General features: G+C 43.8%; 3 protein-coding genes across 3 annotated transcripts in view; 1 reads left to right on the top strand and 2 right to left on the bottom strand.

Moving 5' to 3' along the window:
* Nucleotides 1-2,903: 2,903 nt before the first annotated feature.
* On the bottom strand, nt 2,904-43,715 carry pax3b (paired box 3b; the record flags this gene model as incomplete). The annotated part of the gene is made up of 9 exons (XM_080731336.1): nt 2,904-2,938; nt 5,822-6,101; nt 10,826-11,028; nt 11,693-11,858; nt 12,669-12,868; nt 41,168-41,311; nt 42,146-42,275; nt 42,724-42,959; nt 43,631-43,715. The coding sequence occupies 9 exons, from the start codon at nt 43,713-43,715 to the stop codon at nt 2,904-2,906; spliced, it is 1,479 nt and encodes a 492-aa protein (XP_080587462.1).
* A 7,229-nt stretch (nt 43,716-50,944) lies between these two features.
* Nucleotides 50,945-51,727, bottom strand: rnf228 (ring finger protein 228; the record flags this gene model as incomplete). The annotated part of the gene is made up of 1 exon (XM_080731234.1): nt 50,945-51,727. One exon carries the CDS (start codon nt 51,725-51,727, stop codon nt 50,945-50,947), a length of 783 nt encoding a protein of 260 aa, XP_080587360.1.
* A 2,842-nt stretch (nt 51,728-54,569) lies between these two features.
* sgpp2 (sphingosine-1-phosphate phosphatase 2) overlaps nt 54,570-63,575 on the top strand; it is a gene marked incomplete at both ends in the record, with an annotated part of 13,602 nt that continues 4,596 nt past the window's right edge. The window contains 4 exons of the mRNA XM_080731790.1: nt 54,570-54,744; nt 54,883-54,983; nt 56,108-56,269; nt 63,410-63,575. The exon at nt 63,410-63,575 is cut by the window's right edge and continues 14 nt beyond it. Coding sequence (XP_080587916.1) covers nt 54,570-54,744; nt 54,883-54,983; nt 56,108-56,269; nt 63,410-63,575 — 604 coding nt within the window. The remainder of the gene's footprint in view (nt 54,745-54,882; nt 54,984-56,107; nt 56,270-63,409) is intronic.

Genomic DNA, 63,575 nt, shown 5'->3' with positions numbered 1-63,575 from the left:
CCCGCCTCCATGAGAAAGCCTGTTGTGTTCCATGTCAGGTCCAATGTCTGCTGATGCCCATCTGGGCAAAACCCTATTTCTGTTGGCGCTCTCACATGAGTCGTTTTCAAAAAGTACACATTTGTCTCTGAGTGCTTTTGAATTTTTCCAGTCAGTCAGCTTCCTTTTGTGACGCTAAAAATAAGCACAACGACCCCATTTAGATGTGTTTACAATGGGATGACTATATGATGACAAAATAACGGGGGGGGAAAAAAAACTCACGCTAATTTCAGAACTTTATTTTGGTTTTATTATAAATAGCAATAATACTGCGCTCGTACACATGACATCGCGTCATATTATTCTGTCAAATAATACAAAACATATAAAGAACAGAAAAAGGGGCATCATAAAAGAAGAAATTCTCTCTAATACAAACAAATAACAAAATAACTGAGTGCTCAGATCAAGGCTTGGATGGCAAGTTGATGCAATCATACAGACTTAATTCTATGCGGAATGATTTTTTATGCAGCAAGGAGATGAATTAAATTATTGTCATACGGTACTGTTCAGAAAATACACAGTAAAATCCTCAGTATTAATGTATCCAATTGTAACACTGAGTATGTACAAATGGAGCCATAAGGGTCACATTTGTAACACACTCAGGATATGTTTTTGTTTTAAAAAAGTGTTACGTTAAAAAGTGAAAGCTCTATTTGGTTGGTAATCATTGATATTGTGTTTGTTCAGTAATAGGAGTCTACTGTCCCTCCAGCTCTTTAGTAAACCGAAATAAATGTTTTCAGTTTGGGATACCGATTTCATCCAATCAGGAGAGAGAACCCCACATAGATCACTTATTAGCTTCGGTTTCTAGGGTTCAATTTGATCTGCACTATGAATTAGTTAATGTATTTATTCATCATTACGAGTTCTCTCCCCTGGCTGGATCAAAATACTATCCAGACCTGAACACGTATTTTCTGTTTACTAATTAGCTGGGAGAGACAGGGAGACACGTGTTACTGAACAAACACTCTGTAGCAATTGCTGCTATGGAAATATTGAGCTATTTAACACTTATTTTAACAAACAAAAATCCCCTATAACCCCTTAACACTGGTGATTTTACTGTGTGCTGAAGATATATCCATGTTGTATACAGAAACCCTTCATTGTTTGTCCTGCTGTTTGCAGAACGGTAACAAAATATAAATCAGTCAATTTTGGCGTTGTCAGTAGCTGACCTCTGCCGTCCCTTCCTTCAGTCTTCACGTAATGACTTTACAGTGAGTGAATACATGCATGGCACGCCCCCCCACCATGCCCGTGTCTTTTGGCTAGAACACTCATATGGGCATTATTTTTCCTGGACCAAAAGGCATCTCAAAAGGCACAGTAAAACCCTCAATGTTAATTTAACAACCTCATCAGAGTTACAAATGGATCGAGCAACACTGAGAGTGCACATGTAATGGGTCCATACAGGAAAGAAAATATATTTCACATACATTTCACGTAGGCCTATACATTTTCACATGCATATAGCCACGGTGTGGTAGGCTACTGAGTTCTCCTACAACGTCAAGTTTGGGCTTACATATACGGTACATTGAAATATATGTGAAATGTATGTATGTATTATGTGTTGTTATCGTGTCCTTTTGATAGTCAGTTTGACTAAAGACACACGATATTGCACTTGTGATCAAGTGGGAGAGAGCCTGAACTGTGATGATCTCAGCGTGTTTCTCGTGTGTCTCTCGTTCGTGACTTGCGACCACAAGCGACTTTCTCTCAGATGGGGGGGGGGGCAGCGTTCTCACCCTTTATCCCACTTTAAGACACGTCTTCACCCCCATCCTCCTCCCCTTCCCCCTCTCATCTGTCACTTTCCCTAAAGTCACCCCTGACCCCCTCAAGTCCTCCCTAAAACTACAAAAGGCTTGGATCCTGCCTCGCTGTCTCAGACATCAATGGAGCAGAGAGAGAAAGAGAGTGAGAAAGAGAGAGAAAGAAAGAGGTAGGGAGAGAGGAAGGAGGGGTGGTGGAAGCTCTCTCTCTCTCTCATACATCGGTGTGTTTCTGATACAATAAGATCAACATGTTCTTTCACTCATTCAACAGGTTTTTTCTTGTGTTTCTGGAATTTCGCTTCATGCGAGGAATGCAGGGGGGAAAAAAACCCATCAAATGAACATGATGTCAAATCATTTCACAGAGCCCTTTTTCCTTCTCCCCTTGTGTAGATACATTCAGAGATACTTGGAATCATTCATATATATACTCATGGTCCTAAGAAATGTAAACATGCTTCCGAGCTTCAGCCCACAGGTGCGGTGAGAGGGATTTTGTTTTTGTTTTGCGAAGCTGACACAAGTCCCACATGTAGATTTTCACCCCCACAGATATAGTGCTATAGGTTCACTGGGTGCCCATGCATGCGGGGTGCCCGTCCTTGGATCCGGAATTATGGTTGACGCACGGCAGGGAGACCGACCGCCCCCACCGCACTCAGGGAATAAATGTACCGACTATAGCATCTGGTCCCAGTCTTCTATGATATCGATTCATCGGCACTTTTAAGTAGATCATTGGATTTGGTCTCATGTTTCGTCTCTCGTTGTCCCTTCTTTGTTGTCCATTTCCAGAACGAGAGAATGTCAAGTCCCTCAGTATGAGAACGTGTCCTGGTAGATGATGGCATTTTTGGTCCGGATTATATAAAGAATCCATCAATGTACACCTCATTCCTCACATGCATGCCCACACGCAAACGCACACACACACACACAGACACACACACACGCACACGCACACGCACACACACACAAACACACACACACACACACACACACCCACACACACACACACACACGTGCACATCCCTCTATTTCCAAGTCCAAATACTTGCATCAGGTGATCTCGGGCCTCAAATAAGGAAGGGCACCTAAGAGAGGATAAAACAGAGTTGTTAAAGTAAGTATTTCCAGTGAAGAAAAAAAGATAAAAAGGAATGGTAAAAGAAATGATATATGGACTGCAATAAATTGGGGGCACATGTCTGACCATGCCATAGCGGTAACACATGGCTCAGTGTTAGCATAGCATGCGCTAACATCATGTAGGGGTGTGAGGTCTTTAGAGTGGTGAGAAGTTTTAATAAACTCGATCATGAAGAGTTAACGGGGACAAAAAAAAAGCATTTATGATCAAACTGTCAAGCATGTTCACAAGATGGTACATGAAAGTATAGAGGGCAGACAGATAGAATACATGTGGATATGTTATATATTATATTGATACGTATAATGAAAAAAAAACTTTTTTGTGCACTAATGTATTTAGAAAAATGCGTCCTTTTAGCACAACTATACTAGGACAGGTGCGTAGGAGCAGGCAATCAGTGCCACAACATTAAAATCTGTTCAAATGTATTTTCAGGTTCCAAAATTTATTGAGTGTGTGTGTGTGTGTGTGTGCGTGCGTGCGTGCGTGTGTGCTGAAATGTACATACGGTATATTATTTCTAATTTGTATTATCACTTTACTTACTTACTTTTATTTTATGTATTTAAAAAAAATGCTGTGTGGGAAATGTCACAGATAAGAATGTAAACAAAACATTGTGTAAATATTGTGGTAAATTATTAAGAGAGTGTGTGTGTGTGTGTGTGTGTGTGTGTGTGTGTGTGTGTGTGTGTGTGTGTGTGTCTGTGTGTGTGTGTGTGTGTGTGTGTGTGTGTGTGTGTGCGTGCACGTGCGTGTGCGTGTGTGTGTGCGTGTGCGTGCCTGCGTGCCTGCGTGTGTGTGTGGGCCGGACTGAGCGCAGAGCTGTAAGCTGGTCAAAAGCTAGTGTCCTGTTCTTCCCAGTCCCCTGACACCAGAGATCACAACCTGGATCGGTGCAGTTCAGTGCTGTTCAGAGGAGCTTCCGTGCTTCCCCAGGTGACCTCGCGCCTCGCACCTGTTTCCAATAGCCATGCTGCCAGAGGCTATTAGGATCCATCCCGCTCCCCTCCCTTCAGAAAAGACCTCTCGTCTATAACTCTAGTCCTAACCACACACTGCCTATCTACTCTACGCACTGATTAATCACATCAAGATGGACCGCTCAGGCCTCTAACCATGTGAACGTGCACACGTGCGTGTGTCAGGGGCGTCAATTTTGGGTATGGCAGGGGTATGCAGCTGCCATACCCTGCATGGGTCCAGGGGGGAAAATAAAAGTTACTTTTAAATATAAATCCATGAATTTCTCTTTGTCTATATCTGCTGGTTATTATGTTGTTAAAGGAGCTATAGTCAACTTTTCATTGTAGGGCCGACACTTTGTTTACATCCTAGTCTATAGACTAGAATGTAAACAAAGTGACAATGGCCAAAATAATTATTTTATCATTATTTTACGCTTTTTGTGGTCATTTTTGAATAGAAACACATATATGAAGCTTATTTCTTTATAAAATATTTTCGAAAAAATATTTTTATTTTAGCATCCGTTTTTCAAGAAAAAGTTGACTATAGCTCCTTTAAATTACAGTAAAATAACTACAGACGCAAAATGTAACAAAATGGTCACTTTAACAAGGTATTATAATTATATTCTCCACACTTTTATTCTCCCCATCTTGACAAGATTGTATATTCCCAGGTTCCGCACGTCAGCTGCACATGCAGGTGCAATGCATTATTGTTAATTGTGGCACGTTTACTAACATGACAAGTTTAGCTGCACTTGAACTATCGTTCCAGGCTGCCATATCCAGCCCAAGAGACCACAAACGGGGGAAAAAATAAAATGTACTTCTTAAAATAAATGTATCATGCCTGTTGCTAAGGTATGGCAACATGACTGGTGTCTTGCGCGCGCGCCTTCGTGCGCGTGCAACCACCAGTCATGTTGCCATACCTTAGCTTTTTCTGAACTGACGCCACTGGCGCGCACACACGTTTTGCACACATTAGAGGTGGTTCCTGTGCGTCGCCCCCCCAGCTCCCAGCTCCTTGTTCTGTCCACAGCGAGATGTTTCGGCGCAATATCTCATTAGACATTTGCAAGCTGTGGAACATTAGGTTAGATACTGTATTCAACTCGATACCAGCCACCCCGCGGTGCCCCGCGCGGGCAGACCCACGCGGGGGCCGCCCTGGGCTTTGAAAGGCCCCCGGTTGCATGAGGGGGTCGCCGCGAGGTCAGTGGATGAATCTGATTGGTCAACCCCTCCCTAATGCACCGCGCGCGGAGTGCGGAGTGAAATTGGAAACGGCGTGCGCTCTAATCACGCGCCGGAGGAAAATGACGTTTGCCGTTCCGAAGTTAGACGGAGGGCTGTTTGAAGTCGGCGGCTCGGCGCTAACCTGGAAGGTAACGGTAATGTGAAGTGAAAAGGCCCTTTCGTAGCCGGACAGCTCCTCTGTCAGGGCAAGTGGTCCACGGGCAGCTATCGGACGGCATTGGGGCTTGGTTCTGTGCTAATATGAACTGACTCGATCGCTAACAGGTGACGTTCCAATGGGCCGCAGCGTGTGCAAGAATAGTTTTATCTCTTGTGGTCGCACAAGCCTAACGATTTAATATAACGGTCTACTGTCTCGTCTTATTACGTCTTATGAGCTAAAGATGATCAGGTTCTTTCTTACAGTATATAAGACGGCTTCTTGAGAGTGATGGCAATAGACAGTCCATTTAAGAAAATGCACAAAGCATGTTCGATCCTGCGAATTATGCGTATATGGCGGGCACACAATATACTTGCACGTGTACGTAGGTGTTTCAGCATGTGCGCGCATGTGTAAATGATCATAAAAATCTTAAGTGTATTGACCTTACTTTGTCCGTACTGGCCGTACTGGTAGGAGGCCACGTGGTCCATGCTGTAGCCTGGGGAGCTGTATGACGCAGGGCAATAGGACTGGGAGCTGGGCAGGGAGGGCAGGGAGGGCATGGAGGGCACACTGGGCAGCCCCTCCAGGCCCTTGATGTGCTCTAAGCGCTGGGTACAGCTGGCAGCCATGCCCGCAGGGGGCTCCAGACCGCCTGTCAGAGGGGAGATGGCGTAGTCACTCTGGGGCTGGTGAGGCACGCCGCCAGGATTCAACAGGCCCATCACCTGAGGAACATGAACACATGGACGGACATGTTGTTAAACATATACTTTTAGCTGTGGTTTTGTGGAAATGGGATCATGTTAAGAATCAGAATGATTGAATATTTGATTTGCATTTTTTAGGCGTTTAAAATGCACACACATTTTCATCATCGGAATGAATCAATATGATTCTGAATTATAAGTCAATAATATGAATCAGGATCAATCAATATGATTCTGAATTGTTAGTACAACAATCAGGATAATTCTGATTCTGAATTGTTAGTGAAATAATCAGAATCAGAATTAGAATCAATCTAACAGATCTTGAAGTATTAGTCAAATATTCAGAATCAGAATCAAACAATCAGATTCTGAGTTGATGTTGGAATCACTGCACATCACTTTTAGGATGCTGTGTAGTTCAATGGGTTTATCGCTGTCACTAAGTTTTAGTGGATAAAATCAGAACATGCTTCGCTGGATCTGCGGAAGGTACAGGTAAGTGTATGATTAAAGTAGTTGATTAGTTTTATGGATTTATGTGCATATGTCTCATATCTGATGTGGATAACACACACACACACACACACACACACACACACACACACACACACACACACACACACACACACACACACACACACACACACAGAGGAAGTTCCCCTGCTGCAGACATCAAACGGCTCCCACCAAGCCCTTCCCAGACACAGGCAGAGATAGCACCAAAGAGGAAGAATTAACCAATTTGTCTGAGACCCACGGCTCCACTTATTCTAAAATTCATCCTCGCCGCCGCTGAGAAAGACCATGGCACAAGATAACGACTTATCTGCAACAAAATATATCCCGGCAAAGATAAAAGCCTGGGCGAGCACAGCAGAGCAGAGCTCAACCTCGGGAGGGATAGACTCGGCAGATGAAGAAATCCACAGGCTCTTGACCTGGTCCTGATTAGCGAGCAGATAATCGAATTTTGGGGTGGGGGGGTGGTGGTGGGGGGGGATATTTCTTGGCCGGCGAAGGACGGAAAGAGCCTTGGGGCAGCGCCTGTCGATGGGGTTCAAAACCGGCCTGATAACAGACACACACACAACCCTACGGTACTAGTACGCACACACACACACAAAGCTCGGCGACTTAAACAAATAAATTCCCGTCATCGAATCGCTGGGTAAACTGTTAATGACGAACGAGATCACTTGCGGCGCTCGTGGACGTCTATGGCTCTAGGTTAACCCGCTACCTCTAAAACGTATCACATCCCTCCACCAACCCCGTGCACACAGTGGAGACCTCAAGTCTCCGATGGCCGTCCTAATGAGAAGCAGGTACGCTGCTCTTTGGGCCCTCTTGGCCCTCTAAGTGACATAATATTCTACATCCACACGCACACATGGTCCCGCTTAAATCATTTCCCAAGCACTGTGAAGGGGGGGTGGGGGGTCCATGATGTTGATTTGGGGGAGAGGGGAGGAGTTGTGTTTCCTCTGCGCCCCTGTAACATTTTCCTTAAAAACAATTCACCAGGTTTTCGAAAGATTGGCGGTTCAAGCACAACAAACATGCCACGACGCAAATGGCAGGTCTTGCACTTTTTTTTGTCTGTTTGTTTCTCTCTCACTCTCTCTCTCTCTCTCTCTCTCTCTCTCTCTCTCTCTCTGTCTCTGTCTCTCTCTCTCTCTCTCTCTCTCTCTCTCTCTCTCTCTCTCTCTCTCTCTCTCTCTCTCTCTCTGTCTCTCTGAGGGCTCTATTTTGATTGTCTTAAGTGCCAGCTCTTACACCTTAACTTGAAGGCCTGTCCATACTGTCTCCGACCACCAAACTTTTTGTCGGCGAGTTCCGACTTTCCGACGTGCAGCTTTCCAAACTCTAATTCGGGGTAATCCTTTTCAGAAGATGCGGGTGACGTCATTTTGTAATTGAAACGGACCTTTCCGACAAAAAAATTGGTGGTCGGAGAGTGTATGGACAGGCCTTTAAGTTATGGCATAAGAGCTGGTACTTAAGACAATCGAAATAGAGCCTGTCTCTCTGTCTCTCTCTCTCTCTCTCTCTCTCTCGTCCCTGTCCCCTCACCAGGGTGTTTCATATTGGAACAGTGTGTCGCTGCTGAGAGAGGAGCAGGGAGGAATGTGGGTATTGGGGGGGGGGGGGGGGGGGGACATTTGAGACAGGACATTCCTGCAGAAATATATACAAATACATTAGGACCCCTTGCACTCATTCAGGGGAATGTAGAGACAAACATTTTAAGAATGCAATCATGAAAAGCGTTCCTGGAGGCTATAGTGTAGTGTAGTGTGTGTGTGTGTGTGTGTGTGTGTGTGTGTGTGTGTGTGTGTGTGTGTGGGTGTGTGTGTGTGTGTGTGTGTGTGTGTGTGTGTGTGTGTGTGTGTGTGTGTGTGTGTGTGTGTGTGTGTGTGTGCGTGCGCGCGCGTGCGTGCGTGCGTGCGTGCGTGCGTGCGTGCGTGCGTGCGTGCATGCGTGTGTGCGTGCGTGTGTTTGTGTGTGTTTGTGTTTGTGTCTGAGTCTGCGTGTCTGTGCGCACACGGGGGTACCTGGTACCCCCGACCCCCGTTGCACTGACATAATTATATAGGTGCCTTTGTGGTTGAAATATGAACAGCTGTTCATATATGATGTGAATATGAAGTGCGTATACGTCAGTGCATACCTGCTTGTGTCTGAGTGAATGTGTGTACATCTGCCTGGGACAGCCAGGTGACAAGCTGAGAGGCTAAAACCATTGAGCGTGCCTGCGGTCAGGCACGTGCACACATAGACATCAAAGGGGGCTTGAGCCCCTGCCCTTTTACCCGTCTGTAAAAAGTGCCCTCTCCAGACCATGAATGCAGTTTTTACTATGGTGAAAGAAATTGATTATGCTTAGGTATCAAGCACCGAAAATAGCCAACCTCCAAGCTCACAACGCGTCAGAGCTTGGAGGTCTGCTATTTTCGATATTTTCAACAAAAGGCCCTTTTCAAAATTTCAGCCCCTGCCTTTCTAACATTCTCTGCACATCCCTGCCTGCGGTTATTGTTGTATTTTCACATAGATGTTATACTTAAAAACATATTTAACTTGAAAAAAAATTGAATAATTGAAGTCTGCAGGTCTCAGATCAGACTGAAGCCTTGACCAAATCCATAGTATTATGTCATAGACGATGACATCATAGAATCTAGATGACTGGCGACTGGCTGTGTCACATGAAGGCGTGGATACACAGTGGAGCCATGCTGTTCCTGTGTGGATTCCCAGATCCACTCTGCTACACATGATTCCATTTATTTACTTAACTCTGTTTTTGCCATCATGCAGATGGGTTACAATACAAGAAATTCAAGATTGTGTTTTACATACCAGGCTCACCACTTTCAATGCATGAGAGTGTGTGTGTGTGTGTGTGTGTGTGTGTGTGTGTGTGTGTGTGTGTGTGTGTGTGTGTGTGTGTGTGTGTGTGTGTGTGTGTGTGTGTGTGTGTGTGTGTGTGTGTGTGTGTGTGTGTGTGTGTGTGTTGTCGTGTCAGAAAGTGTGTGTCCTCCACTCATCAGAGAGCATGGTTTATTCTCTGAGGAATTGGACTGCGCTCGGCTGAAATCTCATTTTCTGCCTGTTAGAGTCTTCTTCGGTGTCTGCACAGTGAAACCCTGAGTGTTCGTTTAACTCTGAGAGAGCACAAATGGACCCTTTGGAGTCCATTTAACACTGAGGATTTGAATGTGTAGGTACACAGATCCTGGGACGTTCATGTCTGGATAATTGTCCATAATTGTCTTTTCACTTTTCATTTGTCACACACTTAATTGTCCTCCTCTGTCCTTTCTCTCTCTTTCCAGAGCACCGTTTCCAAAACGTTGGGTCGGGATTCATGTTTGGGTCAAGGATCCATTTTCATGGGTCATGAGTAGGGGTGTAACGATACATTTTAACAGCGTTACGATTCACATCACGATGCATGGTTTACGTTATGATACATGGACGATATTGGTTCATTCATGGCGATACGATACGATTCGATTCAATGATTTAAAATCGATATAGTAACTATTTAGCAAAGAAATTAAATCTGTGTAAAACGTGTAAAAAATCTATTATTATGGAAGTAAACACTGTGATTCTCTAGCAAATACATGGACATTATATTTCAAGACATAGACAAACCCACTTTGACATGACCATAGAGATTACACACATTTATTGATAGACCAAAAGTAGCTATATGGAATGGAAAGGTAATTAGACCCCTATATTTCATTTTCCCTCTTAAAATTGCCAAATACAAGGCACAAATACTTAGTTTCTATACAATCAATTATTTGCATTGCAAACGATTCGATACCGAATACCGCATTTTAAAACGATACGATACGATACAAAGCCAAAACGGTACGATATTTTGTCTTTGCAAACGATACAGTAGATCATTGCTAATTAAAATAGATTTTTCGATTCAGTTACTATATCGTTACACTCCTAGTCATGAGTAAATATCCCTTTTTTTTGTTTACTAGCCTACAGTGTTTTTTATTGTTATTATTTCAGAAATTTTGATCGTACATTTTTTAGTTTGGGCCCCGGCGAGTCAACAAACCCATATTTTGGGCTTCAAGCTAAAAGTTTTGGAAACCAATGTGCTTGTGCATTTGAGTCCATATAGTAATTTCTCTGCTCCTACAGTTACTGTAGATGCATTATGTGGCTTGTATCTTCCTGAGCATCTCTGACTGTGGTCTCACCTGTGGAGACAGCCCGTTGCCAATTGCTGGGTTCATGGGGTTGGCCGGTCCTCCAAAGCCGTCTGGGTATCCTGAGAAGGTGTGTCGTCCTGAGGAAAGGCAGTAGGAGCCTCCTTCTCCCTGGCCTCCACCAACGGAGCCCTGGTGCCCCGACGAGGGAGGCAGGGGCTGGGGCCGATGCACCGTACTGGGGGCTTCCGACACTACCCAGGAGGAGAGACACACAGAGCATTGACTGTCATGAAACGGGTGCAGAGTATTCGTTTAATAACCACGCGATGTCCTGTTCTACCCTGGATTTGAACCAAGTGCTAATCTCTCGAGACAGACTCTGATAGCTATACGCATGAGATGAAGAGGAAAAAACAGAGTGGGCGTTCCCTTTTATTTGACGACGGTGAGCCAGATTGTGCAAGTGCTAACATTTTTAGCATTGAGCAAATAGTGATAGAGCCTGCTTGATCTGGAGAGAAAAGGAATGTTGACCGATTTGTGTCAAACAAGAAACAGGATTGGGTGAAAGGTTGCGTCAGACCTAGACACAGTGATCAGTTTTATTTTATTTTATATACTTATTGTATATATTTATATGCTGCTGTATTTTTATATTATGTGCTGTCTTCTTTTATATGGACCCAAGGATCTGAAATAAAATAATAGTACATTATATGTTTTATTAAAAACGGCAGTTTGATCCCGGGCTCCCCCAGAGTTAGTGTCGAAGTGTCCTTGAGCAAGACGCTGAGCCCCTAATCGTTCCCTATGAGCAGGTTGTTGCCTTGCACTGGACAAAATAACATTTATTCACAATAGTTTTTTACATAGAGCTTTAAAATAACATGGAGTATTTTTATGGTAAAGACTCACCTTGTGCGATAGATGAGGGTGGGTAGGGGCTGTCAGAGAGCTGATAGGGGGGTATACTGGACATGGCTGATGGCGGGAAGCCCCCTGGGATCAGGTGATTAAATGCCATCAGCTGATTGGCTCCTGCCTGTTTCCTCCACCGAGCACGCCTGTTGCTGAACCACACCTTGACGAGACAACCATGAGATTAGTGCGTGCGCGGCTGCACGCGTGCGTGTGTTTGTGCCAAATAATTTCGGAAAATGACACCACAAACCAATTGCAGCAATTTTTACACTGTAATGGAGGACTTTTATTTATTCATTTAATCATTTTTTTAAGGTACTTGCAGATTTACAGACTACAGTATGTGAGTCTGTATATCTGTCACTCAGTCTGTAAAAAAACAAATGTAATCTCAAATCTTAGATCATCATAATCTGCATTTAATTACTGTAGTCTAATTAAGAAATACATACAATCTCACACGCGCACACACACACACACACACACAGGCATACGTTTCAGCGGCAGTGTGTGTGAGAGAAAAAGATTGACTAAGCGCAGCGTCTGTGTGTGTGTGTGTGTGTGTGTGTGTGTGTGTGTGTGTGTGTGTGTGTGTGTGTGTGTGTGTGTGTGTGTGTGTGTGTGTGTGTGTGTGTGTTACATGCTGAGTCCATATGCAGGGAATCCTACACGTTCCATATGGAGCCTGTGGAGAGGGAATTTACTGAACCTTACAAACCCAACAGGGAAACTCCAGATTGGACTCCAGGGAGGAGAGGACGAGGGAAGGGCCAAGAATGTGTCTCTACACTGGTGTGTGTGTGTGCATGCGTGCATGATTGCATGTGTGTGTGTGGAGCAAAGACAGGTCAGCAGGTGTGTGTTGTTCAAGAGAGGTGAAAGACTATGTCAGTGTGTTACCTGTAAAAAGGGGATGTGAAGTGAACGTGTGTGTATGCAGGTGTGCGTGCGTTGCGTGCGTCTGTGTTACCTGCACTCTGGCCTCGGTGAGCTTGGCTCTCTGTGCCAGCTCCTCCCGGGTGTAGATGTCGGGGTAGTGGGTCCTCTCAAACGCTCTCTCCAGCTCCTCCAGCTGCTCCGCGGTGAAGGTGGTCCGACTGCGCCGCTGCTTCCTCTTCAGCGGCAGGTCGGGCTCCGACTCCACGTCCGAGCCCTCGTCTGAGTGGCTGGCTGCTCCAACCACAGGCATGGAGGGAGACAGAGAGACAGGCGGTGAATTATTTCATTTAGAAAAGTGGTTCTAACAGTGGTTCTTTTCTGCTTTTCTGGTAGAAACTCTCAAAAGCGTTCGCCCATCTGACTGTGGTCAGTGGGCATTTTCAGGGCATGTTTGTGTTCTGGCTTGGTGTAACAGAACTATTACTATGAGTTCCTATTCATCGATATCACAATGATTAGTGTGGTCGCCCTGCAGGGCAACCAGACTATAGTACTTGTCCGACTTTATTCCATCCATCTTTCCATCTTTCTTTCCCCTCCTAGATCAACTTTATTTTGCCGCACTACTCCTCCCACAGTTTTGGTGGCACGCACTTGGGCCAAATGTCAAATCAACCGGTTTAATCGGGAATCGATTCTTTGCATTTTGCTAAGAGATACATTATATAGTTTATTTAGATACATTTATATACATTTATTCGTCAATTGATTTTCTCCATTGAGTTTATTTGTGAATGGGTTTTTACCTTGAATCAATAGGCATTTTCGGTGACGTCACCATTATAGAGTAAGTCCACTGAGTTCAATGGGGGAGTGGTGCTAGCATGAGGATTGGTCAGGATAGGTCAATCTTCACATGGTTATCCAGACAATAAATAGGCAACCACACTTGCAATTTCCAATTGCATCTTTCTAGTTAGTGTGGTTGCCAGGGCAACCACATTATTACTCTGGGGAATTTTGCAGTTTTTACAACTCTTAGTCTCATTGACTTGAATGGGAAACTCCATATATAGTGAGTAACTTTTAGGTATCTGACATTTCCCATTGACTTTGAATGGGAAACACCATATATAGTAAGGTAACTTTTAGGTAGCTGACCTTCCCCATTGACTTTGAATGGGAAACACCATATATAGTGATGTAAGAGTCTGTGATGTAAGAGTTACTTTTTAGGCAACCACACTCGCAATTTCCCAAATTGCAATTTCTCTAGTTAGTGTGGTTGCCAGGGCAACCACATTATTACTCTGGGGAATTTTGCATTTTTCAAAACTCTTAGTCTCATTGAATGGGAAACTCCATATATAGTGAGTAACTTTTATGACGTAACTTTTCCCATTGACTTTGAATGGGAAACTCCATATATAGTGAGTAACTTTTATGACGTAACTTTTCCCATTGACTTTGAATGGGAAACACCATATATAGTAAGGTAACTTTTTCTTGTAACTTTTTATGCAACCACACTCGCAATTTCCCAAATTGCAATTTCTCTAGTTATTATTAGTGTGGTTGCTGTAAGCAACACATTATAATTCTAGCCCAGCTTACTTATAGGATAACACTTAAAGGGATATTCCACTTTCAAAAAACTTTTTGTCATTGTATGGTCTAATCAGGCTTGTATGAACACCCTGAACAGTTTTTAATTTTCTTCATTCAGTATTTAGATATTTGATGTAAATGTTATCTGGCCCTCCAGGCTCAGGGCCTCTTCCCACACACACTCATTGTAACTTCAAACTCCATTTTAACCATGATAGATTCATTAAAATCACCCATTATTTTTTTCTGGTGACTCATACTACCCTCCTAATACGTGAGCAGGCCGTGTTTTTTCTATAACGTTTTTCATTTATTTTTTTATACATTTTTATTGTATTACATTTTTTCCATTTTCCCAAAGAATTATTAAAAATACATAAAAAACGTTATGGAAAAAACACGGCCTGCTCACGTATTAGGAGGGTAGTATGAGTCACCAGAAAAAATAATGGGTGTTTTTAATGAATCTTTCATGGTTAAAATGGAGTTTGAAGTTACAATGTGTACAGTGTGGGGAGAGGCCCTGAGCCTGGAGGGCCAGATAACATTTACATCAAATATCTAAATACTGAATGAAGAAAATTAAAAACTGTTCAGGGTGTTCATACAAGCCTGATTAGACCATACAATGACAAAAAGTTTTTTTGAAAGTGGAATATCCCTTTAACCAATCAGGAAGCAGCATTCTCTGTACTAGCTCGAGGATTGGTCGAGCTTCACATGACAGTTAGCTTGGTGCAGAGTATAGTCATGGCAACCGCACTTGCAATTTTTAAATTGCATCTTTCTCATTTTTACTTGCGCCAGCAGAGCGCACAAGTACTGCGTTCGGTGCCGTCTGTTTCCGGCTGACAGTACAAAGGCAGGGCCTTTAGACAATGATTGAGTAGCATTCTCGGTGACATCACCACCAACATAATGGAGAAAAAGAAATCTCCAGTATGGATGCGCTGTGTCTTCAGGTGACTTGACACCTGATACAAATAACCTTCACTAGTCTAGATGTGAGGTCACCGAGATGTCACCACCAACCAACGTGTCATCACATGACCACACACCCAGCACTGATTGAAGTCATTGCGTACAAGTAGACCATACCGTATATGGCCATGAGTGCACAAGACGCAAGTTGGCACCTCGACACGGAGTGCAGTCTGGTCTTTCTTTGCATTCAGATGGGCATTGACACGGACAGATTAATTCAGCCAATCTGAAATTATTGTGGAGACACTGGTGCTTCTTCATATTATCTAACTCATTTGAACTCCTGTTTAAAGTAGTATGATCTTTCTCCAGTGTGGATACGCTGCAGGTGTCTCTTCAGACTACCCATCTCACTGAAACTCTTGCCACAATGTTTACAGAGGAAAGGTTTTTCCCCTGAATGGACGCGTTGGTGTTTCTTCAGACTACCCTTCTCACTGAAACTCTTGCCACATTGGTTACAGAGGAAAGGTTTTTCCCCTGAATGGATGCGCTGGTGTATCTTCAGACTACCCTTCTCATTGAAACTCTTGCCACATTGCTTACAGAGGAAAGGTTTTTCCCCTGAATGGATGCGCTGGTGTCTCCGTAGACTTTCCAATCTCTTGAAACCCTTGTCACACTGTGTACAGTAGTAAGGTTTTTCTCCAGTGTGTATACGCTGGTGTTTCTTCAGATAGTCCATCTCACTGAAACTCTTGCCACACTCTTTACAAATGAAAGGTTTATCACCAGTGTGAAGACGCTGGTGTTTCTTCAGATTGCTGATGACATTGAAACTTTTGTCACACTGTTTACAGTGGTAAGGTTTTTCTCCAGTGTGTATACGCTGGTGTTTCTTCAGATCGCCCATCTCACTGAAACTCTTGCCACATTGGTTACAGAAGAAAGGTTTTTCCCCTGAATGGACGTGCTGGTGTCTCCGTAGACTTTCCAATCTCTTGAAACCCTTGTCACACTGTTTACAGTGGTAAGGTTTTTCTCCAGTGTGTATACGCTGGTGTTTCTTCAGATAGTCCATCTTACTGAAACTCTTGCCACACTCTTTACAAATGAAAGGTTTATCACCAATGTGAAGACGCTGGTGTGTCTTCAGGTGACTTGACCGGCTGAAGCTCTGCCCACAGTGTTTACAGAGGAAAGGTTTTTCACCTGAATGGACGCGTTGGTGTTTCTTCAGACTACCCTTCTCACTGAAACTCTTGCCACATTGGTTACAGAGGAAAGGTTTTTCCCCTGAATGGATGCGCTGGTGTATCTTCAGACTACCCTTCTCATTGAAACTCTTGCCACATTGCTTACAGAGGAAAGGTTTTTCCCCTGAATGGATGCGCTGGTGTCTCCGTAGACTTTCCAATCTCTTGAAACCCTTGTAACACTGTGTACAGTAGTAAGGTTTTTCTCCAGTGTGTATACGCTGGTGTTTCTTCAGATAGTCCATCTCACTGAAACTCTTGCCACACTCTTTACAAATGAAAGGTTTATCACCAGTGTGAAGACGCTGGTGTTTCTTCAGATTGCTGATGACATTGAAACTTTTGTCACACTGTTTACAGTGGTAAGGTTTTTCTCCAGTGTGTATACGCTGGTGTTTCTTCAGATCGCCCATCTCACTGAAACTCTTGCAACATTGGTTACAGAAGAAAGGTTTTTCCCCTGAATGGACGTGCTGGTGTCTCCGTAGACTTTCCAATCTCTTGAAACCCTTGTCACACTGTTTACAGTGGTAAGGTTTTTCTCCAGTGTGTATACGCTGGTGTTTCTTCAGATAGTCCATCTTACTGAAACTCTTGCCACACTCTTTACAAATGAAAGGTTTATCACCAGTGTGAAGACGCTGGTGTGTCTTCAGGTGACTTGACCGGCTGAAGCTCTGCCCACAGTGTTTACAGAGGAAAGGTTTTTCACCTGAATGGATACGCTGGTGTCTCCGTATGCTGCCCATCTCATTGAAGATCTTGTCACACTGTTTACAGGGTAAAGGTTGGTTGGAGACGCTGGTTTATAATGACCACTAAAGAACAGAAAACTGGAGCTAGAAGAGCAGTCCTTATATGATCTCTATTTTCTCTCACAATTCTCGTCCCGCTGCCTCTATCTGTTCTGTGCTCTCTGACTCTTTGCTTTTGAAGCTACCTCTGGATGTGCGCTACTCCTGGTCACAGGTAAATAGTGGATCCCTAAAAGCATCTTACTCCTTATGTAGGCTGAGCATATGGTATGGTCTAATGTTACACACAAGACAAACCATTGCCATGCATGCAAGCATAGCAACCACAATTTGTGCAGGTGCCACTGCAGCGCACCTAACGGGATGAGGAGAAAGATTACTAATCTGTGGTACTCAAAGATTGATTGATTGATTGAATACTTTATTAGAAGTTTGCATAGGAAACGATAGGAAACGATAGGAAAGGTACACGACAGTACAGTTCAGATACCAGGTCTACTAAAAGGATTTAAACTACAAGAAAGCACATCAGCTTGTTATTATTATTCTACTGTAGATAAACAATCCAGACTATAAATTGGTAGTCCATTGAGTTCAATGTTGGAGTGGCGGTCGAGCTTCACATGACAATTTGGCTATTACAAGAAAGGGAGTTCTAATACAGTGCCTCAGCAAAACTACAAGACAGGCCCAGTGCATCACAGGAACGGGACACAGCAGCGGCAAACATGGGAAGGAGATACTGGAGCAGCTTGTAATCAGTGACTCAGTCCCACTGGGACTGAGTTACTATAGGGTCCAAGGTGGAGGGGCCTTAATTCTTTAATACTTTAGCTGTTGAAAAATAGCAGATATACAAGCTCACAGCACGGCGCTCCGAGCTTGTAGATCTGCTATTTTTTAAAAGTCGTGAAAATATGTGCAAATCTATGTATTTTTTAAGTGAACATTTGTAACAAAAGTTTTGCTTCTGGGGGTCCCTGGAACTAAATATTTTTTATTTATTTATTTTTTAGATTTGTTTTTGGGGCTTTTTATGCCTTCATTTGATAGGAAAGTAGACTGACAGGAAATGGGGAGAGAGAGTGGGGAGTGACACGCGGCAAAGTTCGTCCGGGCCAGGAATCAAACCAGCGACGCCGCCAGGCTACACAAAGCCCATGTAGAATGCGCCCGGACCATTAGGCCAGTGGGCGCCCCAAATACATATAATTTTGGTGGTCCTTCACATGAAAACGTTTGAGCACCACTGACATAGAAACATAGGTTTTTATATTTAGCAGATCTACAAGCTCGCAGTGAATCCTTGTACCCAGGGCCCCGAATTTGGTGCGACCCCCCTGTCTGTAGGTTTATCCAGGGCCGGAGCACGACGATCACACTGGTTCTGAGCCGAGGAAGAGACAGACTGTTTTCATCAGTGTCTGAGGAAATAAGATCCACACTGATACCGACTATCGTTTGAGTCAAAAGTCAAATCCTTCACGATATAGACAAAACAGTCATTTAGCAGACGCTCTTATCCAGAGAGACTTTACAAGTGTGAAATCTGAGTGAATGGCTTGAACACTATAGTCAACATATATGACAGGGTAGATGGTCACATAGTACACTGTACGTAGAGTGCAAAGAGAACAATGTACTGTAGTTGTTTCAAAGAAACTAGGATACCAGGTAAAAACCTAGCATCTGTCTAAACCAGTTCCCAAACAGTGGGTCATGGACCAATTTTTATGGTTGACGACTACAAAATATTTTATACATTTTAAAACAAACACTTGTAGATCTTTTGGGTTTGGGTTTGGGTTCCGGGCCGGGCAAACGGGACTTAACCTCAAAGGTTTGGGAACCACCGGTCTCAACAACATGCTGTCTAAATGACATTGTTAATATTTGTGGTCAAGTATAATCTAAATAACACAGACAAGTGAACAGATAACCAACATATCGTTGCTGTTGGGTGGAAACCTTGTATGTCCAAAACCGTTTTGTATTTATCATTTTAAAAATTATCTAAACGCGAGGCGTTGTGTGCTTGTAGATCGGCTATTTTCACTAGTCTTGTGCAACGGTTTTGTACAGTGAAGCAGGGCTTTGCTTTACCAAAAAAACACATATTTGAAACTTGGAGATACGAGGTTTCTGCCCGACAGTGACGATATATGTGCATATAATAGTAATTAGCATCTATCAAAATAAAAGTGACAAGAAGGGGATACAAGGAGAGAGGATTGCTATAGGGGGTGAGGTGGATTCAATGAATGTCACCTGGTAACATGCTAATATAATACAATAATGTACCGTAAGTACATACATTTATGCTACATCCTTTCCGATGCACCAGAGATCAAATCATCACATACAAACACATTTATTATGCTTTTACACTTGAAAGAATTTTTTTTTTATTAAGTATTGCAAGCTAGCTGTGACAACAAGCATGGGCACTTTGGTTAGTTTAAACGTACGTTGCCGGGAAAATATAACGATGTAAAAATAAACTGGTGGAATAGTTTCGAGCAAACCCATAAAAAACGATCATTTCTATTTTATTATTTTTGGGAATGAACTAGAAAGGAAAATAATTCTAAAAATCTGCCCCAAAGCTCTTTCATCTTGAACCATGTGAACTTGTTTGCTCTCCATTTCTCCTTGTTTGCTTAAACCTCTTAGAGGGAGGGGCCATTTTCTTTACACACGCACGTACACGCACGCACACACACACACACACACACACACACACACACACACACACACACACACACACACACACACACGCACACGCACGCACACACACGCACACACACGCACACCATCAGCTTGTCTTCCCACATGGTCTTGTGGGCAAACAGACCTCCATTCACAGGGAATATTCCCTGCCTTAGGAATAATCCCGCTGGACACGATTCCCAAGGCGCCACACAGAGACTGCTGGACTAACAATGGCCTAATTTGGATACAGGGGCCATTCTTTGTGTTCGTAAGTGTGTGTGTGTGTGTGTGTGTGTGTGTGTGTGTGTGTGTGTGTGTGTGTGTGTGTGTGTGTGTGTGCGTGTGCGCGTGTTCGTGTGCGCGTGAGCGTGCGCGCGTGCGTGTGCATCTGCCTCTACGTTCGCACATTCATGTGTGTGTGTGTACTTATATTATTTGTGAGTGCCAAAAAGTCCCCACAAGTAGGCTATAATAGAAAGTGAAGAATAGTGACAAAATAAATTGTTTTTATTGTTTAAAAATATATATTTTTAGAATTAGGCTTACAAATATGAAAAGATTCAGGGTGTGGTTACGGTTAGGGTTAGTATTAGGCATTTATATGTTAGGTTTAGGGTTAGCATTATTAGGCATTTAGAGGTTAGGTTTAGGGTTAGCATTATTATAGCCATCGTGAAATCTTGATGTCCTCACAAATATAGTTAGTAATACAAACTATGGGTGCATGGGTGCGTGAGACCGTGAGACCGTGAGTGCGTGCGTGCATCCGTTCGTATGTGTGTGTGTGTGTGTGTGTGTGTGTGTGTGTGCGTGTGCGTGTGCGTGTGCGTGTGCGTGTGTGTGTGTGTGAGAGAGAGAGAGAGAGAGAGAGAGAGAGAGAGAGAGAGAGAGAGAGAGAGAGAGAGAGAGAGAGAGAGAGAGAGAGAGAGAGAGTGTGAGTGAGATAGAGAATGAAAGCAAGAGAGAGTATGCCATAAGGACAGGGCACAGGGGATCGGTAGGCAGTTGGACTGGACCTCCAGGATCAGGCGGCTGTATGGAGAACGGGCTGGCATGGCTTACACTCAATAAGGTGCCAGCCTGCTGCTGTGTTTGCTGAGGAACAGCAGTTGGCAGAGAACCACTACTACATATCATCACTGCTGGGTGGAAACCTTGTATGTTCACAACCGTTACTTCTCAAGAAATGGGGAAAAGCACCTGTGTTCCAACTGATTTGAACAATTAGCTCTTGTTAAATACTGTACTTTCCATTCCATCAGTTAAATATCGTCGTTGTCGGGTGGAAACCTTGTATGTCCAAAACTGTTTGTTTTGTATATTTCATTTTAAAAAATGATTTCAAATATTAAATATAGACGATCTACAAGCACACAACGCCTCGCACTGCAAGACGTTGTGTGTCTGCTAGATCTGCTATTTTCACTCGTTTATTCAACATTATTGTATGATGAAGCAGGGCTTAACTTTACAAAAGAACATACACGTTTGAAACTTGGAGATACGAGGTTTCTGTATGTTTAAAGCCCACATGCACACTCAGCCACTTTCAATCTGACCCCTACTTTGGGTATATCGTCACTTTGGCTATAACATGTGAAAACAAAGGTTTTCACATGTTTCACATTTTTCTAAAACAGTTAAAAGAAAACAAACACCAGCCTGGATCGGCCAATTTCACTCCTTTTGCAAGACACCGTCATCATACGTCAAGGTGTAAAGTACATTTGTGAAAATAACGTGCAAATATTAACTATAGATCAGTGTCTCTGTGTGAAGCCTCATTCTCCCGGACAGGCCCAGGGCCAGCAGTGATGAGCGTACAGCCTACTGTTGTCAGGCCATAGGAAGGCAACAGGATGAGCATACAGCCTACTGTTGTCAGGCCATAGGAAGGCAACAGGTTATTGTATGTATCTGTTATTTATCCTGAGTACATTGTAAAATCCTGAGTCTTAATTCATGGTGTAAAAATATCTAAACTTCAGGGTTAAATTGACACAATGTTTTTAAAAGTATGCTTACACACACGCACGCACGCACGCACGCACGCACGCACGCTCTCTCTCTCTCTCACACACACACACACACACACACACACACACACACACACACACACACACACACACACACACACACACACACACACACACACACACACACACACACACACACACACACACACACACACACACACACACACACACTGCTATATACTTTTACGCACTCAAACATACACGAGTGCACATGTGCTCTCACACACATACACACTCGTGCACACACACCAGCACACGTTCCAAACGTCCTTCAAGCTTTCAGGAGCGTGTAAATCAAACAGGAATTGGACTTATTGAGTTATTTAAATACTGCATATTAATGTGTCTGTGTCTCTCAGTAGCAGCTGAACCAAATTATAAGCATCAATTAGTTGAGTTGCAGCAGGTTCCAGATACAGTGCCCATGTTGTTGCATTGCTTTAGTTTTAACTGTCTTGTACTTTGTATACATTTATTTATTATTGATTAAATGTTTCTGAATGTCTCTGCCATTTGTCTCAACGTGTGGCAGTCAGTTTACACACACATTTGAATGTAAATAAGCTCTTGAGCATTGTTGTGTTTAATCCTTTTGACAGATATGTACAAATATATGTTCATGTATACATATTTGTCAATATTAACATCAATCAAAGTATCTTTGAAACAGATGTTATTCGAATTTTGGACTAGACCAACGTGTTTCTGGAAATTTGTTGCTCATAGGCATAGTCTATAATCAACTGAGGTGCTTCTGAGCTTTCTTGCTATTTGATCATTATATCAGCTGTTTGTTTTCCCTAGGCCTATATATCGTCGCTGTCGGGCAGAAACCTTGTATCTCCAAGTTTCAAATTTGTATTTTTTTTCGTAAAGTAAAGCCCTGCTTCATCGTACAAGGCTGTCGCACAAAAGTAGTGAAAATAGCCGATCTACAAGCACACAACGCTTGTGTGCTTGTAGATCAGCTATTTTCACTATTCTAAATCATTTCTAAAATGATAAATACAAAACGAACGGTTTTGGACATACAAGGTTTCCACCCGACAACGACAATATATATTGAGCGTATATGCTGTATTTGTTAAATAAAGCTTTGCTGGATAGATTGGTTATTTTTGTATGCTATTTGTTGTCTGACATGACTAAGTAATAAGTAGGTCGCAGTGGATTTATTGTGGGAACAGGCTAAGCAACGAGGAAGTTCTTCCTCCATGCTCTGAAATGATTATTTTTCAATTATACTTTTAGAAGTTCTCATGCTTTATACGTCAACATAATTAACACGCTAGACCTTCCTCGACACAGCTGTTTATTCAGTCATCCTCAGTTCTTCTATTTGGCTTTATTTCAGTTGGTCTTTATTTGATCACAAAAGTATATGTAAACCGTAGAAAATTATACTTGTCATTATAGACATGACCTACTGAATGTATCATGTTTGTCAATACAAATAGGCCATTGTTTTAAACATATTACAAACATGCGCCTAAAACCACCAGTGGTTTGAAGAATTGTCATAATTGCAGCGATTCTAGTGTTTGCACGTTTCAGATATTGACTATGAATGTTGCCATCGAGCCATCGGTTTCAAGCTGTCACCAAGTGAGCCCTTCAGCTTGATTGAGTTGCAGTGACATAACAGCTCCTGACAGCTTTTGTGCTGCACTTTTCATCTCCTCCTCAGATCAGTATTAATTCTATTGTGGGTTGGCTTCTCTAAGCACAGGGCTTGGTTTTATACCCAGCACTTTGAACAGCCCCCTGGCTTCCTCACAAGTTCACCAGGGCCACGGTGCCCACTTTTGTGTGTGTGTGTTACATTAATGAATTCCCCGTATAGCACGGGGGAAGTTTTGTGTGCAACACTGTATTAGTTCCCCTCTCTGAGGCAACAATAAAATACAAGAGATCCCAAATAGCTCAGGGCCCCTCATGTGAAACTGATCCTCTTCCTCCCCTGAGCGTATTTCCCTCCACAACAACTCCAATAGCACAGGGAGGCAACTTAACATGCATTAGGGGTAAATTGGTAAAGAATCATTCAGTGATGGGGGGAGAAGTTTATAGAGAAGCAGAGACAGCGAGGCGCAAACTTGAGCCCCTCTAGATGGGTGGTTCTTCGTTGGTTGGTTTGGATTTTTGGCATTTCTTTATTGGATGTGAAGTGAACATCACACACGCACACACACACATGGGCACACACACACGCACACACGCACGCGTGCGCACACACACACACATCGCCACAGAGAGAAGAAATAAACTGGAAATGGCTACACTGCGGCATAGCTCAGGGGTAGAGAAACCGTTATTAGAGCACTCTGAACCCCTAGTTGCTCCCGGTGAGTAGGTTGGTGCCTTGCATGGTTTCCTCCGCCACCGGTGTATGAATGTGTGTGTGAATGGGTGAATGTAATGCACAATCTATGTAAAGCGCTTTGGATAAAAGCGCTATATAAATGCACCATTTACCATTTACACTGCCCTACAAAGGCAGAGTGCAGTAACTACGTTTTCGGACACACCGACTTATTTGTGTCGCCCAAAGGTCAATAACCTTCATGATATTGGGGGATGAACAATTAGCTCAAGAACAGATATACAATCAGTGTTATATCACTTTTATGCCTTTATCTCGTTTGGCTGATCAGCTGTAACACTTTTAAATCCTTTTTTTGTGTGTGTGAAATTCTTGCACTCTGCCTTTGTAACGGCAGTCACAGATTCCAAAATGAATCAAGATGGGAAATTGTTCCCTCCACCAAGAAAGAAGTTATACCTGCATCTCTGGAACCATACAAACACCATCGACAGCTTCGAGACAGTGTCAAACCACACCACTTTACAACCGCCAAGACGTCCTACACGGCCATGGGGGGATCAGGGAGTGTTTTTAAGGTGGCTGGGGAGGAATTCAGGGTGTGGAACAGTGGGTATGGCGGTGGTGGGAGGGTGTTGGTGTTGTATTATCTGAGACAGGAAGGCTGAAAACAAGAGAGCGGGCCTTTTGCAATCCCCCCCACCCCAATTCCTAGTAGAGGGCAGCAGGGGTGTCGCACCAAATTCTGGGCCCTGGGTACAAGGATTCACTGTGGGGCCCCTGTGCTTCAACTATTGAAAAATAGCAGCTATACAAGCTCACAGCTCGGTACCGAGTGCCGCGCTGCGAGCTTGTAGATCAGATTTTTTTTTAAATCGTGAAAACGTTTTTTTTTTTTTTTTTTTTTTTTTTTTAACTATGTTTCTATGTCAGTGGTGCTCAAACATTCATGTGAAGGACCCCCAAAATGATATGTATTTGGCCACGGACCCCCATTTCAAAATATTTAGTTCCAGGGACCCCCCCCAGAAGCAAGATTTCAGTTACAAATGTTCACTTAAAAAATACACATATTAAAAGATTTGCACACATTTTCACGACTTTTCAAAAATAGCAGATCTACAAGCTCGCAGCTGTGAGCTTGTATATCTGCTATTTTTCAATAGCTAAAGTATAAAATTATGAAGGCCCCTCCACCTTGGGACCTAGTAACTCAGTCCCACTTTCCTCCCCCCTTGTGACGCCCCTGGAGGGCTGTCCGGAATGCTTTTGCCCCCAGACTTTAGCAGCATGCGCGTTCCACAGCATTTCACAGGGATTTGGACCCTGGGAATGCTGAGGCGGTCGGGGGAGAAAAATCCTTAATCACTTTGGAATTACCTATCGGGTTATGACTGCCACGGGGATCCAACAAGTGTTCAAAAGAAGCGACAGTGTGGCACCTGAGAGGGCTCTGAAGTCTACGCCGCCAGATCCTGCACGTTAATCTAACTCCGAGAGTCAAATTAAAACTCAGGATTTAGAGCTCTGGGCTTTGATATCGTCATAGATCGCATGAGGGGAAAAAGGGAACGGTGTCATGTTTCCCACTCCTGCAACTCGGATAAAGTCGTCTTGCAGGTTTAGTTTAGGCCAGTGATTCTCAAAGTGTATTCTATGGTTCTTTTAGAGGGGTCTAAATTGACCCATGCAAGTCTGTAACTCTAACAGTGTAAGGAACCAAATGAACCCTAACGGTTCCATTTGGTTCCATTTGTATACTGTCAGAGTTAAGGGGAGACCTTGAAATGTGAAAGTTTGAGATACACTGGTATAGGCAACTTAAGGACTAAGTTTCAACCAATTACATGAAGGAGAATCCGTTAAGTCTCAACATTTGCGTGCGTCCTGGTCAGCACGCTGCCACTCCTTAAACAAGCATCTACTTTACACACCTTTCTCTCCCCTCTTCTTCTCACCCTTTCACCCAACAACTCCTCTCAGCCTCTCTTTGTCTCCTCCTCTCAATCCCTCTCGCTCCCCATCTTTCTCTCTTTCCATCCATATAGTTCCCTCTCTCTCTCCCTTTCTCTCTCTCTCTCTCTCGCTCTCTCTCTCTCCCTCCTTCTCTTTCCTTCCCCAGCTCTCTTTGTTGCTGTGGAGAGCCGAGGTCTCTTTGCAGTCGATTTGCACGCTCCATCTGTGGAATCCGTCATGGCTCCCTCGGACCCTTCACAGCGGAGGGCTGTCACCTGCCCCGCGGGGAGCACACGGGGGGGTGCGAGAGATGGGGGCAGGGGTGTGTGTGTGTGTGTGTGTGTGTGTGTGTGTGTGTGTGTGTGTGTGTGTGTGTGTGTGTGTGTGTGTGTGTGTGTGTGTGTGTGTGTGTGTGCATGTAGGGGGGGGGCACAAAGGGGCTCTGCGAAGGGGGACGATGTGGGGGGAGGGGGGCTATGGGGAAGGCACAGCCGAAGGGGGGGGACTCTCGCCTCTCCCTGATTCTCTGAAGGAGACTGTAGCCCCCTGGGGGGAGGGGGGGGGGGGGCAGAAGGGGGCTGTTGTTGCTGACTTAAACGTCCCCTTGGGGATCGGCCTTCTGTGTGTCTGTGTTGATTTTGTTGCTGCTGCTGCCGTGTTGTACTATTACATTTTGTGTTTGTGTGTGTGTGCGCGCGCACATGCACGTGTTTTTCTGTGTGCGTGCGCATGTGTTTGTGTGTGTGCGTGCGTGCGTGCATGTGTGTGGAGTGGAGAGGGGTGGGAGGTGACAGAATAGGCTCATTGAGGGACACATATGTTGGAGGGGCGGTGGGGTGGTGCAGGGCACACACCCAACTAGCCCTGCCACCCGCTGCTCCCTGCCGGCCAGGAGCTCGCTCACACGTGCACACTACACACACACACACACACACACACACACCATGGGGTCATCAATATGTCCCTATACACGGACACATTTGTGTGGGTGGCAAGATTTTGATTTTACACACCATTTATAATATTATTATTTTGATCAAGACCCAATTACTGAATGGCAAGTCTCCAGGTTTTCTTCAGATTTGCTATATCGACACTGTCGGGCAGAAACCTTGTATCTCCAAGTTTAAAATGTGTACGTTTTTTCACAAAGTAAAGCCCTGCTTCATCATACAAGGCCGTCGCACAGGTAGTGAAAACAGCAGATCTACAAGCACACAACGCCTTGCGGTGCGAGGCGTTGTGATCGGCTGTTTTCACTAGTTTAAATATTTTTTTTAATTATAAATGCAAAACAAAGAGTTTTGGACATACAAGGTTTCCACCTGACAACGACGATATGCTACTACAGATGTGCCATTTCAAAACTTCACACAACCTGCCATTGGCAATGGCAGGGGATTTGCAGAAAATGTAGATTGTAGATCAGCCATTATTGCTAGTTTCTGAAAAAAATAAGCTATCCATACAAATTTGAAAAGCAAAACAGGGAACAAACCCGATGGAAAAAATGCATTTGCAGAAAACTTTCAAGAAAAGCGCAGCACATCCCAAAGAGTTGAAATGGCACATGTGTATCAATGTATGGCATATGCAGTCCACTGGTACAGTGGTTCACTGTGGTATTTTGTGGTATTTTTAAGGACCCCCATAACTCTGAGAGTGTGCAAATGGAACCAAATGGGCCCGTTATGGGCCCATTTGGTTCCATTTGTACACTCTCAGAGTTACAGACCTGTAATGCTCATTTAGGGATAGATCTTATAGGGCTTGTCACACATTTTGTACATGTCCTTGGCAAAAATAAAAAGTTCCACCACAAGCCAGCATGGCGATGACCCCTGACACACACATACCGGTACATTCACAAACGCATGACACACATGGCGGCGTATGGCTGACAATAACACACACCTTGTGACAAGGTTCATCGACTGTAGCTTGTCGGCCCTGAGACGCTTTCACAACGTATATTAATAATGAAAGGTCCTGTATACTGTAATGCATGTGGCCATGCTCACACGTGTGCGTGCAGACACACACACCCACATACAGCTGCAAGTTACGTTTCATAAAAACATAAAGAAAGAAGGAGAACCAATCTGCCTCACGGCTCTTGCAACTTACCACACCACTAAGTGGGTGCAGAGTGAGAAGGAGCGAGAGAGAGAGAGAGAGAGAGAGAGAGAGAGAGAGAGAGAGAGAGAGAGAGAGAGAGAGAGAGAGAGATGAGGATAGGTGGAAGGGGGTGAAGTCCCTCCCTGCTCCACGGGTCCTTTACAGCTCTGTAAACCTGTGGTTTGAGAGTGCCTCGTGCCCCATAGCCGCCTCGCTATCCCCGCCATCTGATCGCATCGATTTGGCACCACTGACCATGCCTCGGCCTATTAAATTATCCACTCTATCCCTCCTATCTCCTCCTGTCTGTATATACAAGTTATATCTTAAAATGCTGTATTTAGAAACGCTCGTAAACACTTCGATTCACTTTAACCTCCTCGTGCTGTATGCGCTTTCGCTTCACCTCGTCCTCTAATAGGAGGAGGTACTACTGTACATGGCATTGGCTTTTGTCAATTTACCCAACATATGTGAGAACGTGAACCTTAAGAGGTTAAAAGAAATCATCTGAGCGGGGAAGGCCTGGAGAAAATAGAATGAAGGAGGAACTGTCTACGTACCACAAAGAGAGAGAGAGTGAGAGAGAGTGAGAGGGAGGGAGAGGGAGAGGGAGAGGGAGAGGGAGAGGGAGAGGGAGAGTCAGGGAGGGAGAGGTGGTGAAACAGTGGCAAAGAAAGTGGGAAAAGGAGAAAGATTGCTTTGGAGAGAGGGAGAGAGGGTGGGAGGGAAGAAGAGGGAGAGAGGGAAAGAGGGAAAGAGGGAGAGGGGAGAAAGCATGGAAGGATAGAGAGAGGGAGAGAGGGTGGGAGGGGAAAAGAGGGAGAGAGGGGAAAGAGGGAGAAGGGGAGAGAGCAGGGAAGGATAGAGAGAGGGAGAGAGGGTGTAAACTCAGGAGGGAAAAGAAAACGGTTTAATTTAACCAAACTGAGGCCCTGTGAGGCACACAGTGCACTGGACCTCCGGCCAAAACAACCTTTCCCAGAGCCAAGAAAGACCCAAAATGGCTCCCGCCATGCAATGCCATCCCACAGAGGAGAAAAACTAGGATTGAGAAGAGGAGGAGGAGGAGGAGGAGGAGGAGGAGGAGGAGAAGAATAGGGGACTTAGCTGACATAGCCAAAATACTATACACTGGAAAGACTATAGCATTGGTGTTACATTGGACAGGGGACAAAAATACTTAAATATCGTCGTTGTCCGGTGGAAACCTTGTATGTCCAAAACCGTTTGTTTTGTATTTATCATTTTAAAAATGATTTAAACTAGTGAACACAGCCTCGCACAGCGAGGCGTTGTGTGCTTGTAGATCTGCTGTTTTCACTATACTTTTGTGCGACAGCCTTGTATGATGAAGCAGGGCTTTACTTTGCAAAAAAATTTACGAATTTGAAACTTGGAGATACGAGGTTTCTGCCCAACAGTGACGATACGTCCACTGAGACATATGCCTTGTGTATATGTGAGTGTGTGCGTTGAGTGTTGGCTTTCAGACGGCAAAATCAAGTGTTAATTTAATACCTTTCTTACACTCTCGAAATTAAATGAACACTCATTAATTGCGTATGCCGGGTTGGGGAGGTTGACTGACCATATGTGTGTGCTATTTTCAGATCATCCTAGTAAACTCTTTGGTTAATACCCCGCCCCCTTTCACCTCCCCCTAAAAAAAAGAGAAGGAAAAAAAACACTAAACAAAAGGCAGAGGAGACAAGCGCAGCAGTTATTTGGGCGGGCCGACCGTCCTGCTTCTATTCAGGAGCCTGGGGTCTAAGTGACTGGCCGACTGCATTAAACAGTACATAGAAGTCAAGGCGGGCAGATGCTGGGCTGGATAATGGGTTAACTGACAGCTTATGGACCCATCTGCGCCTCTTTCTGGCGGGTTAAAAGAGAGATGTGTGCAGCATGCATGTGCTTGCGCGCAAGTGTGTGTGTGAGTGTGTGTGTGTGTGTGTGTGTGTGTGTGTGTGTGTGTGTGTGTGTGTGTGTGTGTGTGTGTGTGTGTGTGTGTGTGTGCGTGCGTGCGTGCGCGTGTGCGTATGCGTGTGTGTCTGTGTGTCTGTGTGTATTTGTATTACTATAAGGTTCTCGTGAGGGCCAAGTATAGTATAAAATGTTAGACATTGTAAGGACAGTTTTCCTGGTACGGGTTAGGGTTAGGGCGTGCGTGCGTGCGTGCGTGCGTGCGTGCGTGCGTGCGTGCGTGTGTGTGTGTGTGTGGGAGGTTGGGGAGTAACTCACTTGACTTGCTAAGGAGGGGTGCAGACCTTCACAGCTGCCTTGTAATAGACATTGTGTGTGTGTGTGTGTGTGTGTGTGTGTGTGTGTGTGTGTGTGTGTGTGTGTGTGTGTGTGTGTGTGTGTGTGTGTGTGTGTGCGCGCGCGTGCACGTGCGTGTGTGCGCGTGCGCGTTTGAGCATGTAAGAGAGAGTAGTGTTCTTGTGTGTGTGTGCATGCTATTGCTAGAGTTTGTGCGCATGCTTGCCAGCTTGCGTGGGGGCCATGAAGATGATGCATTTAGATAGATGAAAGAGTAACACATGCACATGGGCTTCAATCAGGGGTACAGCAGTAGAAAATGACAGGCCCAGTAATCACCTGCCACACTGCTAGCCTCGCGCCGCACGCGCACGGGGCAGCAGAGGGGAGGCAGGAAATGGCTACCTGTCATTTGCAGCTAAACATGTTCCTAACCCTTGTTTCCTGTGCGGTGCAGGCGGAGGGTGACCCTGCACTGCCCTGTGACCCCGCCCAGCCTGCCTGCCACAGACTAGAGATAGACATCGACCACAGGGGACATGAGCACACCAGCAGCACTTCATTCAGGTCCTCATAATGCAATGACAAATTAGGATTTTTCTGTCTAACCCCTGGGGCTACACCGGACCATGCGCGTGTGAATGCGAGCGTGAGTGCGTGAGTGTGTGTGTGTGTGTGTGTGCGTGCGTGCGTGAGTTTGTGTGTGCGTGTATGCATAACACGTTCAACACAGTTTTTCATGCGTCAATAGTTTTTTTTCTGCAAATAGCAGCCATTTGTCGTTATTGCTGAGACAAAGTGCTACAGTTGTTGAAAATCATGTTCTGTTAATAAGGATTTGCTGACTAAATCAGCTGGTAAAGTCAACTCCAGACATGTCTGTCAATTGCTAAATTGCAGTTTATAAAAATGATTGACAATTGAAAGAAAATGTGTTCATGTTTTTGTATTAACCACTTACCCCATACATACTTCATCTCATCATAGGATGAATAGTGAAATATTCCACCAAGAAGTGGATATAATTATTCCAATGGTTATGTTGACCACTGTTGGACACATACTGTAAGCGCATGAACACATATAGGCCTATTTTAGTAGTGTGTAATCCAGAGGTTAGAAAGGAAAAAACAACAATAATATGCATTTAACACGGCAGGTTATCTGTGGGGAAATTGAGTGAGAATCTGTCTTTCTTTATAAAGTTATCCACACTTCCCTATGGCATTTGCAATTGTCGAAGGAAACCTTGATATCATCTGTTTTATCTGCAATAAAAACATACCTCTAGCCCTTATTACCACCCCACATAATACCACACACGCACGCACGCACGCACGCACGCACGCGCACACACACACACACACACACACACACACACACACACACACACACACACACACACACACACACACACACACACACACACACACACACACACACACACACACACACACACACACACATACGAGCAAGAGCAAGAGCAAGCCTGTCATGGAGCTTGTAAAGGTTAGATTAAATCGTGGATTGTCTACAATAATGACGTTATCACAAACATTCAGTCTGTCATACCTTTGTCTTAAAAGGTTACACACAAAAGAAGCCATGTGTCTCTTTTCTTGTTTCATGTCCCTTCACAGAGAAATAGTGAGTGTTGATTTAACCACATGAACTCTAGGGTCCCTATTGGGTGGCATTTGAAAAGAAATAGCACATCTACAAAGTCACAAGTGTTGTGAGCTTGTAGATTGGCTATTTATTGGGAAAAGATTGGTCTAGACTCTAGAGGGCAAAAAGGAGTGAACCAAGTATAAAGCCTTTGGGGACCCCAGTAAACTATAGGGTTTAAGTGTAACACGGACAGTGGTCAAGGATTTGGTTCATACTTCAGACACAACCTCAAAGGCACCTCTTAACCATGCCGACGTCGGCGACGGAAGAAGGCGGAAAGCGTCTGCTGCCGACAGGGAGCCATCGGCATCTTGTCGGCAAGAGATGCTCGCCTTTGTCGGCGGGACCCGTTGATGAAGAACTGAACCTGCTCAGTTTTTGCCATCTTTTTCTAGGAGACGTAGTATTGAGGGTGTTGTAGAACGGACAATATGGTATTTGAACTAAATACCATATTGTCTCAACTCTCAGTTCCTATACCAATTGATCAGCTCAGAAGCAAAGATAGTGCTAAATGCTTTTGTTTGTTTGCAATGGGGATGAAAGCGTGTTGCCAAATTTAACAGATTTTGTGAGTGAAACAAGCAAACTGGTCTATGAAAACAAGCCCAAAAGAAGCAACCATTTGTTTTTACCAATTTAGACCTATTACGTCAGCTTTTCATTTTAATAATCTTGAAGGCAAGACCCAAATAAGCAACTACACTAAGGAAAATAAACATTAACAAAAGCAACCCGCAACTATGAATAATTACAAGCGACTTTACAGGAAGACCTAAAGTCGCTTATAATGAGGAGACCATGCAAAAACAATGTTCTTTCTGCCAACTAGAGTTTGTGCCACTAAATGCCACAGACTGCCAGTCTGCCAGGAGTTGGAAAGAGTTTTTGGTCTCTTTGGTGTGGAGTCACTTTAAGTAAGTGTATTCTTATGACCTGTATTCTTATAACACACAAAGGAAAGGACCAATATCCTTTTGACACCTATACTGTTTGTAAACCACAAATATACGTCTATGTATGTTCATATATGCATTCTTGAATCAATCAATCACACCCCTTATCTGGTTTTCAAGGTTCACGGTATTGTCACAGCATTATGACATAGTATTTGTTTGTTGTGTGGTGGAATTGCAGCTTATTCTACAGCTTTACTTGTCCCTGTGTATAAGAGCTTTAACCACACAGCATAATGTCATTGTCGGGTGGTATGTCCAAAACAGTTTGTTTTGTATTTATCGTTTTAAAAATGATCTAAACTAGTGAAAATAGATGATCTACAAGCACACAACGCCTCGCACTGCGAGGCGTTGTGTGCTTGTAGATCGGCTGTTTTCACTAGTTTTGTGCAATAGTCTTGTGTGATGAACCAGGGCTTTACTTTAGGGAAAAACCTACAAATCTGAAACTTGGAGATGCCTGACAGTGACGATAATCTTGTGTTGGTTTAACTCGCTACGCTCCAGGATTGAAAAGCCTGAAATGTGAACGTAATGTAGTCTAGCAATTTAGCCCTCAAGTAAACACCCATCCGTGTGACACCGAGGCCTCCGAACTCGTTAGTTAACAAAGCGCTGATTGAGCGTCTGGCTCCATCGGTCAGGTGATTGACAGCTGCCTGTCTCTCTTTAGTAGTTTAGCTGTGCTGTGTTCAGTCAGTGGCCTCTGGCTGGCCTCGGCCAACTCTGACACTTCACCCTAACCCATGCAAATACACATACAGACGCACTAATAAACACACACACACACACACACACACACACACACACACACACACAAACGCAAGAATGCATGCATTAATTTAGGCACCGAAAAACATACTCTCTCCCTCCTCCTATACTTTCTTAAAAGCACTTACACTTGTGTGTGAGCGCGTGCGCGCGCACACACACACACACACACACACACACACACACACACACACACACACACACACAACCCCCCCCCCGCAGCCCCCTCCGCCTCAGCCGTTCTCCCTATAGTTCATACTTGCAGCAGATAAAGAGGGGCCTTATTCTAAGCCGAGCCATTCTACTTGACCTTCGACGAGCCTTTTCACTCTTTCACTCCCTTCAGACCGTCTTTGGGGTGCGCTTGCTCTCGGCTCAATGTGACTAGTCCATCATCATGGGTGAAGGTTGGGGTGCTGGAGAGGTTTTGAAGGGGGAATGCCCAAAGCCCCCCCCCCCCCGCCCGTGCTTGCACACACACACACACACACACACACACACACACACACACACACACACACACACACACACACACACACACACAAGCCCCCCTCCCTCACCAAAAAAAAAAAAAAACGCCCTCACTTCAAAGTCGCTGTGCATTCATTAATTGCCCTTTGAATTGATATCAGAGGGTCACAATAGGAACGGGAAGGAAAAAGAGGCTTTAATGAAGCATAGAGCGACCATTCATTTGCACATAACTATGTTTTTATGCTTGGATAGTTGTCATGCAAGGACTTAATGATATAAGAATTAAATAAAAACTCACAAGAGGGAGAAGGGGGTGCATATGAGAAATGGAGGGTGGTGGGGGCACAGAGAGCCCCAGGGTAGGAGAGTGATTTGGTGCTCGCCTCTTGCACCCCGGTGCCCCCTGTGCCCTCATGTGCAGGGACACTTTGAGTGACACATTGTTCCTACAAACAGGCAAACAGAAGGACAGAGGCCTCTTCAACAGACACTTGACTCAGGCCAGTAATAGCCATCAGCTATTAAGATCCATCAGACTGCATTGCATTGAGATGAGTGTTGATGTCGCTATAGGTTGACCACGTTTTATTTACTTGGATACATGTTGTGATAAATCTGACTCCAATCTAATGTGCTATATAACAATATAAATGTGTGATAAAGCAATAGATTCACACTGAGCTAACTCAAATAAATCTGTGGTACTGGTAAAAAAAAAAAAGTGAAAGTTTAGCCTAATTCTTCCAGAGTGTAAAAGTCTGTTTGCAGCTCTAAATATCACTCAACATTGGAGTCAATATAATCAACAAGTCCAAAGTTAATATAACAGAATCAAATTGTTTGAATACCCACACAAACAGCCACTGCCAATTAAACATAACATTTATTCCTTAATCCGTTCACATTCTCTGCTCACTCCCTCTTTTCAAACTGTCCTTCTTCCCCATCCTGTCCTGTCCTCCATCCCTCCCTCCCTCCCTCTCTCCTCTCGCCTGGCACCCATCCAGTGTGTGCCCACATTTGCAGTGCAGTGCGCAGTCCCTTCGCCCCAAGACGCTGAGGAGCCCCGAGTTTCTCATTCACTGCACATTATTTACACAAACAAAGTCCTGCTCCGTCTCATTGACAAAGCTAGCTAAATCTTTATGGCTCTTTCATGTATTGTCTGCTCACGGTTCCCTTTTGTCCCCAGGCCATTGGCCTGGGCCCTGGATACAATGAGCCCAGGAGAATGGAGGCAGATTGGAGGAATGCGCCTCAATAAACCTAATTATGACATGATGACTGCGCTCACCATGGTAAGGGTTTTTCAAAGATCCCGGGCTTATTCAATTAGCCCTTTCCAGGATCCCCTTTCACCAAATAAAGTTATCCCATTGACTGTTTGCATTGCAGAGTGGAATGTGTGTGTGTGTGTGTGTGTGTGTGTGTGTGTGCGTGCGTGCGTGCGTGCGTGCGTGCGTGCGTGCGTGCGTGCGTGCGTGCGTGCGTGCGTGCGTGCCGCGAGTGTGTGTGTGTGTGTGTGTGTGTGTGTGTGCGCCTGTGTGCGTGCATGGACAGCCTAAATGGAAACGTGTTGGCCTTCAACAAGGCTTCTCTGTATCATCTGGCTAATTTCACTTAACGAAGCAGCCTCAGTAAAGATACACTGTGAAAATATGACGGTGGAGAGGGGGCGGGGCCAACGGCCCTGCTCTATAAATCGTTAACTTTGCCTCCAGGGTTAATTAGTCTGATGTTTGGACTTTATGGAGGCATGGAGTCGAGGCAGGCCTGGGGGAACAACTCAAAATGTCAGAAACAAGGAAGTTTCTCCCTAAAATGTTTAAATTAATGTTGTAACGTTTCACTGCAAGTTTATTAAAAAATGTTTGTAGGCCTATGTGTTTTAACTCTTCTTGCTGGTTCAAAAATAAAATCCAAATTAAGCCTCGTTTCAAAAGGCTAAAAAAATAAAAGTTGATTTGATTTTATTATTCCTCATAATCGCGGTGCCCGACTCATTCCTCGCGTAGGCTATTTCTGACAGTAGCAGATTGTTTGAACTACTGAGCGGCCTTTTATCAAAGGCTAAATTTGATTTAAAAAGACTAAAGTCAGAGCCAGTTCTCCGCCCTTGAACAGCAATGCTTTTCTATTTAATTCAGTTGTTTGCCTGAAAGAAAGACCCCCTTGCAGGATTAAGACAAACAATTTGAATTGTAAACCAACACTTTAAATAGCAGCATTAATGACAAGAGGAATGATATCCCTTGTAGGACATTTTAGCCTATGTCAGGGCTGGTTAAAAAATCATCCAACGAAATATTCTTATAGGCCATTAGGCCCTCCATCTGAAGAGAGCTTGTATACCAGGGACCAACATTATACTATGGTTGTTAAAATGTTTCAAAGACATTTCACATTTATCTCAAGATTAGAAAAACATATATACAGAAGATCTACAAGCTCATAGAGCATCTCATGCAATTGATGTGAGCTTGTTTAAGTTTTTAAACTTGTTATTCGTGCTATATTGACTTGCGGGGGACCCCCTGGAACCCCCTCAAGTAGCCTACCAATGGGGTCTTCAGATCCACTGGCATATAACCAAATGCACAGGTATCTCACACAGGCATGCCAGTCTGACATACACTGCTTTCTCATGTTTTTTCCCCTGCACTCTGGAGGATGAGCTCCAGATATTACTGTAAGTCAGTGTATGTGTGTGTGTGTGTGTGTGTGTGTGTGTGTGTGTGTGTGTGTGTGTGTGTGTGTGCGTGCGTGCGTGCGTGCGTGCGTGCGTGCGTGCGTGCGTGCGTGCGTGTGTGCGTGTGAGAGAGAGAGAGAGAGAGAGAGAGAGAGAGAGAGAGAGAGAGAGAGAGAGAGAGAGAGAGAGAGAAAGAGAGAGAGAGAGAGAGAGAGAGAGAGAGAGAGAGAGAGAGAGAGAGAGAAGGAAAGGAAAGGAAAGGAAAGGAAAGGAAAGGAAAGGAAAGGAAAGGAAAAGAAAAAGAAAAAGCAGTGGTGTAAAGTAACTAAGTACATTTACTTAAGTTGCAGTACTTAAGTACAGTTTTGAGGTATTTGTACTTTACTTGAGTATTTCCAGTTTTCTACTTTTACTTCTACTCCACTACATCTCGGATCCAAATATTGTACTTTTACTCCACTACGTTTATTTGAAAACTTTAGTTATTAGTTACTTTGCAATTATAATATTATTAAACATACATTAATGCACTTTAGCCCTATTCTATACCTAGGCTTTCAAACATTTTGTACTTTTACTTTTGATGCACATACTTTCGTACTTTTACTCAACATTTTGAATTCCGGACGTTTACTTGTAACGGAGTACATCTACAGTGCAGTATTGATACTTTTACTCAAGTACATTTTGAATTCTGGACGTTTACTTGTAACGGAGTACATCTACAGTGCAGTATTGATACTTTTACTTAAAGGAGTAGTTGGCCCCCAAAATGACTTTTTTTCTATTGATTACTCATGCCATGGAGAGTAGAGTTCAATAATATTTTTTGGTTTTTGTCACATTCCTAAGACAAAAATTTGATTCGAGTAAATTTACCCCCATTGATTCCGGATGGGGACCCGTTTCGAAACGGGTCCCCATCCGGAACGAATGGGGGTAAATTTATTGTTATCACATGTTTGTCTTAGGAATGAGACAAAAAACTAAAGATATATTGAACTCTAGTCTCCATGGCGTGACTAATCAATAGAAAAAAAGTCATTTTGGGGGTGAACTACTCCTTTAAGTACAAAATGTGAGTACTGTTTCCACCACTAGGAAAGGAAAGGAAAGGAAAGGAAAGGAAAGGAAAGGAAAAGGAAAGGAAAGGAAAGGAAAGGAAAAAAGGAAAGGAAAGGAAAGGAAAGGAAAGGAAGGGAAAGGAAAGGAAACAGAGGGGCGGTCTGGCTCTCCAGATGAAAGTGGGGTGAAATAAAAGAGTGGGTTTAATCTGCTTGAAGAGCTTTGCAGAGGGTGAGTGTTGTGGATTCCATTGTGAAGCGCCGCTCGGGGCCATCATCGAGCCGCTCGCTCTCGGGGGAGAACATTGGTCCCCTTTCACCAGAGCACTCTTTAATACAGTTCCTCCGTCATTAAATGTGACATAGCACAATATCCACGTCGTTTAGAAGACATTATTAATGTTCAAGAGGGCACGGCAGGGTCCCATAAAAGAATCAATAAATAGGCTGCATTGATTGAACGATGACGGGCGGCATCTTGAAATATATGGGACCTATTTTTAGTTCTAACCCTAACCCTTATCAGAGTTATAGTCGTATTGTTAATACGTGTATAATCTTAATTAGGCTATATAACAGTGGAAATATTAATATTGTTGTGGCAATGTTGTGTTTTAAGTCCGAATTAAGAAGCTGATTAACTGATGTTTATAGTTTGCATGTCAGCAAATTCAATAGCCTATAGGCCTGGTTACACCTCAATCATTAAAACACATTTATTTGTTATTCGTGGGGTATTTTTTTGTTTTCCTGCAATAGAAGAAATAATAATGAATATGCCACACTTAAATATTTAGGCCTATATACAACATTTTAAATTCATTTATATTTATATGTTCAAGTAGGCTATAGTCCTACCTTTATAGTGTGTGTGTGTGTGTGTGTGTGTGTGTGTGTGTGTGTGTGTGTGTGTGTGTGTGTGTGTGTGTGTGTGTGTGTGTGCGCGCGCGCGCGTGCGCGCACACATGCATGCGTGCGTCAGTCAAATCCAAAGACTTCCAATTAGTGAATAGCGGCTCCTCTAGTCTAGCTGACCCGCACAGGGACATTTAGTAGGTGAAATGGCCAGTGTTTCTCTATAATTGAACTAACGCTCTCTAAAACTTTTTGCGGGGCCGCAGCGAGGCAATTGGCGCTCCCTGAATAATTCATCCTTCATTGCTGCCTCATAATGTTTTCTTTTTCTTGGGCTTTTGTCTGGAGGAGCTCTCCTCTCTCCGTTTTCTTTTTTTTCTCTTCTCCTTCTCCTTCTTCTTCTTTCGGACTGAATTATAAACAGGTTGCCTTCTTTTATGGCGACCAAGCTGCCTGGGAGCTGGCCCTTTTGTCCGTGCGTAACCGAAGCGTGAGCCTCTATAGACTCTCGGCCCTTTGTCTCCCAAGTTCATCCTCAAGTGTCCAATTGTGTGTCTTTGTGAGGGATGGGACCCTTATACAAATGTTTGATCAACTCATTTGGGGACGTTTTGTCTTGTCAAACTGTCCGGCCGCCTCGCTCTTCCTCCAATTCGTTTTACTGTCTGTCCTTCTGGACACTGTACACAACGAAAGAAAGCGTGCACATGCACAAGTGAATTTCATTGCTGAATTGTTGAAGGGGGAAATAACAATTCACATCAGAGCGATTTTGTAAAGTTCTTTTGCGCACATTTCACTTGGACGCACAGCTGATCCATAACCCTGTTGGGACAGTGGGCATAACTTGAAGAGACCTACAGCTTTTCAATTGTCCTAAATTGAATATCAATAGCCCACAGAATTCTCGAAATTAAATTACGCCACATGATCATATTAGGTCTGACTTTTTTCTCTTTATTTTAATTTATAAATATATAGTAATTAGGCTATAATTTAGGACTATGGTCCTATTCCTTATACAAAAAACAACAATACAAAAAAAATGCATATAGGCTAGTTAATTTGCACCTAAGTTCATTTTTCAAATAAGTTCATATAGCCTCTTGGCCTTTCCTCTCTTCTCTTTCTCAAACACAAAGCGCATACACATGCTGCACACACACACACACACACGCACACGCACACGCACACGCACACGCACACGCACGCGCACGCGCACGCACACACACACACACACACACACACACACACACACGCACACGCACACGCACACGCACGCATTCTTCACTTCCCGCAAAAAGCCATCACCTGCTGTTTGATTTACGGTAAGGACTCATGGGAAAAGCATTAGCAGAAGAGATATGGTCGATAAAGAATTCCAAACAAACGAGCGCACTTTATGGGCGCGCCGACAAAGGCGCGCACACTCTGCCCTCTTCCACGCTTCATCCGCATCCAACAACCTTACAACTGCTCGCAGAAACACAGCAGTTTCGACAGAACACAACCAAACTCTCGCCTCAACTGCATCACCCACCCTCAACAACTCCATGCAATCACGCACGTTCCCGTCTCCCACCGCACTGATGCGCAAGACGGGACGCAAGCAACAGGTTGGAACTTGGAAAGGCCTCTCCAAACCTCTCCAATCCAAAGCACAAACAAACTCACGGTACTCAAATGTTTGACTTAAGTAAAAGTAGCAATAACACAATATAAAAATACTCTGTTACAAGTAAACGTCCTGTGTTCAGAAGTCCTGTGTTACTTAAGAAAAAGTATTGGCATCAAAACTAAAATTACTAAAATGTTTGAAAATAGCAGATCTACAAGTTGTAGATCTGCTATTTTCAAATAGCCTTGGTATAAAATAGGTCAGCAGTGGTTTATGTTTGTTTTATAACATAATGTATATCTGCAAAGTAGCTAACAAAAGTTTTCAAATAAATGTAGTGGAGTAAAAGTAGGCGTACAATATTTGGATCCAAGATGTAGTGGAAGTAAACGTATTGGAAATTGGAAATACCTGAAAATTGTACAGTAGGCTACATAAGTAAATCGACTTAATTACTCCACTGTTATTTATTTTCGGCGAGCGACGCCGTCGTGCGTGTAGGCCTATAACAAGTATAGGTAATAGGTAAGTGGACTCACATCTGTCTCCAAGGATGCCTTCAATGCTGTGCTTGGCCCGGCGGTCCGTGTCCTCCATCTCCTTCTTGTCCATCTCATCTTCATCGTCCTCATCCTCTCCTTTCCCTCCGAACTTACTGCGCATGATGCGACTGATGGAGCTCACTGAGTTCGGAAGAAATTAAGAAAATGTAAAAAAAAAATAAGAAATAAAAATAAGAAAAAATATAAAAGAAACATGAAAGTCATATAGGCTATTCGTTTAAATTGTCAACGATTTCAAATGATTTCTATACCTATAATGAAAATTACAAACGTAGCCTATAGTCCTCTATTAGCCTATGCGGTGCAAAGAATTAAACTCCTCACTGCATGGCCTGTAGCCTCCATTAATTAATGAGGGAGAACATTTCAAATGATTCCTTGGCTTGGGACTTTAGGGGATCATAAAAGTAACTGTGTGCGCTGTCCACAATGCAGGGTTTATGGCATGCTAACCTGTTGATCTCTGCGGTCAGGTATGGTTAATGAAGGCTAACAGATGAAATGATGATGACGATGGTGGTGACGATGGAAACTATGATGGATGACCAACTACAGGCTGCACACACATGCACTGATGCACACACACCATGGCAAAGTACTTGGACTATGTGACCTAATGCAGTGGTTCTCAAACTTGTTTATGTCGAGGACTCCCAAATTAATATATAGCCCACTATTTGGCTGCAGACCCCATGCATCAGAAAATATTTTTTTGCAAGGGAGTGCAACCCCCAAGATTTGTGTTAAAAAATATTCCCAAATGTTCTGATATTTTCATTTTGTTTTAATTGCCGATATAGGGTTAAAGTGCATGAACTGATTATATGCTATATGTTAACTCATTTTGCTGGGGGCCCTCTTGGACCCTATCAAGGACCCCTGAGGGTCCCCCGACCCCACTTTGAGAACCACTGACCTATAATGTAGGCCTATACTTCTGCCTCTTTTTTTTACCTGATGGAACGCTGTTCCGGTCACATATCCCATCCTTGAGTAATTTATCCCGAATCTCCCAACTAAACATACCCGGGTTGTCGCGCTTGAACTCCTCAATTCTCTTGTCGACGTCCGGCGTCGTACCCTGCTTTAAAGACCAGAAAAAAATCAACTTTATTTACTTATATACAGGGTGAAGTAGCCATGTATTTTCCAATATTCACTTTGTGAGGCCTTTTATACAGTGGTTCCCAAACTTTTTAGCTCAAGACCCTAGGAATTATAAATTTGCCCAACTAGTGAAAACAGCAGATATATACAAACTTGTAACTTGGCTATTTTCACTCTTAAACATTTGTTTTCTAATTTATGGAATTTATTTGATAGGCTATGTCTTTTATTTCTTAATGAAATTATCGAAGAAGAATAAACGTCGTTTTAATTCATCCAAAAATGCTTTTGGGGATTTTTTTCTTTTCTTTTTTCTCTTGAAACAATAATAACAAAAAACAAAATTTAGGAAACAAAAAATAAAGGGTGTTTGGGAACCAGTGTTTTAATATAGCCCATATAGGCCTACATTCTTCCTTCCATACCTTGGGTTTACTTCCACCGATAGCCCCGGGCCGTATGGAGCCCGTTTCTTGATACCGGCAGAGGATTTTGGACACGCAGCCGTGGGACACTCGCAGCTGCCGTGAGATGACGCACGGCCTGATGCCGTGGTGGGCCATCTCCACGATTTTATGACGAATGTGGTTGGGCAGGGGTCTGCCGTTTATGAAAACTCCCCCCAGCTGGTTTACTCGGCCTTGACCCAACGGGGTGGACACTGGATGTAAAGACAATAGTGTGTGTATATCAAACAATCACCTATTCAACATGATGCTACACAGTGGAAACGCATGCACGTTATTAACACATTATAACAATTCAATTATGGTACAAATAAAATGGTGAAAGAATTAAGTAGTCCACTGTAAAATTTCACAAAATAATTTCCAATTCATCTTTTAAAAATTAGGCAACTTAAAATCTTAAATTATAGATTAAAACTAAATTGCTTAATAATGTAATTGGGCTAATAGAAATACTGAGCTGGAATTGGAGTTTTTCATAAAGGCTGGGGTTAGATCAACACTGCCAACACAGGCACTATAAAACTTAAACATTAAGAACTACCTATCAAAACAACAGTATGTGACACACATTATTTCTATTAAACCCCTTGGAACACATTTTCTCTATAGTGGAATGATTCTCAGGGAAATGTATGAAATTAAGCCAAAAGCAAGATGCGAAAACTGCGTTCAACTAATGTTGGACAGACAAAAGTAGCCTATGCATGCCCGGAATAAAACCCTGTGAGATGGACACTGGACAGGACTTAGATTTCCTAAAATGTTGTTCTTGTTTTAATAACCCATGCATGCATGTGCATCGAGGCCCACAATCTCTCGGCCGAACTTGTAAAATGTCCTTGTTGTGGGAGTTGATCTTTACCTTCCAGGGGGAAGCCGCTGCGGGGGTAGTTCTGAGCCAGAGTGGGTCGCATCATCATGGGTAATGCCCCCGCCAACGCACTCATACCTCCACGACCCCGAAGTTAGGAATCCCTCCTCCCGTGCTCGGTATACAGAGCCTGGGGATTTCGTGCGCCAATAACAAAAAGGTATTGTGTAGTCTTGTATTCCAGTCCTTGGAAGGTTGGCGTCGGTAAAGTTAGCCACAGTGGGGCTAAGAAAGTGCAACTGCCCCGGGAGAATGAGACCGCCCGCCTCTGCGAGGCAAAAGTTACCAAATGGGAAACAAAACGGTGTGGAGTTGTTGTAGGTTAAAACAACAAAATCGTCTTGTTTTCCCAGTCCGAACGCACGTTGAAGACGCGGCGGCCACAGCGGACGACGTCTCCGGGACAGACTGGGCCGCGTCTAGCTATAGATGTTATTACTGTTTGTTGTTGACACACGTTCAAAGTGAGCGGAGACGGTCAAAAAGTAGCGGATCACTTATTAGATGCTTCTTGCGCTCCTCTCTCCATCAATGATCCGGGTCCTGCGATTGGCCGAGAGGCTGCACCCGGTCCCCAGCCGTGCGCAATGATTGGCCGACGCGCTGAAAACTTTCTTCCTATAAGGGAAGCTGCCTGTCAGGGGTTTTGCTTGGAAGCAGAGGGCAGGAGGCTGGCTGGATGATGAGAGACTGTTCTTTTTGACAGATGAATGATAACTCACACGTTTACAAGTTGTCAAATACAGATATTATTATGTGGAGGGGAGGGAGGGCTTGGAGGACACAATGCCCGACAGATTTGACCGTATGCCTTGCCAAATAGGCTGGCATGCGTTTGCATAGGGCCTGTAAGTAGGCCTACATGCTAGTAAATTACCATTTAAATTAACACTTAGTGGACACTTGTGGATTTGTTCCCATGCATCATCACCAACGTGCACCTGCCCTGCAGTGGATGCGTTAACACAAGTGATTTTATATCTCATTTGATTCCACGCATGCCATGCCCATGTCATGTGTCATATTTTAATGTTGTGTGAATTGAGGAAAAATGGACCCCAATTTAAACAAGTCTAAAAGCTTTCTTGTGTCTCTATCCTTTTAGTTGACAGTGTATCAGTGAACTGTATAATGTTCTGTATCTTTTCCTAAGCAAACTTGTAATGTATTCAATCAGTGTAACTGAGTGTGTATACAAATGGAGCCAAATTGTCCTTGAAATAAAATGAAATAAAGTTTGAGAACCACTATGTTATTACACAAATGATGCCACAAGCACAGAGAGTGCACATTGAGGACTTTATTGTGGTTTTCAAGCATGGGCACTGGCACGCAGAGAGCAATGTAAAAGGGGATGTGCGTCACAGCAGGATGCGACGCCAGGGCGGCCGTAAAACGTGTCTAGCTATTTGGTTGAAGCGGACAAGGGTCGGCGTTTAATGTATTTTTTTTTATCACTAAATGAGCAATAACTAAATACTGTCACGACCCCAAAGGTTTGTAGGACAGACGGTGACTGTCGTGTGCTGTGCTACTGTTTTTTTTCCTTCTTTTTTTGCTCTCTCTCTCTCTCTCTCTCTCTCTCTCTCTCTCTCTCTCTCTCTCTCTCTCTCTCTCTCTCTCTCTGAAAACTCTCTAAAGTGTCTTTTTCTAAAGTTAGCTTCTCTTTTTATGTATTGTGTCTGGGGTCATAGCGTCCCTTTTTAGTCCCCGATCAATCACCCATCACCGCGAAAAGGGGTTTCCATTCCTGACCTTTTGGAATCAGACAAAAGCAGGCAGCCTTCCATCCGAAACACCCCATCCTCAGTGTTTGTCCATCAAAGTTGATCTTTCCTCCACGGCATGACATCATAGGAGCTTTGCACTCATGAGATGAAATGATGAGCCAGTCCTACAATTTAGCCTAGGCCTATACAAGAAATCTTGATTCCGTTAAAGGGCAGCTATTATTCTTATAAGCTGTTTTATTTGTTTTTATCTTATTTTTAATTTTGTTAGCAGGTTTCTGTGTCAGAGCTATTTTGCAGGTGAGATTTGGAATATAATATCACTGAAAGTTATTTGGAATGTGAGAATGATAGTGAAAAACAATAAACAGAGTAGGATAGGCCCACTACAGGCCAATTTACCTATGCACTCGGAAAATACAGAAAAAAAGTAGGCCTATACAACTTAAAGTAAAATCGAAATTATGTTTTTAAATTTTATCGATATAGTGTATTCTGTCACTGTCGTTGGAAAATCTGTCAGCACGTTTGACTTTATTTTATCCCCCTCTAAAGTTTGTTCAGGGACTTGGGAGAGACCTGGAATGCTCCACGGGACGCACGGTGCACAACAGGACTGGGGTTGCAAAGCACCCCGAGCCACGCACCTGCCCCGCGCTTTCATCTCTCTTCACTCCCTCACCTTTACCTACTGGGCGCGCGGCGGGGAGCCACGGTGCGCACCACCATCCAGCTCTACGGACATCCCACTGCCTGGAGATGCATTCAATTAACACTCGCCTCTTTTGTGTGGCTGCAGAAAGGCACTTCAGAATGCCTTTTCTGTCAAAACGCGCTCGGACAATGCCTGGACGCTGGGCTTAAAACAAGCATGGGAAACGGGGGTTCTTTCTTTCACGTGCCAGGACAGCATTATTATCCCCCTGAGAAGGTTATTATCCTCTTATCTAAAGTCAACCTCATAATGATGACACGGCCGAACACTTGTAAGTGCACTAGATAAGCCCGGGTGAATTGTTCATTATAGTTTATCCGAAGTAATTCGTGCCAAAGTGTCTTTGCAGTTCTATTATCTGATGCTGAAGCAGATGTACGAGTGAAGGCCTCAACTTGATAGGATATTGTTTAGAGGAAATAGCAAAAGGTTCAACTTAAAAAGCTCTGGACTGTGTGGGGAGAAATAATCGCCCTATTCTATTTAATCGTCTTCGTGTTTTTAATCGCTAGAAGTGGGTTTAAAAGAAAAACTGTGCTATTTATTTTTAATAAAAATTAAATTACATGCAGCTGAAGACCAGAATCATGTCACGATGGGCGATAAGGCCTGTGCTTTGAACAAAACATATGCCCTAGAAATGAACAGCCTGGGCTATAGCTATTATTTATTATCACACGTTTGCAGTCATCCCAGGCGATACTGGCAAATAACAGAAAAACATCACTCTGTAGCTATATGCTGACGAACGTGACGATTTAGAGGGTCATTGAACTTATTGAAACTGGATATTATATCCAAGAAAACAGAGGGGGGAGAATGGAAAACAGAGAGAAGCGAGATGCATACCTCGGCCTTCTTAAAAGCGACATTGAATCCCCGTGTCCAATCCATTACCGGGGGGATGAAACTCAAAGTCAGAAATCTCGCTTGATGAGAAATAAATTAGTTTCATCACATTTTCTGTTGAGAGCACAGTGCTAGAACCACGTATCTGTCAAATTATTTCAAACCCAACACAACGCATCTTTAGTCTATAGGCTAATAATTCATGGGCTAAAGCAAAAATGTTGGTTGTGATTCAAACGAGATGACGTCCACACAAGGCTGTGTCTTGTGCAGCTCATTTGGCCCTGGGCGCCATATCCTATTTTCAAATGTTTATATGCGTGGGCTATATTTAGTTTCCATAAAGTGAAAACACATTTTTGTAGACTAGGCTACAGTTTATTCATTAAGACTTTATTTGGGACAGTTAATAATGAGCCTAGGCCTAATCATTCCAACATTATGGAATATTAAGAGAATACCGAATGTATTTTCCTGTATAGGCCTACTGTTATTACAAATAAGATAATGTATTGTTTTAGAGGGCATAGACTACTAGTTATGTTGTAGTTATCCAAATGTTGAGGAATTATAACTTTGGCTTGAATAAATAGCCGAATATCATCGTTTTTCTTATCCACGCCTATTTACACCTCCTGAACTATCTGGGATCCATAGAATTCAGTTTTCCAAATAAGTGCAAAGCTAAATGTTTTTTTCTTTCTTAATATATGATTCAATTCTAACAGGAATATTAGCCTACGTCTCAGATCATGGGCCAGTAACAACATATATTTGAAAAACGCAGCGTAGAAGAAATTAGACTTTATTGTTTGGGACCTAATAATGATATGCAAATCAAGAAATTAATTGATCAATCGTACACACACAGAGGGTGGGGGGGTTCCTGCCAATTGAATGAGTTGGGGCGGGGGGCGTTGCGTTATAGCAGTTTATAGGCAACTATATTATATTTGTTACAAGTGAGGCTCAGTCAGGATACTACTTTATCTACGTTTAACTTTAATCTAGACTAACAAGAAATCTAGTAAAATGGTTCACTAAAACCATCACATATAGTTTACTGCAATTATTTTTAAACTAAGCCTATTTAAAAGCTGAACAGAGTTTGTAGGAGGTAGACAGGCATAATGTTAATGCCAAGGCACTTAACTTTGTTTGCCACTAGAGGGCGCGTTTGGCAAACAGCAGGATGACAAAAGGAACATGTTGAATCTCTAGATCCAACTTTTATAGGCCTTAAACATGAGAGCTAAATCGCACAATAATAGTATAGCAGTGGGCTAAAATGTGCGTTGTAGCAAGTCATATGAAGTTAGATTCTATAAGTGTTTTCAGACAATGAATCAAAGAAACAGATGCTCATATGATCTCTTTATTACTGAAATGTGTTTATGTATGTAAAACAGCACATAAAGAGCATTTCTCTGTGCAAATACATTTTGGTACCTTAACAACAACCACATATTCTCATAAAAACCAACATTTGCTAGGTTCTCTTAAATAAATAGGCCTACAATATAAGCTTACTCCCCCCAAAGAACCCCTATTTTGTCAAATAAAAGGGTGAAAGTGCATCATGTAAGGTTTTCTTGGGGAAAAAATGTTAAAGAGGACCATTGAAGCAGGTGTGGAAATTGGGATTGGAGTATTCCATGAATATTTTTGAATTGTCTTTGCCTCTATCCATAGTGGTGAGGTAGGGTTAAAAATCACTGTGAAGGGGCAGTAAGTGCGTAGATAAAAACCAGTCTAGTGTTCGAGTTGTCTCCAAAGTGCATACTTCTTCATACTAAATGCTGACAGGAGCGTTAAGGAGCCATAGTTTTCCCTGTTCACGAGCTCACTGGGCCACTGTAGTTCAGACATGTCAATTTGAAATCATAAACCACTTAAAAGAGCTGTCATTGTTAATATTATCAATCACATAAAATAATAATAATAATTGCAACTATTGTAGCACATAACTACAAAACACAGAATTCACAGCAAATACATGGTAGCATCTTATTATACGTCTTGGTAATACTTCTTGGACACTATCCCAGAATTACTTCTGAAGATTGACATTTTCCAATCACATTCTTTAACAAAATTTAAATGCCTTGTTTGAGATCAATATTGTGGTATCTGTTGTCATCAAGTACCTCAGAATAACATCAGCTGAGTAAATAGACTTAGAGTGCCCAAAATGCAATTATGTTTCAATTCAATAAAGTCCACAACTTGTGTGTTCCATTGTATTAGACATCAGGGTCACAGCCAAATCTAGGCCCACATACTGTACTACATGTCATTCATGAACACCTCTGGATAATCTCAGCCATATGTAGGCAACTGATGAAGCTTTCTATAAATCGGGCATACAGTAGAATGTCACAAAACCCCTGACTAAAGAGCCAGAGTGAAACCCAAACTGCTTCTATTACTTCCTGTCTGATTTGTTCGTGATACTTCATCTGACACGATACAGGGTCTATTTAAACCTGGAAAACAATATGGATGTTCACATATCTTCACCTTGGACTGTATATAGTGAGAGATGCTGTCTGTAGTCAACAAGTCGAATCCAGATGAAGAGAAAGTGGCTTTGGCATCCCACCCTGTGAAGAAAGCTTTTGGAAACTAGATAAAAAGTCATTTAGGATTGATTAATGTGATCCATGAGATTGTTTGTCTTTTATATATATAATGAAAACAATAAATACATTATAAAAAAAAGTTATTTACACAAATACATTTCCTCAACTAGACTTATTTTTGAAGCCATGTGTTCCCCGGGTCTGAACAGCTGCAGAGAAGAGTCTTTGCTTAGAGTTCCTACCACTGTCAGATCTGTAGAGGAAGAGGAAATACTCCATGACGTCCCAGCTGGACGCTACGGGAGAGGAGGCCTGCATGTGCCTATGATGATTTCAATCATGATTGTGATTATGCTGAAGTCTCTGATTGAAGCTCAACTAATCGATTGACTAATAGCCTGGTCGATTATATTATCGATCATGGGATATAGCTTTGGAGGGTGACGACGTGAGGCACACAAGTGAAGAAGATGCAACGACCTGCGTTTTTAACATAAAAAAAGACCTTTCTCCAACCTGGTCTTGACCTTTCAGTAGCCTAACATGCACATCATAGATTACAGACCCTGGGTCAAATAGCCTATACACTTGATTTCACTTCCAGTCATTCCAATGCACTTACTACTTTGGCCTCACAGATTGGGTGAGCTTTGCATTGCTGCAACAGTGGAAAGGATGTCCTTCTGCAACTCAAGTTCATTCAATAACAGAAGTCTAAGCGTTCCAAAGCTTTGGCCCAGGTCTGAAAGATAAATAGGCCTCTCAAGTTATCACACCACTCTTCAGTTCTCTGAGTAGCTGCTGCATCATTGGACTATTTACAGTTTGCATTGTGATGAATACAATGTTATATTCCTGTGATTGACAAATCATTAGAGGCTACTCGAGTATACCCAGAGATACCTTGATATGAAATAAAATCAAAACCCATCAACTCAAAACTGTATAGACTACTGGACACAATACAATTGGCTAGTGCTTAGTTCAGATATAAGTGATCATGGCCAGCTTACAGTGAATCATATCATGGCATAGAGGATATGCATATTATTTTGGGGCGAATTAGGGGTGTATCATACCCTGCTAATGAGCACTTCACATTCAGTCATAAAGCCAACCACAGCAGACCTTAAATGGTCTCTGGCAAGTCATAGGCTATATAAGCCACAAACCAAACCCACTAGGCCTAATACCATTTCAAGTGCATAATAGCTATAAATACAAGGTTATCAAGGATCATGTCGGCCTATTGCTCAAAACTAGATGAAGGCCTTTGGGTGTTTGCTGTCAAGGCCATTTTGGGCGATTTGTTTCTATAAAAGAGAAAAGGAAGTGAGGACCAATTGCCTATAGTAGGGCAAGTAGGCTATATGTACATAATCACACGCCCTCGCAAATCAGCAGGTTATTTCTTTGTCATAAACCACCATCAGGCGTTTCTCCTGGAGTTAGTGGTGGCGGATGAGCGGCCCGTCTCGTGATCCGGTCTGTATTTGAGCCAGCAGATCAGCCATGTGACGACCACGGAGAACATGGCCAGGATGCTGGCCACGGACAGGCAAATGGGTCCCGCGGGCGACGGAGGGCTGCTGTGGCTGTGCACGAAAATCAGGCCCATGAACAGCAGCACCAGCATGGACAGGAACGAGAAGATCACGCACACGCAGCCGGTGGTCAGCGCCACCCGCTTACAGCTCTGACAGCTGTCGTAGCGCACCGAGTCCTGGGACAGGGTCGTGGCCGTGGACACGGTCGTGGAGGGGGTGGCCTGGCTGTTGGTGGTCGTGGACGCCCCCGACGCCTCCTCCCGGCGGAGCGCGATGAGCGCCGGGTGCAGTGGGGGAGGGTAGGGTGGCAGCGCGTCCTGGGGCAGGGGGTCCGAGTCGATGTAGAGCGGAAAGTCCTCCGTCACCTTGGTGTTGTTGGGCAGGTTCTGTATCCTGTAGTCCGGCACGGGGGTCCGGTGGCGGCACACCGGGCAGCTGATGCGCCATGGCCGCTCCTCGCGGAGGTGAAGCGTGTTCAGGCACTCCTCGCAGAACGTGTGCAGGCACTCCAAAATCTTAGGGGCGCGGCGGTCAAGGTCGAAATAATTGTAACAGATTTTGCACTCGTACTCCTCGTAGGGGAACACTGTTGCGGGGGCCTCGCCCGGGGGTTCCGCTCTGTTTGATGTTGTCAGATCGAGCCCTGCCATGTCATCTTTCGCCATTCACATTCTCTGGTAGTGAACACAAAGGGAGCTGGCGGACAGATGCTGATGACGGTGCACGTCTCTCTCCCCCCCTTCCCCTCAGTTCATGCAAACGCCATCATCATCACTCCGATGAATCGCCTATGTTGACATCGTAGGCCCTTCTTTTCAATCATCCACGCGATGTTCCGTAAAATTCTGAGCGTCTCAAGAGCCCTTAATGTCCGGAACCCCTGGCGGAGATGTTAAAAGGGTCCCATTTCGCGTTCCAAGCGTGCGGGAGCCGATGATGTAATGGTGGTGACTCCAACGCCGGAGCTCATTCAGCGGCTGTGCACATCATCCCCACAAAAGAGAGAGACAGAGAGGCGGCGGTCGTGGATGTTGTTCTGTTTCCCGTTATAGCGTCTGTTGTTTTGTGTCCGCTCGCAGAACGAGGCTGGAACTCACAGACCATGCGTGCTGCTGCTGCTGCTCGGTCGCCATCTCGCAGCATCCCAGACAAAGAGATGATGCGCTAATTGGGTTAAACCGACGCTGCTTTACAATAGGCTCGTAGGCTGCGTTGCCAAATGACACGCTCAATAAAAAATAGGTCAAGTTGAACATTGTTGTCATGTGACATGTTCCGTTGAGTTACCTCATCATAGGATAGGCTCGGGCTATACTGTAAATAGGTCTGTTATCTATCTATCATGCATGGATGCCCACACGGCCACGCCCCACGGCCGTGGCCACAACATTTTAAACAGACTACCTGTTGACAAGTTTGTTAAAATGTCATTTCAGCGTCGGGAGTGGTGGAGGGTTAGGCTAGCCTAGATTATTGGATATGGCATTTGTTAAATATTTTCAAATAGGATGATTTAACATCAGGTCTATGTGTAGGCTACCCTATTTGACCACATGGGCACATTCTAAAAGGTGTTTTCTGTTTAATTCAGTGTAGACTTACATAGGCTCTTAATTAAAGTGCAACATGATCTGAATCCTTCAATCTGGAATATGAAACACCCGAAGGACCAATGCAAGGAGACCACCAGCTTAAATAAATATCAGCCTGCGGTTTGTTGTTCAGTAGGCCTATAGCATAAGTCTGGTGATGCGAGGTTAGTTGTTCAGTAGGCTAGCATCTTCCCATCCCTCCTCCAGCCCTTTAGCCTAAATACATGGTTGGTAGGCCTGCACCAATTTAACCCAATCACGATGAGAAAGAAACCCACGAAGATCATTTATCAGCTTCAATTTGACACTTTTCCATGTTGCAATTTTGTCTGCTGCTCATGTTTGTTTCATCATGTCTAATTTAACTTGTTTATCCTAGGTCTATATGAGTTAACTCTCCTGATTGCATGAAATTGCATCCTGTCCTGACTTGAAAACTAAGACTAAAATACCATACTAGACACTTAAATGTCTAGAGTCTGAGCTGAGGATTAGGCTACAACAAATGAATTTCAGAGAGAGAGAAAGAGAGAGAGAGGGGGGGGGGGGGGGGGGGGAGAGAGAGAGAGAGAGAGAGAGAGAGAGAGAGAGAGAGAATACAATTTAAATTCCATCCTATATTTGAGGCTATGACTGGCCCCTGGTCTGGCAAGGTTATAAGTAAAGTAACAACAGATTCCTCCTTAAAAAAAGCAACAAAAAAAAGCATTGAGAACAAAACTATGATAAATATGTTCAACCATCATCTGCTTTTTGACTGCAGTGTTGTTGCCAATACAAACATTTGTTACAGCTTAAAGCCAAAATGTTTGTTTCTATTGTGCATTCAGTTCCTATCAAGGCCAAGTTGGCCAACAATGCATTGCCTACATTAGGCTAGCCAATATAGCCTGGTCAAATATAGGCGTTCATTTTTAAGGTAGCCTATTTGTACTTGAGTAGGCCTATTTCCAATTTCCAACACTTTAACTTCTACTCCACTAGACCACTACATCTCGGATCCAAATATTGTAGGCTACTTTTACTCCACTATACATTTAATGGAAAACTTTAGTTACAAGTTACTTTGCAGATAGACCTATACATTATAATATTATAAAACATGCATTAACCACTTTAGCTCTGTTTTATAGGCCTACATAGGCTATTTGAAAATAGCATATCTACAAGCTCACAACGTGTTGCATCTCAACCTGATCTCAACGTGTTGTGAGCTTGTAGATCTCCTATTTTCAAACATTTTGTACTTTTACTTTTGGTAGTACATTTTGATGCCGTACTGTACACTTTCATACTTTAGTTTTACTCAAGTACATTTTTTTAAATTCTGGGCTTTTACTTGCAGAGTATTATCTACATTGCAGTATTAATACTTTTACTTGAGTAAAATATGTGAGTACTTTTTCCCACCACTGCCCTTGGCTTCAACTATGCAAACACGTTAAGGCGTGTGTAGAATAGGTGTGTGTCATCCTGGTCTAAAGGTCGGGCAAACCCTGGCTGTGAGGCTTCATTTGTGGTGTTTCCAGCCTGCCCCCAAGGAATATCTACAAGGAACAGACAACACCCGGAAGTTGGCACGCCGGGTGGCCACTTTTGGGTGGCGGAAGTGACGAAGTGCTCATAGACGCTAATGTTAATTTTGGGTGGCCAAAGTGTCATGGCGGCGTCCCATGGAGCCTGAAATGACGAAAATGACGTTGGTGTCCGTTCCTTCTTTGATCTTCCTTGCCTGCCCCTCCCTCCCAGTCCAACATCCAGCCCCGCCCACTAAACACACCTGCAGGCACCACACACATTATGTTCACAACTACAGGTGCGACTGGGACTGGGATGATGACGCTATTATTTTCCAGAATTACGAGTTTAAATTAGGTTGCTCGCTCACTGCTCAACGTAATAACATTGAATTGACATGTTGGAGGTCCTGGCTTCCCTCCAGGATTCGGAGCTTGTGGCTCGGTTCCAGAGAAGATGCGGACTCTTCCTTATCGAGGACGTTTATCACAGCGGGGAGGGAAACGGACTGGCGCTGAGACATACGAACCACTCTGTCTCTGACAGCCCCTCTGGAAAGCCGACGAACAGATGTAGGCCTAATGGACATGTTGAAAATATAAGTGGACACCACCGGGAGTATAATTCAGATCACAAATACAAGGAGAACGGAGTTGTTGTTGGAGTAAGTAGTGTGAATGGGATTTATTTCAAACTGTGATGACTTGTAGGCTACTGGCTTTTCTTGTTGGTCTACCTGTCAGCAGTGACAGCCTATCAAGTGCACAAGGAAGGGGTGATCAGTGGAGTGCTAATCTCCGCCAGGAGGCAGGTGTTCATGGAGTTGTTCACATGTAAAAGAGCACAAGTCATGGCATTGACTTGCATAATATTGCATTGACTATTTTGAAAGCCAATCCCATTTTAGTTGTTTATAATATCTTGTTTGTACAGGGCCAGACTAAGAACATAAATCATGGGATGGCCCCCATAGCACGTTTTTCCATTTGTTGTGCCCGCTATAGGTCAAAGGTGAAATAGCTTTTGTCTCTGCATTGTTTAATAGTCTCCCTAATTATTTTGTTTCGATTTTCTTTTTAAAGCAGGCCCTCCCACAAATTTGTAAACAATTATAGGCAATTGATATGGAGTTTCAAAAATCTGTGATACATTTTCATCATGTGACTTAGACTCCAGAGAGCATGTGTTATAGCACCACTGTGAGACTTATTTGAGAATGATTCAGGGAATGAGTTCCTTGGCCTGCTGGTGGCATACGCACAGTACACAGCTTTCAGCCTACCAGAGTCTGAGATAATTACAAAATGTAGGCAACACGTTTCCAAACAAATAAAAGATTATCAATTTTGACAACAGACAAGGTTGAAAATAAGTAGCCTAATCCAAATGGCTCACTGACACCCTTTAGAGTTTAAAGTGTGTCCATGTAGGCCTGCTACACACAATTATATTATTCGCTCATGAACAAATTATAAATCTTAATACTTTAATACCATCAGCTTTTTTTTCCCTCTTTTTTTTGGGGCTTTTATGCCTTTATTGATAGTATGCAGTAGACTGACAGGAAATGGGGAGAGAGAGATGGGGAGTGACATGCGGCAAAGGTCATCCAGATCAGGAATCGAACCGGCGACGCCGTGGCAACCATGCCTATGTGGTATGCGCCTTGACCAGTAGGCCACCGGACGCCCCAATACCATCAGCTTTGATTTCCTTGTGTTAAAATGAATCAAACAGATTCTCCTTTCTGTGCTTTAAAGGTTGGTCTGTTTGTCTTCAGGCAAATCATTTAGGTTCATTTTACTATTGCATTGAAAGCGAAGCAGTGTAAGGCCATGGCTTTCATGAGCCGCCGCTCATGCAAAGTTGGCTCCTGAAAATGGCCAGCATGTCCTTTGTGACTGTAATTAAGGCATTTGTATGTTCCCCACACAGGGCTGCAGTGGGCCGCGGTACGCGGTGAGGAACCGGCCGCTCTACTTCCTCTTCCTGCTTTCAGCGGGTCTGGGACATGAAGTGTTCTACATCACCTGTCTGCCCTGCATCCACTGGAACCTGGACCCCTTCCTCTGCAGACGCCTCATCAACATGTGGACCGTAGGTCACAGTTAGCTCCTTTCGGAACCTCTCCCTCCACTATGCAGCTCCGAGATGAGGTTCCCCCCTGTCGTCAACCAGAATCGGGCGACTGGGGGAAGCTCCGCCGTTCGCGAACACGTCTTACCTTTTGTGAACATTCTATCCAAAATAAAGGTCCTATGCCGGTCTCTTATCTGTTTACTTCTCAAGCGTGGAAGAAAATGTTGAAATAAAGAGTTTATATCACTCATTTTGTCAGCCGGTCCAATGTTTTTTAGACATTCCGGAAGTTGCGGCCGCATAGGAAACATTACTACCTCCCCCCCTGGTCACGTAGTATAGACACAACGAATAAGAGTGGGGAAAACACAGAACTGTCTGACAAAATTAGCAATATAAACTCTTTATTTCAACACGCTGCTTCGATTTTCTTCCACGCTTGAGAAGTAAACAGATGAGAGACCGGCATATGACCTTTACTTTTTGGATAGAATGTTCACAAAAGGTAAGAAGTGTTTACTTTAGGGCATTTATATAAAAAAACAACAACATAAAAATATGAAATATAGAGATTTAAGTTTCCTGCCGGACAGCTATGTGCCTTTCCCCCCCTGCCTGCCCATGTCAGTGTGTCCATGCACTGGCCGTCACCCTCGCGCACAACTGTCTTACAATGCCACCTCTCTTCTCTCACGTCTCACCCCTCTTCTTCACCCCCTGTTCACCTCTCAACCTCCTTTCATCCCTCTCTCTCCCCTCTCGGTGACCTGTCTTCGGCTCCACCATGTCCGTATCCCGAGGCCTGGGGCCACCGGGCCCTGGGTGACCGGGGGCCCTTTATGAGTGAAGGGGGCCACACACATATTGATGCCCATCCATCAGTGGCAAAATATTCTATTGGATCCTGCTCTTAGATGTTGGGTTGTAACAGAACCGTCAGTATTTCTTTGCGAGTCCCCAACAAATCTCAAAGGCACTCTCTAAAACAGTGGTTCTCAACCTGTGGGTCGGGACCCCCAGGGGGGTCCCCAAATTATTTTGGGGAGTCCCCAGATGATTAACTTATTGTGCAACCTTGTTTTCTCACTCAACAGTAAACAAACCAACATAAAGTTTGAGGGTATCTGCACATTTCCAAAGTGACAATTTAAGTACTTTTTTTAATAGGCCTACTTCTAAAATGTAACTTCTCAAATTCAACATTGTTCAAATTGTCAAATATTAGAGGTAGAAATTGTGAAAATAGCCGATCTACATGCTCACAATGCCTTTTTCACAATAGAACCGTGTTATACAAGATGTAATTCATCAACTCTTAGTGCTCGTCAGGGTGGGGGGTCCCCAGTTCAAATATGATTATTTTGGGGGTCGTGGCCTGAAAAGGTTGAGAACCAGTGCAAGATGTGCCGAATGCTGACACACTCACACACTTATGCAGTGTGTGGGGAGTTGCACATGCACACACACAAGCACAAACATACACAGACAGACACACACCCACATTCCCACAGTATGTGTGATGGCCAGTATGTTTGTGTGCCCTTTGCATCTTTGTCCCAAATGCACATTGCATGTCCTGCATCTGACCCTCCTCCTTTAGGGGAGGATATTGTATTCTTCTAGATCAGTGGTTTTTAACTTTTTGGCCTCAAGGCACACAAATGGGAAAGTGAAAAACTTGTGTGCTCAAGGCACACAAATGGGCAAGTGAAAAAGGTACAGCTAGCATTTCTAACATGCATTGTTCCCAACTTGCTAATTACCGGCCTGAGTAAGCTGGTGCCCACCAGGTCTAGTAGTAATCTCCACAATAATTAACTCCTAACTCCACTGTATTTGGGTAAAGTGATGATAATAGGACACATTCAAGTATCTCACATTGTATAATGTCACCATACCAACTTTGATGAGGCAGCATTGTTTGTTTTTTCATTTGACGGCAGAGATATATATTTTGTATTGCAATAATGTGTGGTTGTCAAGGCACACCTGGACTTGTCTCATGGCACACTGTCTTGTCTAGACTCCTGATGTCCTGACTACACAAGGCACAGCTGTCAATGAAACATTCATACCGGCTCCCTATTAAACTCATGTACCTCCCTCTAGTTAGACATTAACAGTTCACTTATGTGTTCCCCTCCTCCTGGCCCGTCTACACACAGTTTTATTGACCCCCATCAGTAGTATCTCCCTCTCCCCCCCTCCTTCTCGCTCTCTGTCCGGACTGACCATTTGGTCTGTCACTCTTCAGGGCAGATTACACCTACAGTCCTTTGCACTCCCTGCTTAACCCCTCACACTTTATGATGGTGGAGCTATCCAAGGTGTACACACACACACACACACACACACACACACACACACACACACACACACACACACACACACACACACACACACACAGAAGGACATTAGTGTCCTTCACTACCCTTTATTACAGTGGATGTGCTTTACTTGGTGGGTGACTTTGGTTTACTCAGTAACAACTGTGTCATTGACCATATGGTCATGAATAACTTTATAGGTACACTGACACGTGAAAAGTGCATTATTATGCAAATGATAAAAACTGGAAGTTCTTTTCATGAGACACCACCCAATGTCGTAACTCACCACAAAGTGTGTAGTGTCAAATCAGCTACCCAGAAACAGTTTCCAAAAAATGTCATTACTACACATTGGCTCTGTTATTCTGATGTCCCTAGCAGTGAGTTCTATTTTATTGAGTGAGTAAAAGTTATATTTATTAGTATACAAGCTGATCAACGCGTCGCTTTATGACACGTTGTCAGCTTGTTGAGATTATTGCAGGGATGAAATAGGCTCCCTCTCCCTCCCCACTTCACCCCATCTGTCTTTATCTCCCTCCCATCTCACTTTCTATCTCTCCCTCCCGTGTCCACGTTTTTCCCAATGACCCTAAGCACGAAGGTGGGGGCGCGGGGGGCTGCAAGGGATAGGAGTGCTCGTTTTCGGTGATGAGGACGGAGGCACGCCGTCTCAGGCGACCATGAGCCACCTGACAATTTACAATTTAGGCATTTAGCAGACGATTTTAATCCAAAGCGACTTACAATAAGCAGGTAATACATCAATATAATAAGCAAGATAATGTCAGTACATCAACAACAATATAACTAATGCATAACATAGGTAGACCACGCACCTAATCAGTAAAATTAGGTGCGTGAGACACCGCCGAGCGAGTGGTAGCGAGCGAGTCGCCGTGTCGAGTGTTGCGACAGTCGCATGAGCCGACTCAGAATAGTAAGTCTTCGCCCCCTCGACTTTCGACACCTCCACGCGGCCCAAGTGAACACAGCGAAGTGCTTCCTACCTCCTTGCCCACCACTGGCCCCCACTGTTGTGCTTAGGTTCCTTAGGAAACTCCAGGTCGCCTCCCTCCCATCTCACTTTCTTTCTCTCACCCCCATCTCTCATCCCTAAACCCATCTCTCTCTATCTCTATCTCTATCCATCCATCCATCCATCCCTAAAGATAAGAATCATAAAAAAGAAATAACACAGAGTACTGTAGACTAAACAGATTGATCAATCATACTAAACGAAATCCTCAACTATACTCTAGTTAACATTTCCTCCATTCCATTCATTCAGCACAACTCTAACTGACATAATTAAGCAATAACAACACTCCTAAGTACGTCATTAATATAAAGCCAAATGGACAGCTGATGTCTTTGGCTCACTGAGGATTACAGAATGGAATAGTATGCCGTATTTGTACCATTACCCTGCTTCAAGGACAGCACTACAGCAACATTCTGGCTCAACGGAAGCTGAATTTGAGTCTGATGCACATCGCCATGGTGATGATGTTATGAGGGAGCTGTTTGCAGCCCTCAGCTTGAGGGCAAGAACTGCTCGACGCCCACGGTTAAACTTGAAGGAGTAATTAATACGTTGAAGTACAACCGCATCGCTTGCCAAAAATAACGTATTATCAACTGAAAAACACGACGCATTTCCGTTGAGAATCATATTAGTTTTGGCAGCTGAGTGAATGCCAATGTACTTTAACCCAGATTTGATCAATTCTCCTATTTAACCACTTGAACCCTATATACTTCATTGTCTGGTGTCCCCTAGGGGTCTATACTTCCTTCCCTTTTCCCTCCATACCAAATCTCTTTGCCGTGATGCCTTGTGAGTTTCTGTTCAATCAGTTGGTTCCTTTCCCCTCCATCAGGCGCCCTGGCTGGCCAGGGGGAGGCAGTATAGAGACCGCATGTTTTTTTGTGAGGGTACCTACCCTAGGGGACACAGGGAGAACATGCAAACTCCACAGCAATTGTGCATGTTAAAACAGAGCTGGGATACAACCCACACGTAGTGGCACAAACAGCCTTTTTCGTAGTGTGATGACGATGATTTGTCCAGTGGAATAGCTACACCCCCCCCTCACACACACACACACACACACACACACACACACACACATAATCGCACATGTACACACAGAAAGCTGCACAATCCCACACAGTCACTCACATGGTGACAGATCAAAGTCCAGAGATGCATCAGCCTCGATCAATACACTCATTCACGAGAAAACACACACACACACACACACACACACACACACACACACACACACACACACACACACACACACACACACACACACACACCACTCGTGTGGTTATCTGTTAGTGCGACCTGACCTATGTTTAACTCTTCTCCCTCTGTGACCAGACTGTGCCTCAGTTAGTGCTTTGATGTCAGCCACACAAAGACGCCAATGTAAGACCTGCAGGGTGGGTGCTCTGGGCACAGTACGCGTCGGTGGGCTTGGTAGTAAGTTTGTACGGGCGGGGTATCACATTATGCAAGCACGGCAAGTGGTGGGCAGCGTCGGTTGCATGTTGAGAATGCAGCGGTTAGTGTAGGGCTCGTGGTGAATGTGGAGAATTTCAACGTAACAGGGCTTGTGTGAGAGTACTGCATCTATGAGGAGTGAATGGACTCGCACAGTAAAATCCCCAATGTTAATTTAACTCTGGAGTGTAAAATATTACCGAATGGATCCATAAGAATCAAAGGAGCAAACAGATAACTTAACACTGAGGAATTTACGGTGGCCTCCCTACTGTGCATGCAACAATACAAGTTTGTGTGAGTGGTGTGGGGTGGATGCAAATATTAGAAACATGATCTTAACATTCAGACGTGACCATGGACAGATGCACATTTGTGGAAAGAACAAGTAAACTTTTGTAGGCCTAGTCGAGAAATATTTGCCTCTCAGTATTCCTTTCTTCTAGTCCTGTATACTACTGTATGTCTTTCCCAATTGAGCTACTATCTCTTCCCTCACTTCCATCACTTTCACTGACTCTCTCTCCTTCCCCCTCTCTCCTCTCTCTCTCTCTCTCCCTCTCTCTCTCTCCCCAAGCAAACTGACTTTACCCTCCACCCTGCCCCATCCCTCTCTCCATCTCTCTCCCTATCTCTCTCTCGCTGATCGAGCTCTGCCTGTCAATCACACACAATAGAAACCATTGCCAACAGCGATTTGTGCTGATGGCACCAGTTGCCTAACAACAACAAATTTGCATACTGACGTCAGGCATGTCCATTCACTGACAGACGGACAACTTGAATTTTATAGAATAGAAGACAGATAGTGCAGATCAGTGATTGGTTCTCTGAATGTCATTTATAAAGCCTGTATCTGCTTAAGCATAATAATACAAAAAGGAGTTTCTGGACTCTCTCTAATGGCTTGGGTTGCTATGCTCACATGGGGTCAGCAGACCTACGGTACATTTCTATCTCTTGTTCGCCATGGTAACAAGCATTCTCTGATTACAGTGCCAGAGGAAATGGTAACAATTACCCCCCCTCTCCTTCCCTCCGAGTCCTTTCTCTTTTCTTGTCACTCACACACACACACACACACACACACACACACACACACACACACACACACACACACACACACACACACACACACGTGTGTCTCTCTCTCTCTGTCTCTCTCTCTCTCTCTCTCTCTCTCTCTCTCTCTCTCTCTCTCTCTCTCTCTCGCTCTCTCTCTCTCTCTCTCTCTGTCCGCCTCTCTCTGCTCCAAGCCAAGACAGCCATTCATTAAAAATACAAGGCCGAGCCTTAAATAAACTTTGCGTTGGAGTGGGCTGCGCACCTCAGCACACCACCGGGGACTCTTGAAACAGAATAGGCAGCACGTTTGGCACCAACCACACACTCATACACTCAGACACAAACACACACACGCGCGCACACACCTTGCCAACGAGTGTGTCATCATGTCACATGCAAGCGCAGGGCTCTTGTCTCACTGTCAGCTGAAGACGCTGTCTCAGCGAACTATGCCAAATTCGATTCCCGGTTTCCTACAATAGATTTAGTTACTGTACAACTGCAGGATGCGCACTTTTATCCTGGGCTGGGTCTTCACTCCGTCTGGGTGCGGAGATGGTGATTACTTATTTATGATGAGAGTGTGCAAGGTGTTAGGGCACAGAAAAGGCTAATCAGGGCTGCACCTCATCCTTTGTTTTCTCATGTCATACTTTAGTTTAGTCCTTCTTTCTGTGCTGCTGCTGTGGCCAGCTGAGGGTAGAGGCTTCAGGGAGGTGGGTGTCACAAGCAGGAATTAAGATTTAGCAATGATCTCTTAAAGGGGTCTGATTAATCCACATGGCAATTGTATCGTTCATTATATATTTCTAAGAAACGGTTCTATTTAAAGTTTAGGTAATGATTCTGAACAGAACCCAAAGTTGACCAAATCTACAAGCTACAACCAGTGAACCAAATGTTCTAAAATGTTACAGTACTTATTTGTCATATCTCTCTCTCTCTCTCCACACACAGTATATCATTTATATCGTCATTGTCAGGCAGAAACCTTATATCAAATGTGTATGTTTTTATTTTATTTATTAAAGCCCTACTTCATCATACAAGAGTGTTGCACAAAAGTAGTGAAAATAGCAGATCTACAAGCACAGAACTTGTAGTGCTTGTAGATCATCTATTTTCATTATTTCAAATCATTTTCAAAATGATAAATACAAAACGAACAGTTTTGGACATACTAGGACTCCACCCGACAACAACGATGTATATAAACCTGTTTTCAGTGAACTTCTCCCTGTCACTCACCAGTTGGTGATGTACATAGGCCAGGTGATGAAGGACCTGTTAAAGCTGCCCCGCCCGTCCTGCCCTCCTGTGGTGAAGCTGGAGCCACGTGTGGATGCTGAATACGGCCTGCCCTCCACCCACGCCATGGCCGCCATCGCCATCTCCTTCACGCTGCTGCTCAGCGCCA

Source organism: Nannobrachium achirus (genome assembly GCF_963921795.1).
Source record: "Nannobrachium achirus genome assembly, chromosome: 8".
In the NCBI taxonomy this organism is placed as follows: Eukaryota; Metazoa; Chordata; class Actinopteri; order Myctophiformes; family Myctophidae; genus Nannobrachium; species Nannobrachium achirus.
The sequence above is the reverse complement of the archived record's forward strand: the minus strand, read 5'-3'. Positions and strand labels throughout refer to the sequence as shown.